We start from the raw sequence: 71,510 nt of genomic DNA, 5'->3' as shown, positions 1-71,510 counted from the left end.
CCTGGGCAGCCTATTCCAATGCTTGACAACCCTTTCTGTGAAGAAATCTTTCCTGATGTCCAATCTAAACCTCCCCTGGTACAACTTGAGGCCATTTCCTCTTGTCCTATCACTTTTTACTTGGGAAAAGAGACCAACACCCACCTCGCTACAACCTCCTTTCAGGTGCTTGTATACAGTGATAAGGTCTCCCCTGAGCCTCCTTTTTTTCCAGACTAAACAACTTCAGTTCCCTCAGCTGCTCCTCATGAGACTTGTGCTCTAGACCCTTCTCCAGCTTCCTTGCCTTTCTTTGGACTTGTTCCAGCACCTCAATGATTTTCTTGTAGTGAGGGACCCAAAACTGAACACAGTATCCAATATTCAATGTATTTTCTGGAAGAACAAAGGGAACCAGTAAGTTATTTATAACTGGGGCTCCCACCACGCACGGCAGGTCTTGAGCCAGCTTAGGGTCCCTGTTCCCCGTGACAGTAGCCAGCCCCAGCTGTTGTATTACCATGCGGCCATGGCTGGGTTGTTTGATAATTCACATTTGTCTTCCTTCGCAGGGCTGTTGAAACCAGCAGACAGCGTCAGGCGAGCAGAACGAGACTGGGAATGCTAAATGTGACACACTCAAAACTCAGTGAGCAAAGCAGCAAGGCACTTGCTTACTTTTGCAGCTTGGGAACAGCCCTCTAGCAGAGGTGATAGATGGAGAGGAGGGGGTGCAGGGCCTGGAGCTTGCTGGGGAGCCCAGGAAGGGCTGAGAGCCCCTGGCTGGATGAGCTCACTGTCACCTGGTGCTGGAGGGGGTGGCCTCCCTCCTTCCCCACCTCCTGCAAGGGAAGGTGGGATGCTGGGTAAGGATGTAAGGAGGGGAAAGAACATGTTAGCGGGCATCTTCCAGAGATAGATTTCATTTGCTTTCAAGATCTGTTCTCTCTTTTCTGTTAAGGCATATGGGAATTGACTGCATTGTGTCCTGAGGCCATGTGGATGTTGGTTTTTCTGATGTAACTAAGGATTCAATAGTGTGTAGCTCCCTGTAATGGGGTCTGATAGGACATCTTCAATTTGCCACTGTAGACAAGTTTCTTTGATTGCTTTGTGACTAATGCAATTGGAAACATATTCCAAACACAATGATGGGAAGAAAGGGAGGCCTACATTTCCCTTCAGTGCTCCTCTTGTGATCTATCTGGATCACAGACCCACACAGTTTTCTGTGGTTCTTTTGCATACAGCTGCCCACTGAGGGAAGTGTCTCCCTGCTTTTGTGACATAAAAGGAGCGGTTCTTGCAAAGCATGGGGTTTTCCAGGTTAGTAATAAAAGTAATGTTTTGTTTCTTAGAGGTAGATCGTCTGCAAGTGCAGTTCGTAAACGAAGCGTCATGGGACATTTTCAAGAGCAACTTATGGTCTGTTCCACTTCCACAGAGAACCTGGAAGTCTCGCTTTTGACTTAATATCCTGCTTTACCTCCAGTTGCTATTCCAGCAGAAGAGAGGTTTCCCATGGTCCTCTGTCACATCTGCAGGCCCTTCTGGCTGTTGACCCACATCCTTTGTGAAGCTGTGCCAGGTACTGATTTATCAAGGGCACAATAACATGCCACGTCTTACCTTAAAATTCCTAAGGACAGAAAATGAATTCATAAGCTTTGGTCTGCAAGTGTCAATGCGCAAACCTGCCTCTCCTGGTGAGAGAGCTCAGTCCTCTCCATCGACTGCATTTGGGCTTTTCAAAGTCATGCACCACCAGTTCTCAAGCCTGTACACACTTGAATCAGAACAGGAAGAAAACATCCATAAAACTCAAATGAGTGGACTTGGGGAAAAAAATCTTGAAAGAGCAAAGAGGAGATCCAGGAAATGTGTGCGTCTGATCCACTCTGGCTTTTCCACATGCTACTGACACCGTCTTGAAGTAGTTCTAAAAATGTTTGCACCACATCGAGCAGACACAGCTGTGGTGTCCAAACCAGGTGAGGTCTGGCAGGTTGGCATCCCAGAGGTCCATGTACCACTCCACTGCGATGCGCACTGCACCTCAGTGACAGATTTTTGGATTAGCTTTGCGACAAACTGCTAACTATAATCCAGCCATGGACTTGCTCCTGAGAACACAGTGAGCTTGTCCAGGTGTATGGTGACTTGCAGCTCTGGAAAGAAAAACATAAGGGTCTCACATTGACATAAGCTCAGTAATTTGGGGATTTTGCTATATTTGTGGTTCTGCTAATTGAGTTGAGTGGAAAGACCAACTCCCCTCTGCTTCTGCTCCTCATGTTCTCTCCAAGCCCAAAAGGAGGAGGCAGGGGCACAGCCCACCCCCTGTGGCAAATGAAAAGTGGAGGAGAGCACCCTCTCTTCCTTGTGTCTCCCATGGCTCTGGTGCCATGGGCGTGGGGCTCATTTTATCCTTTCCCCTCCCCAAGCCCAGCAAACCAGCCAATATTTCTGAGACACAGTTCTGCTCACACAGATTTAGGAACTCCACGCAGGAATAGGTAACACAAAAAGAGTGCAACGGGGTTGAATTTAAGGGATCTTCAGCTTCCCTCCACCCCCAGTTTTTCAAGTTGGGACTTCATCCCAGAGGATTACATGCTTAGCCAGGCATAGCAGAGATCAGCTCTTCCTTCCTGTTCATGCAGCCCTGGGCAAACTGGATGTACTTTGTTCAGAAGAATAAACAGCAACCAGCATCACGGTCAGCTCGTTTCTGCCATCATCACTGATCTCGATCTGTCAACTGCTTTTGCTGCTTCTTACTTGTTGGCAAAGACACTCAAGCCAAAGGTCCTTTGGGAGATCCAAAGACAATAGAAGGAAACATTTGCCTGATGTCTGATGTTACCGCGAAGGGCTGGCCACTGCACATGAAGATATTGGACTTATGACGGAAAATTTCATGGGAAAATTGCAGGGATAAGATCTGCGCTTCTAAGGACCTGTCTGGTCCCTGATGCGTGCTCTGAATCTGGCTGGAATCAGTCTTTCTCAGCAAACTCCCACCTCTAAAGCTGAAAGGCTTTTAGTCTCAGGTGGGGCAGGGTATTAGTCACAGCAGCTCCCTGAGTCACTCCCTCTTTTCTATTTCTGATCCTGTCGTGTCATTCAGATTTCCGAAAAGGGACAGCTGTTCCCATCTGACTTGTCCTGATGTGGAGCACAATTTAAACCCAAGACGCCAACCGTCCAATCCTCCCTGGAGTTTTTCCTTTGGTGCATTTTGGCTCTTCCCTCTTGCACCTGAAACACCCTAGTTCAGACACAGGCTGCGACTGTTCTGTGCAACTGCTGCTTGTTGTCCTGTCAGATCCTCTCGTGTCAAAAGAGATCCTGTCTACGCATGAAAGGAAACCTATTTATAAAAGAAGAGAAAAATGTGGATTCCCTGGGGTTGGGGATGAGGCTGTGGGACTGTCTTAAACCCTGGGAGATTAATTTCTGGTTCTGCAAACAAGCCCTGAGTGGGAAATGTTGCCTGTTGAAGCCAGCTTCTCCTGCTACAACTAATGTGTTGAGACTCAGTGTATGTGAAGGCTGCATCTCTGGGAAGTATTATTATGGACTACTGTCAGTGCAGGAAACCTACAAAACATTGCGTGCTCAGCTGGTATAAATTGGAAAAGTCAGACTATCTTCAGTGGATTTACTGTGGATTTAGTAAAATTTCATTGTTGTTCTATATATATTCAGATTTACGGATTAGTCATCCAAGCAAAGGGGTTTGCAATGGAAGCAACTGCAGATCAGGAGGACAATGTATGTGAGTATCAGCAGAGTTCACATCACAGCAGCACCAAGCACTGGGTTACGTGGTTTGGAAGTGCGGGTACCTGTCTCTCGCTCTCTTGCACTAACTTGAATTTGTTTTGCAGAGGAGCACACACAGGAAAGGTCTGCATGTCTGTTTTTGAAGAGGAAAGAGAGAAGAACTTGTTGATAGCACAAGGACAAAGGCACAAACACTAGAAAGGGTGTGCAAGGAGAATTTAAAGATTGGTTCAACAACAGATATTCAGATGTGAAGAAGAAATTCTGCAGGAAGCACAGGTAAGACAAGCTGTTCCATATAGGAAAAAATCTAAGAAAAAAAAAATGGGAGTTGAGAGTAACAGCACAGAAAGAGACAGGGCTTTTTCCAGATATTTGGAACTAAAGGAGAGAAATTTGATATAGGAAAACCCATGGATACAGAGCTGTCAGTCTCCTCCAGGCCAACATCACCACAAAATGGCATTTGGAAACTAGACAGGTACCAGAAGCTTTCTCAAATACTGGGAATTAGGAAAGAAATGGTCACAAAGCTAATTTCGAATGTATCCAGGATGCTGTTCAAATGGACAGTGAGGATACATAGCTGGAAATTTGGAGTGCAAATATATGGATACCAGGACAACGCAGTGTGCAAAAAGCACCTAAAAGAACACTGCAAACAGGCTTAAAAAAGATGTGGTAATGTACTGATCTCGGTCCAGAGGTGTCACTACGAAATAATGAAGTGCTGTCACACTTTTGCTGACTCGAGAACACACATGCAAATTAGTCCAGGCTGTATTAACAAGCACATGTGGACTTGAGACTACAGCAATGCATAACACATGTGAAGCTAGCAGCCAAATGTGGGCTCAAAAGTTGCGGTGGGTGCGGGAAGACTCTAGGGCACAATAAGCTACGAGACCTTATTGTTCTATAAAGATGAGCAAAATTGGGAAGCACAAGAAAACTGTTAGCATTTTGCTGAGTTCTCAGATCTCAGCCTGCTAAATTAATGTTTTAAGTAAAATAACAAGATTTTATAATGTGTTTCCAACTAGTCATTTGACAGCTTTCCACAGATGGTCTGAAGTATGCATGAAAATATAATACAAGTGGAAAATTCCTTGTCTAACTTTACAGCATCCTTATGTTCTCTCTCACGTGCATGCCTTCCGTATGTCCTGCAGCAAGAGTCTAAATGTAACGACTTCATGACCACTGGTGGTTTTGAGGTGGTGAGATGAGGCTGGAGAAGTGGAAGCAGAAGAAATGTAGCAAGAAAGAGTGATGTTCCCAGAGGGAAAACAGAATGTGGAAATGCAAGGGACTTGCAAGGAAAAGCAAGGGGATCAGTAAAGGCGGTGTTAGCAGCACTCAGTTTATCTAGGAGAGGGTAGAGGTTGGCTGAGATGCAAGATGGAGAGACACCCATCAGGAGAGGGGGCCAGCACTTCTGTAGGTGCTAGCTCAAGCCCTCTAGGCAGATGAGGTGGTCTCCAGAAGGTGCCCTGTGAGACATCTGTGTCCTTTACATAGGAGAAGGGAGAGGGCACGGATGCTGGAGACTCCCAGGTGGAGATGGCAGGGCACAGATGGTAGCAAGGAAGGATGAATAATGTGCCTGGGTTGGGAATGGAGGGAGGATATGGGAGGACCTGGTCCAAGGGGCTACATGGAAAGAGAGAAGGTAGCAGAGAGGAAAAGCAATTCTGAGAGACATGAGGTAATATGACTTCAGAGGGAATTTGCAGTCAATGGCATCAAAAGCAGCAAGACAGCCAGGGGGATGGGGATGGAGGAGTAAGAGGCTGTGAAAGATGATGGTGCAAGCACTGGAATAAAGGTGCAGACCAGGACTGTTAGGCTGAGGGTGGTTTGGCTGTGGTGCTGGCTGGAAATTCCCATTCAGAGCACAAGGAAGAAGAAAGGTGGGTCAGGGTGGGATTTGGAGACAGTGAGAGATTATGATGTGCTTACCTTGGAGGGCTTGGTGAAGGAGCCTGGAGGAAAGTGAGGATTCAGAGAGGTAAGGGATGGAGTAAGGCTAGAGGTACAAGCTAATAGTAGGTGGGAGGAGATGCAGTTTCTGGGGTATTTGGATAGACAAGGACAGAGAATGAGAAATGCTGTTGACTGTATAAGAGCCAGGGAGAATGCAGGAGAGGAGCAAGCCTGGTTCAGTCCCGGGAGAAGCCGGCAGTGCCCTGCATGGGGGTAGAAGAAAGAGAAGGACTGAAGGACTGTGTGAAGGAGCAGCCTGAGGTGGTGGGCAGGGGGTCTAAGGGGAAGGAAACTGGAGGAGAAGCACTGGGAGAGAGGGTGGAGCGAGAGGTGCTAGGAAAGAGTACAGAAGGTGTGAGTAGCATGGAGGCGAAGAGGAAGGAAAGGCAGTGCAACGAGGCTTTGTGTGGCTGAGGAGTGCAAGAGAAAAGGGGATGGGAGTCAGAGAGCAGAGCTAGCGTGAAGGTGGAAAGGATGGAGAGATGGAAATGTTCCAAGGTGGGAGGGAGGGGGAGTGACAAATTAATAGGCAAATTATAACTAATGCAATAATTAGCTGCTACAGCAGTAATCTGATTGTCACCCAAAAAAAGAGGACGAGGCAGGGAGTTTGTGAGCGAGGGGGGGCACGATCAGGCAGGCAGAGGAGCAGAGGTGGGCCGATCCCGCCTAGGCGCAGAGAGGCAGCATGCGGGGAGCAGCAGGCAGCAGATGCTGGGGCTGCAGTTCCTATGGCAACATACAAAGCCACATGCAACAAGTGCGCAAACGTGGCGGCATTAGCAGGGGACAGCTCGGCGGGTTTCTCTCGGCAGGTGTCATCTCCTGGTGGGGGGGAGCAGAGCCCCGCACCACCCCTGGGTACCAGGGCTCCAGGGCACCACCCCTGCAGAAACCGGCACAAGTTACCGGTGTGTTTTAAGGCCCAACCCCCTCACTGTTGAGAAATGGATTTATTGTGCTCTTTCTCCTTGACTCTAGGCATCCCAAAGCCCAGCAGAACAAGGTCTGCTGAGCATCTTGTCAGCAGCGAGGTGCGTGCATGCCACATGGCAAGGAGACAGCTCTGCAGCACATGGCTCCTGGAGGGGGGCCATGGGAGAGTGAGCACCCATTCCTCCGGTCCCCCATGGCCACGCACCACAAGGCTGGGCGTTAATCTCTGGTGCCATGGCTCAGCCTGGCCTCCTGCAGCCAGCACACAGCTCTGGGCACTTACAGTGTGTAGGTGCCTTCCCATGAGGCCACCATAGCACAGGGCCAGCCTGCGTACAGCAGGCAGAAATAGCACGTTTTTCACAGGCTGGGGCCTTATTCTTCACTCCTCCATAATTTTTGGTAGAATTTTCCCCTCCTATCTCCTGTAGTTAACCAGCGCTTTGGGTGTGCAGCTCGTCTGCAGTGTTATGCTCGTGTCCTACGCTAAACAGCTGGAGACAGAGCATAAAGGCCAATTTTCCCATCCAAACAAGAGGTGGTTAAGCAGTGTTTCCTAAAGCCCTGACACCCCTGACAGAAAGGGCCTCCCTGCGGGGTGCTGAGCAAGGGTGCTGCTGCTTTTGCCCACAAGGGTTCCCTGGCAGAGGAGGCAGCTGGCAGGGGGAGGCCAGCCCAGCCAGGCCATGTTGCCCAGGCTGCTCCCCACCACCCCAGCAGCAGCCTTGCTCCTTCATGACTTGCATCAGCCCTCCATAGCAATGCTCGGGGTCGCGGGTGGTGTACAGCCGTGTTGGCAGTGCAGGTGGATCCAACAGCAGAGGGAGCTCTGGGAGAGGGAGAGGAGCGGAGGGGGCCCGGCGGGAGGACCCTGGGGAAGGGGGAGGTGGGCAGGGGTCTGGCGGAGGTGACTGCAGGCAGCTCTGCTGCATCGGGTAGGGAGCTTTTAAACAGCACGAAGGGATGAGGAAAAAAGGGGCCTGAGAGAGGGAGAAGTGATTGAAAAGCAACCACCATGGAAACGAAATGCCAGAAGAACTGTAGGTATAAAAAGACATGAAAGAGGCAAGCGAAAGAAGTGTCTGGGTGCTCTTTCTCTTGTAAGATTTAGGACTCAGGCTAACTTCAGGGTGTCTGGTCCTAAATAGCTCTAAGGGGGAGGAGGGTATCTTAGTTACTCGGAGAGTGTTTTCTGCATATTTAAATGTTAAAAATGTCTGGCTACATTTGTTTTTCCAGAGGAGAATGCTCTGTGGTAAGTACTGTTCTCAAGTCAGATTCATTTCAGAACGTTTCGGTGACATTTTGAGAAACTCTAGTGCTGTGAATTCACACCAGGATCAAAGCAAAGCGGAGAATGTGCCTTTGTGGCTGTGTAAATGCATCCATTGGAAGATGACGGCCATTTCTGCCACACGTGGGATGACAGCAATACCAACCAGCCACATCACAGCGCCTGCAAAGCCAGAGCATGGGTATGACTCTCTAGCCACAGAGATCTGAGCAGCAAAATAAATATTCTGGTCTTTCCATCCCTTGTTCCCTGTGGTCCTGGGTGCAGTACAAGAGCAGGCATGATTCATTCTACAGCCTCTGGGCAACCCAAGGGAAAACAGCCTGCTAATTTCAGTTTCTGATGTCAGAACGTATAATTAACCTGACAAAGCAAAACGTTATTTTGGATTAAGGCATAATCAGACCTTCCTTCTCCCGCTACCCTTTTCCGTATGGTGATAAAATAAGTTAGAGGTGTTTGGGGCTTGGGGAGGTGTATGTTTAGTTGTTTTTTGGTGGCTATACAGTGTTGGCAGTGAATTCACTGCTGTGTAATACATAAAAAGGTCACCAGTGCTTTCTCCAATTAATTTACATTCAAGGTAAACTCAGAGAAGACAGAATGATTTGGAGATCACAATACCTGCTTCCCCGTCACTGTATATATGTGCAATACTTCTCCCTTGTACACGTCTTTGGAGCAGGAGATGAAGCAGGTTTTAAACGAGCACGCTGACTGCCACGGCAGGTGTGGATAGGAATCACAGGAATACTTAGGGTCTTTAAGACATGTCATGTTAAAGCAGAGTGGATAGTGTGATGCTAAACTGAGAGTGGTTATCTAATTGTAGAAGCTTTAGGGACTGGAATACTTTGGTTTATTGTCATTGCATTTGAAAAAGTATTGGGAAGAGGATTTCAGAGGGGGAGTTAGTTATATCATGTTGTTGCTATGTTTTCCCTTGGGTAGAGTCTCTAGAATGGAGCTAGTGATTTTGTTTTATCTATAATATGTACACATAACTAGCGGAAGGTGCTGCAGTTAAGGTCAAAAGATTAATCTAGCCATTTCAAGAAAAATCAACTTCTCTTAGTGCTGTGTTGGCAAGCCTGGGTTCTGTAGGCTCCCAGGCACAAACACAGCAGACCTGCTGCAGTTGTTGAGGTGGGAAAAGAGCTCCAAGTCCCTCTAGGTCCCTGATTAAGGATCCCCATTTTTAAATAAGCTTTGTCTACTGTCCTTGCACAGAATGACTGGTGGTTTCTTCACTCCATGGGAAAATAGGAAGACAGAGAGAAGATGCAGCATGTAAGAAATAAATAATACAGTATTACCTTACCTGTTTTTTCTGCTGTTTTTGCCCGTTTCTTCCTCAACTTTTTTTTTTAAATGGTCCAGCTGGGGGAGTCCTTAATCTTCATCCATCTGAATGACTGGAGATCAGTCATTTGCAGGCTCTGAGCATTTTGGTCCCGCCTATGTTCTTTCTTTTTCCTCCGGCTGCTCAGAGAGCTCTGCCCAGCTGTGCACCTCATTATGCCTTTGTGGCTAGGCTATTTTAAGAAAACTTCTTCTAAAGGAATAACAAAATCAGCAAGCTCTAACTATTGTAACTGTGGGATTGAGGAAGGAAAGGTTAAGTGCTAGCACAGGTATAGCTAAGCACTCTGAAGATAATTGGCTTGCCATTTCTTTAAAGACCACCATTTTCCTCAATCCAGGTGGGGCACTTAGGTTTTGTGTCGTGCCATTTGCACACAGAGCCACAGCCATTTCACTGAGAAAGCCAATGGAGATCTGAAGAGGGAAGAAGGGTTTTCAGGCATGGTTTGAAGAAAGAAATAACAGACTGAAATGTCCCAAAGGGAGGCAGGGAAATCGTTCCAGTGAGCTGGGCTGGACAAGCCGTGACAGCTGAAAGCTTCTTTTGGTCTTATGCTGCTAATTCTGGTTATGATAGGTTTTTAATTTTTATTTCCTCTTCAGCCTCCATGCTTAGTGCTCAGTATTTGTGGAAACCAGGGTGAGCAGAAGAGGTAAAGAGATCACAGAAGTAGTAAAGTGCAAAATTAAGAAAACAGGAAGAGCTAAGTAGATGAAATAAATGGACTAATTCAGCCACAGTCTAACCCCCCTCCCAGCCCTCTGGCTCTAAAGATCGGAAGGTACTCCACACCTCAGCAGTGGTACCTGCCGTGCTGCTGAGTTGGGATCCGAGTATGAAGATGCCATGCTACCAGGCACTACATTTGACTGACACAGGCTCTATCTCAGGTTGACCAAGCCATGCACAACTTTATTCCTGCTTCTGCTAAATTAAAGCCCTGCTCAGGCGAGCAGCCGGGGTGAAGGGCAGGTGATGGTGTTTGCGAGCAGCACAGCTTTCTGCCTTCCTGCCATGGCTCCCTGCTATCTCGGAAGATGCCATATGTTTTGTGAATTTATAGTCCTTTATTGATAAGTACAGAATGAAACATATGCACTGGATGAAAAGTCAAAACTCATGAAAACTAGATCTTCTGTGCACTCAGAAGCAGCCAGCAGAAGTCATTATATTGTTCCTGCTGTCACTTGAAAAACTTTGCTGAGCTGCAGTGTAACAACACACGCTGCTTACCACACACACCATCATGGCTGCTCCTCTTGTTTCAAAATACGAAGGTACTTGCTAAGAATGAGGCCTCATCCCCCAAATCTCCATCTCATTTTTAGATGGCCGTGTTGCACGTTGACTGACTTTGTATTATAGCAAATGAAATAGAACTGGTGAGCACATTGTGGAGTTCTGGATGTAATTAGAAGAGGGAAGAAACTGCTTTTTATCTAAAACAGTCATTCTGATGTTGTAAGATAGAGACACTCCTCCTTTTTTCAGCACAAAGACAAAGTAAGGAGAGAGTGACTTTTTCCAACCAGGAAGTTCAGAAGCTGGGAAGAGTCGCAGCTCTGGAGCAGAACAGGCTGGCTTGCAAGGCCTCCAAAGGTCACCATGCTTTTAACATAGAGGCTGCTGTGCCAGGTGTTGGAAGACAAGCATAATAGTGAAGTGTCTTCAGAAAAAGTGGTAACATGGGTCTGGATAATTATTTAAGATGGAGTTATAAAGTAGCAAACAAAGTTCATTGGCAGGAATAAAAAAAAAGAATTAATTGATGGAATTATAAATGAACTTATCATGGTAGGGACAAAGTTTTGCAATGCTTTTATAGTGGAAAAACATGCTGATTTGGTTTTCTTAGATATCTTCGGGATAGTCAGTAAAACTGTAGCTAAAGGAGAATTGTCAGACATAATTTAGTTAGACTTTCAGAAAGCTTTGACGTTGTGTCCTGCTCACGGGGCACACTGAGCTCCAGCAGCCTGGCAGTGCAGAAGCGCAGCCCTTGGGTGACAGGTTTCCCTCTCCCCTCTGGAAGAGCGGAGCCCCTGAGCCCCTCAGCCCTGGGCTGCCTCTCCACGCAGCAGCCTCTCCGCAGGCAGCTGCGGGCACAAGCAAAGCAGGCCCTTGCCAACATCGTCTGACTGCAGGGCAATAAAACAGCTGCCAATACATTGCCTAATGTTGCCTGGAAAGTCAGCCTCACTGCTGCTGCGGGAGGGCGTGGGGCGCAGAGGTGGCACTAATGGCTGGGTGGGTGGCAAGTGGCAGATCGGGGCTGATTGATAAGCGTGACTGCCTCCCCAACTCCACCTTCCTTCCCACGTGTCCTGGATAAGCACCATGGCCAGAACTGTTCATCACTTAGAAATCCTTTTTCTTGGGAACAGATGGCCAGTATCCAAGTGAAGTGACTCATATGCATCATCCTCCTTATTTAAACTGGAGTCTTCCCCTTCAAAGCTTTGCCCGTTCCACGAAGCCGAATTGCTGTGTTTCTGGAGAGGGGAAAGCCAGTTCCCTGCCCGTCTCTCTATTCTATGTTGCCATCTGCACCTCTTCCCAAGTAACTACCTCATCTACCTCTTAATATTCCCCTTCATCTTAAATTTGCTTGAGAGAAAAAAATCGTCAGCCCACTCAAAGCCCGGACTGAAATATTTCCCAGTGTGGATTTTTCCTCACTGTTTTCCGAGGAACCGCTGGCACTCGCTATTTTTGGCACCATCTCTTCCTTATGTTCACCTTCTGCTGGTGTCCCTCCTGCACCTGCCTCCCATGGACTGAGCTTGGACACCCACTGGACAACGTCAGGCAGGCATATCTGATATGCAGAGGATGGCTGTTTGAGTGAAAGAAGGACAGAACTGGAAAACATCTCAGAATAAATTGTCGGCTTTTCAACCTGGCCAAAATCATAACTCTATTGGAGGATCAATGTTTTCTAAAACTTTTTAATGTCATGAGAATGAGGATAATGCTAAGGTGGAAAAATCTGACAGCTTTTGGCTAGCCAAGGTTAGGGAATTTGAAAAATTTAAACTAAAATGCAGTTGTAAAAACAAACAGGATGAATTTATCCTGTGAGGCATATGGCTGCATCGCTATTGCTGCTTAATGTAATCACTAATTCAATCTCTGAGCCACAGATCAAAATAACAATATTATTTTATTCTAATTGTAAAGGGCCAATGTCAAAACTGTGCAAGTGGAAAGAAGCCATTTTTCCTCCACTGCCTCTGTTTTTCTGGTATCTCTTTTATCACATGGAGTAACTTGGAGCTGGCTGACTTGTACTTTTGCTGAAACAACCCTATAGACTATAACAGGATAACAGAATAGCTGGGATGTGTATTATTTGCCCCAAACTGAGCTCTTTCAGGTCTTTAACTCCCCTCCTCTCTCTTCTATCCCACCTCAGCATGTCCCAGGCGGCCAGAGTCAGAAACAGTGATCTAGTAAGAGCTGCCCAAAAGCACTGAGACTGGAGCCCTGAGAAGACCAAACCTGAGACAGTGGGGGAGGTTTCTGTTAGAGAAGCTTGAAAGGTAGGAATGTGAAGAGTTTTAAATGAAAGAAAATTTGAGTTACCTTTAAACATGTATCACAACAAGGGGAAAAAAAACAAACCAAGCAACCCAGCATATTTTCTGTAGGAGGGAAGTCTTTCACACTTGCATTTGCCCTGTCAGAAAGGAACTCTAACTGGATCTGGATCTACCCAGTTCCAGGTGCCTCCTGCTTCGGGTCCCCACAGCTATTCGTTTGTTTTGCTGGTGCGCCTCAGCTTGGCAAGGTATCTTGATTGCCAAGCGAATGTGGATTCAGCCAGCTCTGACCAGCTCTGGCATTTGAAAAAATCCTTTTTCTTCCACTTGAATTTCTCTGCCAGCTGCATGCGAGTCAGAATTTCCCAGCCAGCAGCTCTTCGTATTATCTGTTTTCACTTGCCTTGATGTTTACCAGATTGGACCGCTTTTATCTCATCTCCATTAACCCTACACCGCTGCGGAACCCCAGCGTTACACACCCTATGTGGCTTTGCCACTGTGTCAGAGCAGAAATAAATAAATAAATTCACCTTATTGAGGAAACAGTGCGGTCTAAAATGCTGGCCAAAAATAACACAAGTGTTGATGATCTCAGGGAAGAAAATAACTAAAAGGCTAAATGAAGGTATTAAAAAACAAAGCTTAAAATAATTGACAGCTCATTAGACTAAATCTGAACTGTGCTAAAATTCTCTACCAGATGAAAACCCTGGTATGAAAATAGTGCTGAACAGCTGAGAGTGGGACAAGCTGGCCTGATTTTCTCTGGTCTCAGAAGCTGAATTGCTGTTAAGAACTGCTTTCATTTGTAACCTTAGATACATCTTACAGTCATTTAGACCAGAAGGTCTGATTAAAGATGCATCTAAAAATATAAAGGGGAGATTCTCGGTCTTTAAAGGGCCATAAAGCTACTCTGAACAAGCACCTAACGATCATTTCCCATCTCCTCCAGTTCCTAGAAATCATGGGGATGAAGCAAAATTTGAAAGGTGGGCCAGTATTTTTTTAAAATTCCATTCTTGATCAAGTTCAGTATAGTTTCAAAAGTAATAGGTTACATCCAAGTTTTAGTTAAAAAACCCCACAGGTCTGGTCACTTGCCAGGTCAGTGTTCAGCAAGGACTTCAGGATATTGGTGCCCTTTCAGTTAAAGGAGGAAAAAAGTTTCTGATGGATTTTGGGGTGAGGATGGGGTTCGGTTCGGCTCCTTCCTCAGTGCGCTGCGTCCAGGCTCCGGAACCGCAGTGGAGGGATCGGTCCCTGCGATCCGATCAGCCCCTGCCCCAGCTAAAGCTGCCTTTGACTTTCTGGATCCCTCAAGGGCTCAAGATAGACGCAAGAAAACGAACTTTTAAAATCCAGATAATATTTTAATAATTAAAACACATTATTTGAACTTGCCGCTGTTTTATTTACCTCACGTATTAAAATTTCATCTACCTGCGCAATGAGAACAAACCATCGGCTTTGCTACCAGACCTTTCGCTTTTATCGCTGCCGCTCACACGAGTGCCCGGTGCAGCGTTCGCTGCGCCCTGAGGACACTGCTCCGCGCCCCAGCGCAACCCCCGCGCCCGGACTTGCTCAGGCCACGCTTACCAGCGCCCCCCGCCCCCGGCCGCGCCCCGAAGCCCGCGGCGGGAGCACCGGGCCAGGCGGCGGCCGGCGGGACCCACCACGCGACGGCCCGCGGGCACCTGAGCGCGGCGGCTGCGCGGGGGGCAGCGGGCGGGGCCGGCCCGGCCCGGCCCTCACATGCGTGGCGCCGCGGGAGCCATTGGCCGCCGCCGGGCCGCGGGCGGTGCTCTGGGTCGCGGGGCCGGCCCTCGCCGCCGCCGGTGCTGTCCGTGCGCTCGGGCCATGCGGGTGCGCGCCGCATGCGGAGAGCGCGCTGCAGGGCGCTGCTAGGAGCCGAGCCCGCCCGGCCCGGCCTCCCCCTCCCCGCACGCCGCCGCCCGCATGGCAGCGCCGCGGGAGTGACCGCCCCGGAGAAGGTCTGTGTCCCCGCGGCACGCACGGACCGGACCGGCCCAGCCGGGCGGCTCTCGGGGCCCCCCAGCCCGCGGAGCCGTCCCTGAGGTGAGGCGAGCGCGGGGCTGGCGGGGGGCAGCGGGGCAGGCGGCGGAGGGGCCGCGGGGGAGGGGGCGGGATCGGCACTGGCACCCTCGCCTCTCCCTCCGTGCGCCTTCGCCTGCCTTTCTTTCTTTTTTTCTGCCTTCAGACCGGCCCGAGTCGGTTTGCTGGTACGGATGCCAGCGCCGGTGTGCCCCGGGGGCACCTCAGACCCGTGACACAGCCGCCGGCGGGACCCCGAGGAGCGGCTGTGGCTCGCCTCGGGGCGCACATCCCGCAGGACGCGCCCGCCTGTGCGGGGGGCGAGCGGCGGCGATGGCGGGGCCAGCCCCGGCTGCGGGGCTCGGAGTACAACGTGCTGCTGGGAAACGCGGCTGGAAAAAAGCGAGCCCCTTCCGAGGCCGGTGGTGTTAAAGCCGTGCGGGGAGCGCCAGCTGTGTGCCTTTTGTATGGGGTCAGCTGTTCTCGGTGTTGCACCACACGCAGATTTAAAGGGGCCTAAACCAGTCAATAAAACGCATCTTCAGGAGAAAAATAGCCCTTGTCAGAGAATCATCTGTGTTTTTTCGAGGCACGTCTCCTCCCTTCTCCCTGCTCCCCAGTACGTGGCAATACCGGCTCCTACTCCTTGAGGATCCCTCAGCCTGGCACAGCAGCTCCTCTGTCTTGCAACCTCCATTTCCCCCCGTCCCTGTTACAAGTGCTGCCACTGCTGTTAACACGAATTCAGGCACAGAAAGGCTTGTGACTTGCCCAGCATCCTTCAGGGAAGCTGGTCTGCCGTCAGTGGGGGGATGCAGGCTGTGCATTTACAGCACACGAGCAGCCTGTGGCAGTTTCTCCTCTGGATGCTCCCAGTGTGTAAGAGCCATGAGGTAGGTTAGTCAGACTTGAAAATGGAGGACGGTAGTGGTAACCAGCCTGTTGTTTGGTGGAATAAGTCTCAGCAGTACTTCCTGAAATGGTGGTGCTGAAAGTGATGTTTCACTTGGCTTAGCTGCTGGTGCAGAGAGTAAAACATCTTCAGTGTTAGCTTTGGGGTATCTGCTAGTCGTAAGCATTGTCTGTTACAGCTTTTTTTTAATTTAAAAAAAAAATAGCGTAGAGAAGTTTTTTTGGTTTTTTTCAGCCTTATGTCTGTCAGCCGTGATAGGAAGGGATCATCTTTTCAGCGTCTAAAACTGAAGGTGGGGAATGGCTATGCCCCCTTGTTTGGGAGAGAGGGCTTTAGGATGTGAGAAATTTGCAGGAACAGCACTGAGATTTTGATCTCGCGGCTCTGAGCTATCAAAAAAGCACTCTCATCCCAGACGGGGTAACTAAGTCCCTTTCTGTGTCGTCCTTCCCCCCTCCCCCCCCCTTTTTTTTCCCCTCCCCTCTTCCTGGAGGCAGAGGAAACCCCCTTTCTTCAAACTTCGGGTAAGGATTGGTAGTATAGAAGGTTAGTGTTACGTTATTTGCTCTTGATTGCCATCTTAAATTAATTCACCAAGCCTTGCTCAGAGGCCAGGGTCCTATTCATTCTTTGTGATTTACAAATCCCCTATAAACCTTTTATTGTTACTCAAAACTGATTTATGAGGTCCTGACCTAGGAATATGCTACTGTGGCTATATTTTCTGTGCTGTACACCATTTTCTCCTATGTTTCTGAGCAAGCTTTGCCTTTATAGTAAACTCATCTGGTGCTTTGCCTGTATCTTGCTTAGTCTGAAAAACACTTGTCTGCTGTATCTGTTTTCTTGCACATAATAAGCAAGGAATATTTAAATAGATACTGTTACTTGCAATCGAGATTACTTTGATGAAGATACAAAGTTTACAAAGGCTACATGAGGTAACGTGGGCAAGGGAGCAGCATTAAGCGGTAATTTATTTTTTAAGATCCAGATATGCACAATAGATATCTGTACCAGTCCTGAAACCCTTGGGGGGGATGGTAATCTGTCCAGCGTGTTCAGACCTGGAGGAGGAATTCTAAAGCAGCAGCACTGGCAACAGAGAAAGTCTGCATGCTGCCGTCACGGGAGGGTAATTATTAATAGGAGCAAACCTGCATAATAACAGTGCAAAGAGAGTGAAAGCACTTAGGTGCTTGCTGTGGAAAGATTAACTGGCGTATGTTGCACTAACACGTAGCTGCACATGTGAAATATAGTTCTTGTATTACAGTTCTTTCTTAGCCCTGTGTTCCTGTCGCCTCAGGCAAGCCTCTTTCTTACTGTCTGTAGCGGTAGGTAGGTAGGTAGGTGGTGGTATGGAGATACCACAACCGTACATCCTGTGTATGGACAGCTTTCTTGACTGCGTGCCTGGAGAGTGAGAAAAAAGCTAATGCTGTTGGTGATGTGCTTGCAGTAGGTCCTGCCAGTGACAGGAGGAGAAGAAAATAAAGGCTTGCGGAGAAAAGGGTACATACATCCCTGTGGTCAAAAGCACTTGCGACCATGTGTGTTGTGGCTTGGTGCAGTTTTATAAGAAATGACTGTACTGAAATTTCCTGCCTTGAAGTTAGTTCTTTTAATTTCTCCAGGTTTTCCCATTTCTTCTATGTATTGAGGTCCCATTCAAAGTCTGTTGAAGGCAGTGGGAGTAAGTGGATTTTGAACCTGGTCCTGTACCACTGCCTGAGTTTCTTTTCCCCTTGTGTTCTCTGATGGCACCAGCTGCTGTGTCAGTGCCGCCTCCTTCTGCGTACTGGTGGGCTGGTGTGGGATGTCTCGCAGGCAGTGCTGACTCAGTGCCCCAGCCCAGGGTCTCACTTTGCTTTCTCCTGCACCTCTAAGAGCCAGAGGGGAGTTTTGATAGAGGTCCATGGACACTGTGGTCACTGAGGATGAATTAGTGTCCTGAGGCTTAAAGCATTTAGTCAGCGTGGGGCTGGTGATGGCTGTTTTACTGAGAAGTAGCTGGAGTCACAAATGATGTCATGAGGGTACCCAGTAAACTAGTATGTCAACTGGATGCAAACAAAAGGGAGTTCCAGAGTTAGCATTTTACCAAATAATGAACTCTGAAGGTTTTTTATTTATTTTCCAAAAAGCAATCTGTATCTTCCAATTAATTCATAAAATTGCTGTAGATCCCTAAGTAGTCCTAAAGCACAATTAGCAGTGTTTATGTTATACTCAAATGTTACTATATAAAGTGGAGAGAACAAAGCATTTTATTTCAGTTTCTGCTGTTTAAATTTCTCCATTTCTTGCTAGCATTGAAATGAGACTATACAGTTCTTTTTTTTTTTTTCCTTTCTGTTTTATTTTATTTATTCATTTATTGTCTCTTGGCAGTGGGAAGATTATATCCTAGCCAAAAAAAAGTTATTGATGTATTAAGAAAAATGAAAATAACTTTCCCCAGAAACCTTACATTTAAAGACTTGTCTGTGCTTTTGCATAACTGATATTTTAAACATTTTTTTTATAACAAGCAGTGAAAAGTCTGTGGACTTCACCATGCAAAGACTTGTGCACATGACTAATGTTCCACACGTGTATAGTCTCATGAGTACGCATGCATGCATAAGGCTCTCTGGGGTCACAGTAAAGGTGCTTGATGTTGAAAGTGTTTATTCTTGGCTGTGATGTTGAGGTGCTGTGGGCCTGCGCTTGTAGGTATTTGCCAGACAAGGGCTGAAAGACGCAGAAGGGTATTTGTGAAACACAGTTTTCTAGCAGCTACCAGCATTGTATTTGGAGAAGCGATTGTAATTAGTGTTTCAGAGCTGTTCTGTACCTCCTACCTCGAGAATACTTTGAGCTATGTTTTTTCAAAGTTTGACTTGCTTGCGTTGGGGATGGGTTTGGCTCAAGATCTTTTGGTCTAAGCAAATTGAGTGCAATTTTCTTTTAACTGTGTAACAAAGAATAGGTACTGATTGCTTGCCAAACAATTTTTCCCCTCAGAGATTCCAAACAAATTTAGGAATGAACAAAGCCAATATTTCTAGTGTTTAACTTCTTGAGAATCATCTTGGGTTTTGGCATGTTAAAAAGGAAAGTGCGTCACCAAGTCAAGTTGGCACTTTCTAATACCATCAGTAATACTAATTTCCACATCCTTAATTTGAACTGACACTGCTTCCATCTTTCTCTCACCACAGATTTATTTAATTAAAAGAATTGAAGCTCTTTTCACTTATTTCTATATTCTCTTCAGCTGTATTCTTCCAGTCTTGCAAGAACAGGTTCCTGTGCCCCTTCAGGAAATGGGTAGGAAGAGACGCTCAAAGACCTTCATGTAGCAGCTGCCAGAGTGTTCAGGGAGATATCCTTGGAAGGAGGAAGCTTGTTTTCTTGGAATCAAGCCAGCAAAATGCCACTTTTGCCCAACACTTGGAAGCAAGCAGTAGTATGGGAAGAGAGCTGCACCAAGGACCCGTTTGTTGGCACTGTTTTAAAAGAAATACCTTCCATTTTCTTCTTCCCCCTCTTCAAGTATAAATCAGGATATGAAAACACATTGTTCATGTAATCTCAAAGCTGTTGCTACCTATAATTTTCTTTCTTTCCAATTGAGCTCTTTCCTCAGAAGTGATTTGTTCTAAGACTGAAGTAGTTGTGATATTCAAGACTGCAGACACAATCACGGTGTAAAATACAGCCACCCTTAGCGGAGGAGGAAAGTTATTTGTTGCTCAGGTTTTTTTCTTTTTAGAGACCCTTTTCTTCATGAAGATAACTCTGATGAAGAAGCAGAAAAGATAACCGGGCTGGAAGCACGTGGCAGCCAGCAGTGGGTGAGGGTAGCAATCACCTTTATTCGCCGTGGTCCTGCATTTTGTATTGTGTGATCAATAGAAAAAGAGATGGTCCAGTTCTTATGACCTGCCTTGCTCCTTGTTAGTGTTAAAAAAAGAACCCTCTCTGTATATAGTCTTTTTGTTAAAAGTTAGGCACTCAGGTGTTCTGTTTTACAAAGGTCTCCTTTGAAGACCAGGAAAATGCAATGGAAGATTTCTCCAACCCAGGAGATGGGCATAACAGATAATTAAATGCTGTTGCTTCCCTTTCCTATCAAATATCTCTTCAAACTGTTTGCTGTGCGTTTAAATTTGAAAAAATTGCACAATTCCCGAACTGGAGTTTTTAAATCCGTCTCTGTTCACTTGCTTGGGTTTTTCTGTCGGAGTCACGTCTCCTAATGATTTCCCTTGTATGTCAAGACCACGGGTGGGGCTGCCTAAATATAGGTGTCTGTTGCTGTTTTAGGTGTCTTATCTGTGACGCTCACATGGAGTTGGTAAATATGATGAGACCTACAGCAAGTAGTGTCCTGGAGCATCTGCTGGAGACCCGTGGTGCTTTAGATGGACCCCTTCCCTAGGTTCATTATGTAGAGATACACACAGAAAGGAAAAAAAAACCCAAACATGAAGGCTCTTTATAGCCCTTGCAATTGAAGCAGCTAGGCAGGCTTCTACCCACCCCCATGCAAGCTAATGGCTACGAAGCCACAGCCAAGATGCAAGGGTGTTTTTTTTTCTCCCTTGGACTTCATTCTTTACAAGTCAGCACTGAGATAAGTTTCTCTATAAAAGGTGTTCCTGATTGCCCTTGGGTTCTGCAGAAGCCAGGGCTGCTGCACCTCTGGTGTTTTCGAGTCTGGCCAATGCCATGGATACCAACATGCCCGCTAAAAGCAGCATTGTTTTTTTTTGGTGGACTTGGTTTGAAGCAGTTTATTCTTGCTGCAGTGATTTTCCAATTTGGGATTATAGCTCTAAGGAGAAAACAAATACATAGGATGTGTATATGAATATGACATCTGAATATCTATCTGTTCTTCAGCCATCACAGGATAGGAAGGAAAGGAAACTTACACACTTTCAGCTGGTGTAACAACTTGTATAAAGAACACCCGTGCCTGGAATAACCCTAGCGCAGGCTCGCTGAACCTGTGTGTGCTAGAGATGGAGGCAGTTCTATAATCTTGCAGTACCTTAAGGTCAGAAGAAAAGCTAGTAACCCCAGGGAGATCTTTCATATACCTTGATGTGTGCGTGTACAAAGTTGATTTTTTTACATTCTGTCAACAAAAAGTATACTTTGTTGTCTATCTCGGAATACACTGATTAAAAAAACCCAAGCTTATACAACACTGGCTAATCATTGAAAATAACCTTTCAGTTCAAAAGCTTCCCCTGTGGATGTTAATATTTTATACAGAAGTATTATGTAATAGGCATTGTGTCACATTTGCAGTCCTGCACAGAGCAACATGTTGTTAAGCTGATGTCATTTGGATTGTTCAGTATAAATTTGTTCACTAAACCAATGCAAATGCCAGTGAATGATTTTTAAAAAATCTTGTATGTTTGTATGTAGTGCTTTGTATACAGATCGTGGAAAGGGAGGATAGGAATTATTTTGGTCTGACAGTCTCAGCATTAAAACTTGAGTGAGAAATGTGAAAGGTAGTGCACTAGTTTGCTTTGTTTTCAAGCACCACTATGGTTACACTTTCCACATGCGTTAGCAATTGCCTTCATCAGAGATGCACGGAGGAACCAGACTTCACGCTTAATCTGACTGGTGTTTAAAATACAAACTGAGAAGTCTACATACAGGGTTCCTCTCAATGGCCGCCATCCATAAACTTTCATGTACTTGCTTTCTGTCTAATTAAATTAAGAAATAAAGCCTAAACTACCTAGCTTAGAAGAGGAACTGACAAAAGGGAAATGAAACTTTTCATGCACTTGAGTTTTTTGAGAGTAACGTTTGCTGTTTTATAACCCATACTAAATTTCTTCACTGTTTTACCTTGTTGGCAGACAGAAAGGGAAGACCGGCTTGTTAGTTTTGCTCCTTTCCTTTTCTATCCCTCTGACAACAAATCTGTTGGCTATTGAAACGAGGAAGTGGAGGAATGCAGATACGCAAATGCTCGTTGGTGCTGCAGAAATTGTGAGTTTGGTCAGTGCTAGTGCCCCGATGGACAGGAGAATAATGAGAGAAGAGTAGTTCTTGGAAAAAGTGAACCGAGAATGAGAGAGAGTGAAGCAGGAAAATGCAAAAAGCAGTGGTTTGGACAAGACTCTTTCCAGTGGTTAAAATTTGTGGTTACGCTTTGTTTATTTTTAGTGTAATTTGATTTAGGATGTACCTAGATTGAAAGGTGAATTTAAGAGTGTCCTTATTAGCATCAATCAGTTTAACCAAAACAGATTTTAAAGAAAGAAACTGCTGGGGCCAGAGTTACAGGAGAACAAAAATAGTAAACCATGTAGTAAAGCCAGAAAATAAAAACATGAGGCACACAAAAATACAAAAGAAAATAGTAACGGTGTGGCAAAGGAAAGGAGATCACAAAGTTGTTGAGATAAGTGTGAGTGAATATAAAAGAAAATCTTAAAGTATGAAGTTGGACGTACTGTTCTGCATGTGGGAAGTGTATGAGCTCTGTCTGTCTGATGGAGGGAGTCTTGTCTCCAGGAAGAGGGCTTTCGTGCTCACAGCTGGATGGCCAAGCTCTCCCAGTTTGCAGTCAGCTTGAAAGCACGTTGCAAAGTAACACAGACCCTGCGTGGACACACGTGTTCATTACAGCAAATTTAACGGGCACCTATAAACTTGTGGGTTGAATTGGTACAAGCCTGGTTTTGGCTGAGTAGTTTTGCACCTGCCTAATTTGTGTTGTAAAGTCGTGGTCTGTCCCTGTGCGTGGCGGCCCAGAGCAGCCTGGTCACAGACAGCGTGCGGCTGGTCAGTGCCGGGAGCACGGAGGGCTCCTCCTCCGCTGATTCTTTTGTGGATGAGGAGAGGGTGACGGCCCTCCGTGCTCTGATAGCTGCTGCTTTCTGTCACACCTGCCGTGTTAAGGCTTCCTCAGCGTCCAACTGTTCACTGCTTGCTGTCTGAACTTGCAAGATCTTAGATCTGGCTTGCTATCTGCTAAAGCATATAATACCAGAGCTACCAGCAGCAGCCCCCTCTTCTGTTGCCTGTGGATCAAACAACGGGTTACCTATAGCACTGGGAAATGTTGCCTGCTTGCCCAGCAAGGTTTGGTCTGTGAATGTCTTAGTTATATTCCTGCCTCTGTGACAGAAGAGAGGAAGAAGGGAGAAGTTTGTAAACAGCCCCTGGCTTGTGGAGAAGCGAAGAGGAGGTGGCCGCAAAGAGAAGGAAAGAATTACAGGGAGCTCCCGAAATAAAGGGGATGTTGGGTGGCATGTGAAAAGCTGCAGCGAGGCCCTAGTGTGGGCAATGAACTCTGCAGGGAGTGGCAGTGGGATCCTGGAGGCTCCCATGGAGTAGGAGCAATGCCTAAGGTGCTTTCCAAAGGAAGTGTGGTTTCAAGACCAGCTGGAGCAGATTTGAGCTCACGCTGCTGTTCCTGCCCTCCCGCCTCTGCCGTGGTGGGGCAGGAGGCTTCTCCCAGGCTCACACCAAGGGAGAGGGTGGGAGCATGTCTGGGGGCAACCGCTCTCTGGAGCGGCAGGGTGGCCGCAAATCAGCTTAAGCTTGTTGCGAAACCTCACTCAGAGATAGCAACAAAATCTGGTATTTATCTGCTTAGGTTACATTCTGCTTCTGACTATACTTCTACAGTAGGTTTCTGTGCTAGTTTGGGGTTTTTCTTCTCTTTTGATGGCCTGACATTTTTCCCGTGTGGTGGTTTGTTGTTTTTCTTATGCAGCAACAAGGGAGGAAGATGGCATTTTAACCAAAGTGATTGTCAAATGTCTGCTGTTGGCTGGGTACTTAGAGATACATGCAGAACTGAGAATTATTCAGTTGTGCTGAAATTAAACCTCTAATGACTGGAACTGCTTCACTTTATTAGCTGAGGGGTTTTTTTTTTCCCCAAGATCTCTGCTTCTTCCCCAAAATACTGTGATTTCCCTACTTCTCCTTTCTTTACAGAATTCATAATAATTTGCTCTTTAAGTGCATCATCTGATTTTTTTTCCCTCTGTTAGCAATGATTGTTTCCCTGTTAAATGCAACCCCTGTTAAGCGCAACAGAAATAATGTTTTCCTTAGTGGAAAAGATGTTTGATTAAGTGACTGTACAAATGAAGGCAGCCGCATGTAAGCTACGGTATATAGGACGTGGCATTTGAAGGTTGCATGCGTTGTGCCTGAAGTGCCAAGTGCCTGGCTGTGATTCCGATAAAATTAGTACTGGGTGATGGCAACACCCCATTGTAAGTTTGGTGTAAGTCTTTCCCTATGCTGAAGGGGCCTGAAAGAAAAGAGGAGGATTAAAGGGAATGAGTGCTGGAGGGGACAAGGTTGTAAGAGAAGTGGTACATGCTGACTCTGTAGCAGAGTGGCTGTGTATTCTTGTAACAGAGCAGATGTTTCTGTAAGTAAGACATTGCTTTGTTTTAATAAATTGAGGTTGTCACTTCAAAAATAGGAGGGGGAGCTGAGGGAAGAAACATAAAGAGAGAATTCTTCAAACAGGATTTGGAACAAAATCCAGGAGGATTTCTGTAGCAAAAACTACGGGGAAGATTCCTTCGCTGGTCTTGGCTCTGCCCTAGTATCTACTTATGTACTGATATGATTTATATGAGAATTTCTGATCTTATGAGTGTGTTTTTTCATGTTTCCTTCCACGTCTCCTCTAGGTTCCAGCTCCTGTGCTCAGTTTGTTCTGGGAAGGGGAGGGTGGTGGTGATGGACCTCAGCAGTTGTTCAGATTGTGATGGAGCTCTTGAAGACAAGCTGTCCTGTTCTTCCATGCCTTACCAAGTGTGGTGGTAGTGTTCAGCCTATCTTGACACCTTTCCTTAAAGGCTGATGCATTTTCAAAAAATGCAGCCATCCTGCTTTGGAGATTAGAACTGCCTTTGCCTTCTGTTTTCAAAAACTGTTTGTTGCCTTTGGGGTGGCTGCTGAGGAGGGGTTGGAGGGCACGGCGATCTCCGCTTAGGCCCTTCTTACATGGGTCTCTGACCTCGTGAGAAAAGGTTACAGAACCAGCCAAGGTGAATGGCCCTGTGGCTACGAGAGTGTTTTCTGTCAGAGCTCAAGTACGATCCAAAGGTCTGTTCTGAAACCTGCTTGCAATAGACCTTTGTAAAGTATCTAGTCAGAGCTTTTTTTTCCTGGTGTATTTAAAAAAGAACCCTCTCTGAAAACCGCAGTTCTGGTGATCTATGCTGCAAAAAGGGATTTGGTTCTCCTGAGACCACTTGACTACCCTGACCCCTTTGAAGGAGGAAAAAGAAAGCCCCTGTAATTTATGTACTTCTTTAAGATGCATATTTTATTTGCATATTTGGCAGTGTCCTCCCCATCTCCTTATCCTGGGTCTCTACCACTAAGAAGGAACCTGGAACAGCAGGTTCCTGCTGACCTTTAAAATGCTCTCGGTGGAAAGCACAACACAGGACTTGTTCCTGCCGGCTTCTGAGTGCCAGCGGGTGGCAACCTGGAAAAGGCCTCAGAAGATAAATTAAGAGGGAAGTGTGTGTGTGTTGGTTTGTTTTGGTGATTTTTTTTTTTTTTTTTTTTTCCCCCCTGCAGTGGCCTGGGAGCAGCTCGGGTGGGTGAGTGCACTGTGCTTGGCACTGGGCACAGACCCTTAGGGCAGAGCAGCTCTCTGCTGCAGCCACTGCCAGCATGGAAGCAATGGGCTGGTGGCTGAAGCAGGGCATGCGGCCAGTTGTCCTTGCCTTTGAGCCCCCGCTGCGGGGCATTCCCCATGCTGGGGGGCTGCCCCCGTTCCTGGCGAGGTGCTGCTGCCAGCCGGGCTGGGCTTGCCAGCCTTGCCGTGAGCGCCCTGCTGCGCTGGCGCTTGCACCCTGGCAGCAGCGTGTGGCTGCCGGCAGGGCTGGGGCAGGGCTTGGGCACGCAGCAGTGCTGCTGGGGCACAGCCAGGGCAGGCGAGGCACGAGGCGGGCAGCGAGGCGGCAGCGGGCAGCCTGCTGTGCACTGAGAGCTGTGTAGAGTCGTGCCTGTTGCCAGCGGACTCGTTTTGGTTATGAAGCAGCATCGGTCTACACAGCCGCTTTCTTGCTGTTTGTTGATTGGAGGCAATTACTGCAAAATACTTGATTTATAATGACGCATACTTAATAAACAGCAAACTAAAATAAATACTTATGAATTACCTGCTGGAGCCTCGCTGTTCATTTTGCTGCGTTGTTGCTTTCCATCTGTGGGCTCTGCTCTGCTGTGGAGCCTCTGAGTCGCTGGAGGTGAAGGCAGACATGCTGGGGTCTTGGCTGGTGGAAGAGTTGGGCCAAAGGAGGAGGCGGGGAGAATCCCGTTTCTTCTCCGTTTTGTTCATCCCGGGGATAGAGGTGTTTTCCAGAGGTTTTCCAGGCAGCTCCTTGACTCGAGGTGGGCTGCTTGCCTGGCATACTGCTGTAATGCAGCAGTTCAAGTGGGATCAAAGCGGTTGTGTGGAGCGTACACAGTGTGCAGCTACCACGTCACTGGGGTCTGGTCTGGCTTTTATGGTGGTGTAGGGAAGCGGCGGCACAGAAATAGCAGTGCTCTTGTTTAAGTTTGGATGAGCCGATATGTTTAAGAAAATATCTGGGAAATGGAAAATTGCTAGTTTGAGGGATCTCTGCTCTTCAAGAAAAGGACAACTCTTTTAGAGTATTTATGAAATTATTAAAACAAGAGTGTGCTCAGCCTTCCCCAGAGGTCAGGCTCTGGTGGCAAAAGGATGACTAACATTCTGCTTCTGTGTCCCAGAGCGGCATTTCTCTGACACCCCGCTGGCGTCAACACTTCATTTGGCCACTTTCATTCACAGCAGTTTGTTTTTATACAGGAAGAGTCTGTGGCACTTGTCAAAATGAGAAAGTGACCGTCAGCGCCTGGCTTGGTATTCCCATCACCGGAGCCTCCTGGAGCCAGTGCTCAGCCCAGCTGAAGCCGGAGGAGGAAGGAGGAGAAGCACAGCCTGATCAGGTACTGAGCTGGGAATGGGAAAAGTTGTCTGATGCTGAGCTGAAGTGAAGTTGTTGATGATCATTAGTTATAAAAATAGAGTTCTGTTCCTTAAAAACTCTCGCTAACATGTGTGATACGACGGCGGCTCAGTAACAACTACCACATAATCTGTGTGCCTGGCATGGGTACATGTTATCTGAGTTCTGTAATAGATCTGAGGTAAACATAAATAAATGTAACTTTGTGTTTTCTCGGTATTTGATTTACACATCTAATGTGCGGTACAGCTCAGTATGTGTTTGCCAATTCCTGTATCCAGGCTCCGTGTGAGTTGGAAAGAATGGGCTAGGAATACTCTTAACATGTTTGAATGTTGAGCAATTTGATGTCTTGAGGAAAGAGTTTTTCTTCAAGTTTTATTCTTTAACAGGGAGATATATGTGTCAGCTTTCGAGGAGCACAATGTTATGTGGCAACCAAAGAGCACAGAAAGGTAGCAGACTGATGGGTTTTAAGACAAAACCAACTGCCAGCTTGCAAGCTGTGTTTTTATTTGTTGAGATTCCCATAACCATTCCTGGAAGCTGGTATTTATTCTTGCATTCGCACCTTTCAAATTGTCATACTTAAGAGGACTTAGTAAGGTTCATCTTGCTGCATGAAGACAGAGAAGTTCAAGGTTTTGGTTTATTGTATTTGATGTATTATTTTTTTTCTTGCATAACGGTACTTTCCAGTTTAGGTGGAACTCCTGCTCCAAGGACCGTGTTCTGAAAAGCCTTTGTATATTTTTATGCGCCTTTAGAGATTCCTTAAGAACAGGGCTGCTACTTATGTGTGCTCGTACAATGCTTGGGATGGCAGTGGCCTGCAATTCACTTCTAGAGGGAAGCATTCTTTGAAGAGGCACAGTGTTTTTTACCTCGAGTCATGCTTTCTCTCCAGAAATACCAGCATCTGTCCTTTAGACTGTCTGAACTTATTAGTCACATTTTGATGTTATTTATTGACTTAGGTGGAAACAGTGGGATTTTGTTTAGATGATCTGTTAAGAAAATTATTCTGTGGGTAATTTCCAGCTCTGTCTGATTATATCTTACCTTGTGTGGTTAAAAAAAGGGAAGTCCTTTTCTAGCACGCATTGGGAATCCTTCACTTTTTTTTGTCTTGGGAAATAAGAATCAGCATTTATTTGATTCAACAACCGTCTTCCTGCTTCCCAAGGAAGAGATAGCATCTCATTCGCCTGCAAACATCCCTCCTGCGGAGAGTCTTTGTTGGGGAGTTGAAGGAAAGCTAGTAGCTGCTAGTAAAATAGCTGCATAGCAGGATGAAGAGGGATTATTGAAGCATTACTAGGAAATTCATGGCTGTGTGCAAGACCTTATGTACTCCACAGACAAGCTGACCTAAATTCTGCAGCCAGGCCTTACTGGTTTCTGCATTGATGTGATGTGGCAGGGTGGATAACCTGCAGCAGATCTGGGTTTACAAAAAAAAAGCGACAGAAAAGATTTATATTTGAGTAGAAACACAGACAGGGCAGTCTTTTTAACTATACTAAATCTGTCTTAAACTTTTTTTGTTGTTTTCTAACCCACATTTATATATTCTTAATATTGAGTACTTTTCATGTAGTCAGGATGAGTCTGCATTACAAGGATGCTCATTAGGAAGAGTGGAGAGGTTGTTTACTCCTGGATGGGGAAATACGTGGATTGTTTTACCCATAAGAGGCTTTTACAGGTGGTTTGGAGTTGTGAGGTAGGTTTTAGCAAAGAAATGGTGATATGTATCTTATTAGTAGTGAAACAGTTAACCCAACTGACAGTCATCTCTTGGCAGGGGAATAGGATTAGTATTTACTTGACATAAATGGAATGGCTTGCACTTATGTTTTCAGGCAGTCTGTTTCTGAAGAGTATATGTTACACACAAAACATGACAGAAAAATCCGAATAGAAAATGAAATGCCATGTCTGTCAAAGTAAAGTTAGTCTGTCTGACCTGTGTGCAGAATTTTGCTGCTCTTACTTGTAGTAGGATTGTGACTTTGCAGTTTAGTTTCTGCTGGCACAAGCCCTGTATGATGGCAGTTACTGCTTCCTCCCTTTTTCTGTAGACATAAGCTAGACTGATGCAATGCTCTCCTTTGCCTTCACCCCTCCCACGTGCACGCTTTCATTACCCGTTCTTGACACTTCCTCTTGAGGTGCCCCTATGGCTATGGGAGGAGTTTTCCTGCTGGTGCTTCTTAAACCTGGTCCTATGAAAGGAACAGTTTATGCAGGCAGAAAAATTTTGCAGCCACTAGAAGGGCTTCTGCAGTAAGGTTTTTGCTGGCATAGTTGGGAAGCAAGAGGAAAAAAAAAATCTTGGCTAATATAGCTCAATCTGCACAATGTTGGAAGTGTGGCTAGGGGCTTTCCTGTGCAAGTGTTCTGATCTGGTTACTGTGATGGAGTGTGTATGTATATATAAAATATATTTATGTCTGGAAACCTCTTTCGTGGGAGCATAAGAGCTTTAAGCTCTTTTTAATTTTTTTAGAGGAATTTCTGCAGCTGCAGAATCCTGAAGCGCCAGGGGAAATAGTGATATCCTCAAACATAACTGATTTATTTTAGATCACATTTCACTGCTGTGCTTTTGATTTGTTTTAAGAACAATGTGTCTGTATAAGCTATTTGTTTACTATATGCACATGATAAGCAGCAATGCTGACCTTCTTCTGGAAGTAGGAGTGAAGGGACCCAAGGAAGGGTGGATTTGTTTGGTTATTTTCTTTCATTTCTTGTGTCCTGCTTTACTGGCATTTTGGCATGTAGCTGCTCTGTGCAGTGTAAGACAGCGTTTGTTCTCCAGAGGTAGGCAAATCTGATGGATTTACTTGCTATGCATCAGTTCCCTCCATCAGTCAATTACCAAAATGTATTGATACCAAACTTAATGTTAGGAGGTAACCTGTCAGCTTGCTCTGATCCGTTCATGGAGTGAGTGCCACGTGTAGCTTGTGCCAATGGTCCGTTGTATTTCACGTGTTTGAGCTGTGTGAGCTTGTGGCAGAGGCAGCGGGTGAGACCGGGAGTAGCTCACTTATGAAAATAAAATCAATTTTTGACAAAATCAAAATCAATTTTTGACAATGGCTGCCAAAGGGCAGACAAAAGATGGATGTCCTGAAGAGCTGTGTATTTCAAAGCATCCCCCACCCTCTGAGGGAGAGTGTGCTGGTTCCAGACATGTTGCAAATGGCAGATTTTCCTGGACGTTTGCCTGCAGATCGACTTCTAACTTAATACTGAGGTACGCTGCCGCCATGTAGGGGCTCCTGCCGCTCTGCCTGCTCACATACCGCGTTATGGGGATGTCGGTGTCGGCTGTGGTTGGCACGGTGTTGGCAGCGAGGGCTGCGGGAGGCGGGCAGGGCTGCCCTGTGCTGCTCACGGCCCATTCCAACCAGCTCTCCGGTGGCACAAGGGACCTGCTGTGTGCCACGGGGAGCCAGGGCACCCTGCGGGGACCGTGCCCGGCAGCAGAGGCACCACTTGCCGGCCCCGCTGCCTCCCTGCCGGGACCAGGTAACGGCGAGGGGGCTGGAGGCCAAGGGCTCTTTTCCCCATACGTGTCTGTGTTTGTGTGTTTCAATACCAGAAGCACTAATTAGAAGTCTATTAATTGGCAAATAAATTAAATTGATTTAAATTCCCCCCAAACCCATAAACTGTTCTTTGCTTGCAACAGTGTTATTGCCAAGGCTGCCTCCAGGCAGAAGTAAATTTTTCCTTACTGTAGATACAGATGTCATGTTGACTACTTCTTTGCAATGAAAAGGACTCTGTGTATCTCGCTCCAATGTTACAATTCTCGTGTCAGGTTATCTTTTCTTTCTCCCTGTCTTCCCAGCAGAATTTTCAATGTTAACATTAGATACAGAAACTGGAAAACAGCCCTACTTTGGTGGTTTTTGCACTGTTTTTACTCTCATATTTCTTTGCCTAGACAGGAGACTTGTCCCTTACTGATAGCAAAGGCCAGGCCCCACAGCCACGTGTCCGTGAGCTGAGCTGCTCCCAGCCAGCTTGTCCTCCTGCGAGCTCGAGCCCGGCCCAGCCGCGGGCGGTGGGGCTGACGGCAGCACTGGGGAGGAAGGAGACGGCGCTCGTGGGTGTCTGTCAGCAACTTGCTATAGCAGAGAAAAATCTGAGCAGGGTCAAAGCACAGCAGTGCTCTCTTTAAACCTTCAGCAGAGCAACGTTGTGTTGCGTTTTCATCTGTATAGACCTGTTTCCTGCTGGATGTGTACCAAATTCAGTAGGCTGCAGAAATCTTAGCTATGTGTTTTGGCACAATATGATGTTGTTTTGAAATATCTACCTGCTCTCAGTTCTCGACTGGAATCTCAGGAGGTGCTTTCTGGGTAGATGGGAAGAGATTCGCAATATGGGGTTGCTCCCTCAAGCTTCATCCCTTGTCTTCAGTGGGTGACGCCCTCTTGAATGAGGGAGCACCATCACAGTGTGCTTGTTCCCTTGTTCTCTGAGGCTGGCTGTAAACACCAGAGCACCAAATCAGCATAGTGAGGTTTCGCGTCAAAGGTTAAGGTATGCCCATCCTTCTCCATACCTGATTTAGTTTCCCAGGGAGATGAGACACTTCCAACAATTGAGAAACCACAGAAGGGACTGGGCTGGGATGGAGAAAAGTTGGCCTTTCCAAGACCTGGTTTTCCTTCTGTGGATGGGCCTAACATGTTGTCTAGTAATGCTATATTTGCACCTCTTGATGGTAAAAAGAACATATCATAAGAAGTTGCTGACGTTTTGGCCTGGCATCTCAGACATTAAAGATGGGGGGAGAGAGAGAGAGATTTACAAGGGAAAAAACGAACAACAGCTCTTTGTTGCCCAATTATTTTAGTGCTGCTGTGGTTTAGCTGTAATATTGTGTTACTCTGTCCACAGCTTTTTATGGGCCTCTTTTAGAAAAATTTTAAATTTAAATAAATAATACATTTCTCTAGTTTTATTTATTATTTCAAGTGCTAGAGTTTGCTTGCAATTATAGCATTCCACTGCCTGCGGTGATTGGATATATAAAATCCTGGCCTTTGCTGAGCAATAAAATCCCAAACTTTCCACTTGTCTGACTTTGCAGTTCATGATGTAGCTCTTGCTCAGTGTGTTATTAGAAGCTGTGGAAAAGTTTTCTATGCGTAATTAGAATTGATTTGATCAATAAGGCATCAGTCGTTCTCCCATTCCCTTAACTCATGTTCTGCAGGAGCTGGGCAAAAAACCTGATTTTTCTGCTCATAAACCGAATCTGCTACCTTTTGAAGTAAAATGTTTTTCCAGGGTGGAAAAATAATCCATTAAAAGAAATTTTGTAAGAAAAGGAAAACCCCAGACAGCCCCTGCCCTCCCCACCCCACCGCCACGTGTTTTGAAGTCCTGCGGTAGTTACGGAGAATGCTGCTGCACAGGTTTTTTTTCAGTCTTTTCTATGTGGGTTTGGGGCTTTAGCGGCAAAGCTCAACCACCACCCCCCTCAAAAAACAAAACAAAACAAAAACCAACCAAACAAACAAACAAAAACAAACAAAAAAAACCCCCAAAAAACCCAAAACCAACCCAGATTGTTGCTTGCACCAGAGCTACAGTCTGAGGTCCGGCCGTAGTTTGCATCTGGCAGTCCCGCATGCCTTGCCTTTTTGGCGTGGTGACTTGCTGCCTCCCATGACACTGGGCTGGAGTGTTGGTAGTGCTGCCGGAGGTTGGGGACAGTGGACATTCCTGTGGTATGGGGAAGATGGAGTGGAAACAGGCTTGTTGCATGGGATTTTCTTTAGATGGAAGAAGCAATGGGCTGTGATAGAGCTGCACAGTCCCATGTCAAGTTACCACCTCTTGGTTGATGAGCAGTGGCTGCTTTTTCCCAAGTCTGTGTACTCCCTGGTTCCTGGGCAGCAGCTGATTGGTGGTAACCTGCAGTCAAGGTCCACAGCAATGCCAGTATTTCATTTTTAGCTGAGGGAACAGGATGGGGAGCTGTGGGGAAGCTCTGCAGGATGTAGATGAGTGTTTGGGAAGGCAGAGGTGGGTGGTGGTGGAGCAGGAAGGTATCAGACTGGACAGCAGCGTGGAGCAAAAAGCATGGGTAATGTTATAGGAATGTATTGGTCCACTTCTCCTCTGGATTGTGCTGTCCTGGTATGCCTAGTTAGACGGAGACAGTCTGGGATAACTGGCTGTCAGCTTGGTAAAATAGTCAGGTTGCCAAGAACTCCATCATCTTGTTAAGCATCATTTCAGATTTATGGTGTATTTGTCCATCTTTAATGCAGCTAACTTAAGATATACAAATGTGCATTTATCACTCTCTCTGTAGTTTCTCTCCCTACAGCTCATGTAAATTTGTTTGTTTGTTTTGTTTTGCACCCCTGCTCTGTCTCAACCAGGGTTTGATCTGAAGGCAACAACTGAGAAACTCCTTGTTTCACTGAAAGGGTATGTCTAGGTTGTAGGGGATGGAAAAATGAGAGCTGGAACTCTCATCCATAAACATTTACCAAAGCTTATTTCAACAGCCACTTCTGTCTTTGTTATAATAGCTGGAGCCATGCCAACCCAAAAAGCCCCAAACCTGCTTTGCTTTGACATTTAGCTAATGAGGGGTAGAGTTACTTCTGTTTTCCTTGTATGTTGGATAGCACTTACATACATTGTTGCTAGAACGGGTGTTTTTTTTGGTTTTTTTTTTTCCAGTGTCATTGAGTTTCTTTTGCTTGTGTGGGTTGCTCACGTAGCTGTGTTAGTGGGAAGACAATCACTTGGAATACAAAAATATGATGAGGCAAGGGCTGCCAGGTATTATGCATATATTCTGCACCTTGCATGCTGAGGCTCTGACCTACTTGAGGCCTCTAGGTACTTCTGCAATATAAGTGTTTAGCAATGATAAACTGCAATGTCTGGCAGAGTGATTCAGTGTGCAAGAACTACACCTGAAAAAACAACCTTTAATCCTTTCCCTGAAATGAGCCAGTTTCAAGGTTTCTGTTCTTTTGGGAGGGGTTGGAGAGGGTGCTTCCATTCCGTGTATGCTGGCATGATATTCTGTGGCCAGCACCTTGTTTTAATACTTGTTAGCAAAGTAATACTGATAGAGCTGACTTGTTTGACCTATTTTTTTCCTGCATGTGTGCTGCAGTAATTCTTTGAGTATAGAGATTTTTTTTTTCGGAAGTAGGCAATATACGAGGAAAAACCTTAGTCACCAATAACATCTGAAAATAACAAAAAAGAACAGAAGACCAGAAAGTTCCCCAGATAGTCCCTAAACAACAACAAAATGAGCTATGATGTGGTCAAGGAGAGAGCTGCTTGCAGCCAAGGGCACTTGCCAAGTGGGAGATGGATTATGAAAACCCGACAGCTATCTTTGATTTTTGAATGAGGACAAATGTAGTTGTGTTCTCCAAATAAATGCTCGGAGTAGCCATGTTACTTATAATATTAAATGGCTGAGTTTCACAGCTTGTCAAAAAAGGCCTTGGAGCTTATTCTTGACTTTCTAGATAGTCTGATCACAGATGATGGAACTAGGCAGGCTAAAGGGTCATGGCATTTTAGAAAGAGATTCTCTTAAAAATAACTCAATGACCTTTTAGAGTTGGAGGTACCCCCAAGATAAGCTGTTTCTGATTGACCTGAGGCCAGGGATATGAGTGTTTCTTGCTTATTAAATGCACCAAACATGAGTAGTTGTGTATAGGGTTAAAAGACTGTGGATCAGCACTGGTTGAAAATATTTTCTGAAGTCTGAATGGGTTAAACAATGCTAAATGATGTTTCTTGACACCTTTTTTTTTGAATATCGTCTACCATATTAAAGGTGTATTTAGGGGATGGACTTGTTTTCATTCTGTACAACCGGAGGGCACATAAGGAATGTGCATCTTGTTTTCAGAGCAGTCATAGACCAGTCCTCAGGAGCTGACTCACTGCTATTTTGTAAGCAGGGTTTGCCTTCCTTTCATGCGGTTCTGCATTTTTCTGTTCCCTAGTCCGTGGTGATTTAGATCTTAAGAGTGCTGGTGTCAGAAAGCCTGCTTCCTAGACTAGTCTCTTATCCCCCTGTGCATGGTGTGTACTCGGCCTGATTTGATACTAGCAAACGTAGTTTTTGATTGTTTCATTTCTTTCTAGTTGGGTCTTCATCAAGTTATGGCACAAAGGCACTTTCCCTGCAGCTGTCTAGCATGATCATTAATAAATGATTATTAATCATTTGGGGGTATTGTATTTAGTCTCTTATTGTTACACTGTCTCACTTGTATGGGCTTGTTTTCAATTTTTCCTACACAGTATTTGAGATTTTCCTGAGTTTCAGGTTAATTGACTCCTTCTACTTGCATTTTAACTGAGCTTCACTATTGGGATGCCATGGTAGGGTGGGACTGGGAAAAATGGGCTGTTGGAAAGAATCAGAGGGAAGGCCATCGCTCCGTACAACTTGAGCATTCAAGTTACAATTTTTAGTATGTAGCACACCTTGAATTATGGCACTGGAATCCACTATTGACTTTCAAAATCACTTAAACTTACTCTCACACCTTAGTAACACTTTATTCATGGCAGGTCAGGTATTTTCCTGTGATTGATAGTAACTTTTTATTACTTCCTTTTTCTTGCATCAGTTTGTTTTTTGTTTTTTTTTTTCTTTTTTTGCTGGCAGCTTAGGAGGAGGTAAGGTGCCACAAATCAGAACTGTCAGCATTTTTATTTTTTAACTGGAAGCTTTTCTGAAAATAACTGTGCACCAATGTGTAAATCAAACTCTTCCAGGAGGTCTGCTACCTGTAGTTTTTTTATAGCTTTGCTAGGTTAAAGTTGGAAGGTCCGATGGTTTTAATTGATGTTTTTGCAAAGCTTGTGGGGCTGGAAAACTGACAAGAGTCATGTGAATTTCATGTTACTTTTGCATGGTTAACAACCCGGGCAGCAGTGTGGGCTGCCTCTAGAAATATTCCCAGGAAAACCACACGGGAGAGACTAGGGGAGAGAGAACCCAGCAGAGCCTTCTTTTTCCTGTTTGTCCTATTCCACTGGAGCTCCAAGGCTGAACATACTAAAAGGGAAAAATGGAAACCATTCTCATGGAAAAAGGGTGGAGTGATACCACTTTTCCTGATAGTAGCCAGGAGGCTGTGGAGAGGGGAGAAACAATAGGAAGCTTTTTGTTTCCTGGGTGGAGTTTCACATTTGACACTGATAAGTGGGAGCCCGATAGGAAGGCATCGGGCTGGTAGAAAGGCAGCACCTTCCCTGGGAGCTGCTGGACTTCACTCTGGGTGTTCCTGCAGGAAACTCCACCCTCTCGTTCTATCTCTGTCTGGTACGTTTTCTAAGCCTTGATGTCGTCGTCTTGTTACTGCTGGCAAAAAGTTGCATGTGTGGGAGATACGCAAATGTGTTGTGATGTTCTGATATAATTTTAGTGCAGGAAAAGAGCAAGCTCTGTATGTAGGTATTGCCAGCTGAGCTCTAGTCTTGCAGCTTAGTTTATTTAATGGAGCTGTTAACTCTGAAAGGAGGTTTACATGGATGTGGGGTATAGGATCAAGTTCTGAATTTTGTAAGCTTAAAAAACAGCTCCTCTCAAGCCATGCTTCCATAAAACTAAATTCCTTTACAGACAGTAGGAACTATCTGAGTGTAAAAGAATTGGATCATTTAATGGCATGATTATTGAGGACCTCTGATGTGCGTTCTCCCATTGCTTGCAGTGCGTACATCACCAGAAGAATACTGGCTTTGCTGTGAATAACTGAGGTGGACTTTGTCTTCCCTCTTTCTCTCAATGTAAAAATTCTAAATACTGTTTTGCGTTATGTTTTTTTTTTGTCATTTTCTTTTCAGCTTCGGTGAGAACATGATCTTTTTGTTGGAGAGAGGAATGAACCTACTAAAATCCTTTCTCATATGCAGGGTTAAGTATTGCACTCAGGAGGGTAATGTTCCAGTGGAATTGCAGTCTTCTCATAACAATTTAGACTTTACTAAAGAAAGTGGATGAGTCATTGCAGGGGTTTGATGGCTGAAAAGATTGATTAATAATTAATTTAAAAACAAGAAGCCTTTTCCTGTGTGTCCCAGCTTTCAGCCATTCAAAAGATTATCAGATTCCCACATGTAGTTTAGCATTTGAGTACTATGGACATGTTTGTTTTGATGTCTTTCCCTGAACTGCAATTGTTGCTTTTTCTTTGCTTTTGCTTACATGTTATTTATAGAGATATAAATGTCAAATTTGTTTCAAGCATTTTGATGAGGTTACAGCACTTTGAAAGAGCCAAATGTTCCCATTATTTTGGTGTGAGTGTTAGGGTTAATTATACTTGCTTCATAACCTTTTTGAGTTGTACTGGTAAACTAGGTGCTTCATGGGTAAAGGTATTCGAGTTTTTCAGTGTCTGTATGCTCTTGCATACAGGTTCATTTGCTTTTCCTCAAAACAGGCATTTGTCAGTCGAGGCCTTATGTTTCTACAGGTTTGTGTTTGAGCTGCGTGTCTAATGGGAAACCCTAGGTCCATGGTGCCTTTTTGCTTTTGTGCGGGAATAGTGGTAAAAGTGGAGAATGCTGCAGACTGCCATGTGACCCTGAAGAGATGACTCAAAACTGGCCCTTTGAATTCAGTTAAATTAGCTTAAATAATCTCTATTTGAGAAGTTTTTCAACTGCAGTAGGCCAAAGACAGGGGAGGTCAATCAAAACCAATTCATGAAAGGCGTGGAAGCTTCAGCAACCTTTTGAAATCCTTTAAGATGTAAATTGATACCCTCTGAGTGCTCCTGTCTGGGGCAGATCTTTGATACAGGGTAGGTCTTGTGGCTCTGGTGCTAGAAGAGGTAATAAACTGGGGTTTGTCTTTTTATTAATTAAAACCATGCTATGTGCAGTCCTGGGCATTTTTGGTACTGAATCTTGAATATTTAGTGCATGGTGAATATACATGAAGGCATTTGTTTGCTGACAGTGTACAAAAAGCCACTCTCCAACCTTTATTTTGTTTTATTTATAAGCGTGAAAGGTGAATGAAAATGTGTAATAATTTTAACTTGAACTGTGGCTATCATTTGTAATTTAAGCCTGAAATGCTTCTCATTTCCGGTTCGATGGTCCCCTTAGTCATTAAATCCTGAATTATGGCTAGGCTATAGTCTTCTGATCAGGCTTCTCTAAAAAGGAGATGGCTGTCAGATATTTGGCACTGAGATGTAGCTACAACCTTCTGGTGTTTTGTGACGTTGCATTTTGTCAGATCCGTAGGGTGCAGCAGCTGAACCTTGCACTTTTCAAGGCCTGAGTCTGTGAAGAGTTGTCTAAATTTTCCAGCTTGCAGATAGCGATACACTTTGGCCTACTTTAACCATGAACTTTAATTTACCTTACTCAGAAGTTGAGATTTAGTTGCACTGCTGTATAAATTCTTTATAACATGTATCATGTGGTGCAGTTACTATGAGTAGGGTTTTCAGAGTGGAAAAAGAGAGTGTGTGGGACTGCTTTGCAAGGATAGCGTTGGAGTTAGACTCCAGTTAGTTTTGTAAAAAGAGGTTGTTTGACCTTTGTAACAAACCACCGTTTGCCATGGCACAAAATATGGGAGGGGAAGGCTTTTTTTTCTTTAATTTGTGTTAAAAGGATTGAATGTGGGAAATGTGGGGAAGATAAAGAAATTTTAGCTGCAGGGAAGGATATACCATTTTATTTATAAAACTAGACCTCCTTAAATGCTTGTTTTATTCCAGTACAGCCTCCTAGGGTAAATGTCATGTGCAGGACTCAGTGGGTGTTCACCTGCTGGGTTGTAGAGAGAGGAGGACAGGAAAGCAGTTTGCTCTTGAGAGGTGCTGGGAAGAAGGGAATTATTTCATGGCTTCAAGTATATAAAACTTGCTCTGGCGGCAGTATGGGCAGTGGAATTTGACAAGAAGTGGGAGGGGAGAAGTATATGTGTGATTAGGGTGATACTTTGTGTCATGGAAGGAAGAAGCAGGGTCTGGAATTCGTAGTCTTGACATTTTTGAATGTGTGAAGTAAGCCAAAGGAAGCTAGTGAGTGTTGGGACATGACTGATTTGCTCCAGTTTGTAGAATAGGTGTGGACAGAAGGACAGCAAGAAATCACTGGGCTCTGTTTTAACCTAAGAGCAAAAGATTGTGCAACTGAAGGAAATGTCCCAAGGCACCCTGGCCTGCTCCAGGTCTGGGTGTTTGAGCCTGGCAGTGCAGCTGTATTCAGTTCACAACTCCGGAGCTGCTTCGCTCTGGATTCCTGCCATTGGAAACCTCCTAACACAGAGAAGGCCCTAAACAGTAGTTGCAGTTACATTTGCTTTTCCTGTGGGATCACTGCAGAACCCCTGGATGGATGAGATAGGGGTCAGAGATGACCCGTGTTTCCTCCAGACCTTAGTTTTTCCTACTCGCAGTCTTGCCTGTGGACAGAAATTTGTGGGTTGAGCAGTGGTGCTGTGAGGGGATTCCACAGCAGAGTGGGTGGATCTGGCTGTTGAAACTTGCCCCAAGGAGCAGGGCTCACCAAGGCAGCTCGCCTCATCCATTTGGTCCAGAGTAGTAAAGCAAGAGTTAACATAGGCAAAATATGTGGCTAGAGAATGCTTTTGTATTAAACTTTGGTAACTTTTGTAACAGTGTATCTCCTACTAATTACTTCACTGCTGAAGAGGTGAGGAGTGAGACTGGTTTGGGTTTGGTGGGGTTTTTTTGTTTGTTTTTTTGTTTTTTGTTTTTTTTTAAGCTGAACTGGAAATAGTCCGTATAGGTTTTCAGGCTTGGCCACAAGAACATTGCTTGTCATGTGGTGTCACATCATCTGAGAAATCCTCAGACAATCAGCCTGCTTGGATTTTCTGACACTTGCCTTTCTCAGTCTTGTCACAATTCTTCCATCATTCAGACTGACTTCTTGTGTATGTTTGGGTTATGGGGGTAACAAAGCCTGTGAAACATGACTATCCATGAAAGTTAATACTCTGTAATATTCTTTCAGCTTTTCTAATGGGATCATTTTTCATGTGTACATTTGCATTAATAGCAGTTGGCTTCTAGTTAATAAAAACAGTGCCCTGTGAAAATAATGGGTTATTAGGATTGGATGGGTTCCTATGGTGCCCTCAGTGCTGCAGCTTTCACTAGCTAGCTGTGCCTTTGCTTGTGTGCACAGCAGAGTTGTTTACATGTTAGGAATATGCTAGAGGCAAGGAGAAAGGAACGGCTTTAATGTGATGCAGCTTAGATGCTCTGTGGGGGAGGCCTCAGAATTGTTCATAACAGGATCAAATGTCAATCAATGTTTCAGGAAGAATAAAGTTACTGTTCATGAGAAAAATTAAGAATAGCATATTACATGCTTTCCAGCCATCTTAAAGCCATCTATTTTTGATTCTGTCTAGGAAAAAGTCCCTCTCCTGTGGTTCTTTTGAACCCTGTGGATTATCAGTGGTGCCTAGTAGAAGCATCTATCTGGACCACTCCTGTTTGGCTCCAGCTGCTTCTCTGGGCTGCCTTCAGTAAGGAAACAAGTAAGGTGCCAGCTTCTTTGAGCTCTTCCATGAAAAGCCTGGTAATCATGTTGTTGAGGGTGCTGCTGGAACATTGTGGCTACTATTAAATTTGTTTTAAAGGCAGATCTGGGGATTTACTGGCTCCATCGAGTAAGAAAAGTTGCTCTGACATCAAGCCATGAACATGAGAAAATGGCTTCTCCCTTATTGCAGGGTATAAAAGCTGGAAGGAGAGGACAAAGACAGAGGAAATGGCTAGGGAGGACTGGAGGAGAAAACAGCTGAAAACCTCCTCCTCTCCCTCCAGAGCTATTTTTTGTCAGTGACAGAGAACTGTGGGATGAGCAAAGCTGATCTGTATCTGCAGCAGGCTGTGGCTCTCCTCTGAGAATGCATCCCCAGGAAAAAACAACGAGAGCCTAGCTGCGGGGTAGGAGCATCCCAAGGCAAGGCACCCCGCTCCTGGATCTGAACCTGCCCTTCCTGTTCCAGGCTGCTTTGCCTTGTGTTCAGGTGATGCTTGAAATCTTACAACAAGGGGCTGTGATGTTTTGTGTTAGATTGTGCCTTGTGTGTCAGCTGTCTGGGTGGCAGGTTGGGGTTTGGGAAAGAGCAGCTGGGGGATGCCTAGGGACAGGGAGGGAGGGAGGGAATGGAGAGGAGCCTTGGAAAGTTGTGTCAGAATAAGAGGCTTTTCAAACTAAGGCTAGGTGCCTGTTGGAAATGCTTCTCTAAAACAAACCTGGCAAATACATAGTCATGAATTTATTTACCAGAATTCAAGCTTTTCTGATTGTGTGGTTTCTAGCATTCTTCTTGGGATGGTTTGGTGTTGAACCAGCATCCTGATGTGTTGTGTTGTCTGGGCCTGTCTCCTGAGGGAGATATTTTGGACAGTTACTCCCGAGTAAATCCTGTGTGTGGTTCTGGAGTTAAGGGCTTGTCTTCACATGCCATTGAGAAATTATTTGAGTCAGCTGAAGGTGTGAATTTAAAGTGAATTGCTTCAACCGCCCTACATCTCTGAGGCAGAATAATTGAGAGTCACTCTGATTCTGGGAAAGAGCATCTGAAGGGGGGGTCTTAAGCAGTTTAATCAATCAGTTTTTTAATTTGTATGGTTTTTGTCTCTTAAGAAGTAATCCAAAGTGCCTTATGCAGACAAAGCCTCAAAGTGGATTATGTTACATAGGAAGGCTGTTCTTAAGGATTTGGGAGGGTTTATGTGGACGCAGATGTATTACTAGTCAGGAATAGCACTTGCATTTTAAAGTCACTCTGTACTTTCATCTGAATTTAATATTCAAGCAACTTCTTCTGACTCTGCTAACCTTAAGCAGAAATTATGAGAGGAATGTGAACTGTCTTTAGTCTTTGCAATAGACCTTTGAAACACTAAAATGTCATCTTAAAGCTGTCATTAACTGTGTGATGACTGAGAGTTTCAGTAGAAACTTCTAGTTCGCATATTTCATCTTTCGTAGTGAATGGAATGCACTTCTTAGGTGGGTAAAGCTGCTGATTTCTTGTGAGATTTTCTAAGCTGATGGGGAGGAGGATGAAGGAAGTTAGAGGAGTACGAGCCCTCCTAGCAAATCTTGGACTTCCAGCCCAAACTGGGATTCTTCCCATCCCATACAAAAATTTTTAAGATATGTATATGAAGCAGAGAACTTTGGCAAAATCTGGGTAGTAAAAAAAGGCTGAATGTTTTAGTATCTGAGGCTTTTGGCAACCTGCATAGTTATGTTTACCTCAAGCCTGAGGGGAGGGGACAGAGGAATCGAGCACGGGGAGTGTACACTTCAGACTGAACTGTCTGTGCAGACGGGTGGTTTTGAATATTTGCTGTCTAATTTAGGGGGAATTTGTTGCAGAAGCTATGGGTAGGGTTCTACATTTTGCTTTTTAATGTAGTGCTACAGTCTTTTTTCCCCCCTCCTTCACTTTGCTTCCCATTTTGCTGTTTTATAAGAGGAGGAATGACTGAACTACTGTATGTATTTTTCCTTAGTAATTTTTGGTTGTGCAAAATAAGTTGCAGTGGCTGATATACATGAAGAACCCAGGTGATTTCAGCTAAACATCATAAGGAATTTCTGCTTTAAGTGCATGCAAGTAAGTGCTTCAGGAGCCATGTGGGAAAGACCATCATGTGTGTTGAACTGCAGAATTACATCTGTAGACTGCAACCACCACGCTTCTAGGATACTTAACTGATCTCTGTCTATGAATAGTTAGCATATTTATTTAAATAAAGTTGTGAAACTGGAAAGTTTTGAATGTTTTCCTACTGTTCTGGTAATTACAAAACCAAATGTTGTGGTTTTCTTGCTGAATACACTAAGTTTTATTGCCCTGTGAAAGACTTGGTCCTAGACGCTAAGGACTGATTCTATACCAAAGTTTAATTGACTGCATGTGCAAATCCAGGTAGAGTGTAGATGCTTCCACTTTGGGCAGATAAGGAATGTTGTGTCTACATTCGGAGTGCATGTGCTTTGTACTGCCTTTCTTCTCAGCTGAGACTGCTAAGGAGCACTGCAGTTTCTGTGGTAGTGCCACACTGGGATAGGACTGAGGTCAGTTCATTTTGCCGTGTTCATTAAACAAGCAGCAGATGACTGGTAGTCTGCAGAAGGTATTAACTTGGGTGAGGGTCAGGCTGATGAGCAGGAGCCTGAATGTGTCTGTTGTCTAGTCTGGTTGACTCACCAAATTGGTGATTTGGTAAATGCCTTACCTTTGTAGTCAAGGAATAGGAGAAATTAATACAGATCTTTTTTTTTAAAATACTTCTTGGAGATGTCCAAAATGGCTAATCAGCAAACAGATGGGTTTGTTTCCCTTTATGCACTGTGTTTTATTTTCTTGCTTCCGAGGTGCTGAACATCCTGTTGGAATCATGGGAAGGTGTTCAGTGTCTTGGAAATTCAGCTCCTTGCAGGTCAGCTCTTGTTTCAGCTCTTCAGCTGAGACAGCTACTGTGGACTTTGGTATCACACAACTGGAAGTTGGTGGTTGCCATGGGACCATCGAGTGTGACCCAGTTACATGCAGGATGGACAAACAGCGAGCAGCACCAAAGAAATTATACTTAATGCTTCAAAAGACCATGTTTGTCATCATGGAGAACTTGATGTTATTGTAGGAAGAAAAATGTGAATGGAAAATAAGTGATCTGTATAAGAAGATATTAAATAGCCCAAAAGCTGAAATTCTGGTTTAAAAAAAAAAAGACAACTACTACACTAACATCCCTCTGGCTTTAGGACACGTCTAGAAATTTCAAAGCAAAATACAGTAATTAAGGGCACAATGGATACATGACGATTAGCGCACATTAGAAGTTAGGAAGTAAGTTAGACAATTAACTCTGTATATTTTCTACAGCTGAAGTATATTAGGAAAAAAATAATTCCACGTACTAGATGGAGATAATAAAGTAGCTCATGCAAGAAAAGTAGAAATATTTCTTAATACTGTTCCGTATTTGGGAAGGTGCAGAATGTGATACCATGAATGCCATTTCAACAGAGAATTAAATCGATCTTAATGAATAAAGATTTATTACCTTCTAGGGATAGATGTATGTAAATCAGCAGCGCTATGACTCAGTTGTTTTAAAGAGCTTGCTGAAAAGTCTGTAGGCTTGCAGACAATTTTTAATACCTGTTGGTATTGAGGGTCTTAAAATTAACTGTGCCAGAGCAGACAAGGGAAGGGTAGGTGACTGCTTTAACCATGTTCCAGCTAGTTTGACATTAATCATTCAAGGGAAATCCGTCTTAGCAAATAGGGTGACATGCTGGAAACTTAAGTTTTACTTGAGAGAGGGACTTGCATGAGATGTAGTAAAGCTATGTCTTCAAAAGGCATCTGGTGCTGGGGCAGGGAGAGAGTCCAACCCTTGCAGTCCCTAGCTCCTTCCAAGTGCTACCTATAGTTCCCTTTCGTGGCAACAGCAGAGGTAGACAGTTAGGACTTTGACATGCCGCTTTGGGATTCCTGTCCTGACACGTTAGTGCTATGTGGTATTGCAAAAGTAAACGAATTAAGAACTAACTAACTGATGTTTAAAAGTTAGTCATTGGTGGTGAATCATTATCAAATGGGAATACTTCTAGAAATCTGTTTTAAGGATTGAGATGAGGCCAGATTCCATTGAACCTTTTCATCAAGTACCTAGAGACAAGGACAGGATCTGTACCGATACGACTGGCAGGCCATATCATGCTGGGCAGCATGGTAAGCGAGGACTAGGCAGCTTGTACAGAGTAATCTGGGTATCCTGGTGAGCTGTATCAATCAACAATGCATTTTAATATAGTCTGATGCAAAATCATGGGGTCTGCAGGCATTGTACTTCAACATAGTGACAAAATAGGAGCTTGAGGAGAAGACTGCTTGGGGGTACAGTGAGTAAACAAATGGACATGACTGCCCTCTTTTCAGGGCAGGAGAGGTGTATGAGTTCGGGTGTATCAGTAGGAGAGGCAATGGGCAAAAGAAGGTGAATTGTGTATGATTCTGGGTTTGTGAGCAACCTGTTGAAAACGGGACTGAGTTCACAAAAGAGTCAGAAGAGATATTTGAAGGCTGGATAGTGTTCAGGTACAACAAGGAGAGCCTGAAAAGCTAATTTTGTTGCTGGATCTGTTGTTTCTTGATAGATAAATAAGGTGACTTGGTAATTGGCGGGAAGCACTTTCTGAGGGAGAGCACGCTGGAGGCTAAAAGGCTAACAGAAAGGGGCGTAACAGAGAACTCATGGCTGGGAGCTGAAATCAGGCAAGTGGAAATCAGATACGCATTTGTAATGGTGAGAGAGCATAAGCGCTAGAACAAATAAATGACAAAGGGAAGTCGTGGATTCCACCCAAAGTGTTCCCAGGGCTGAAAGCTTTTCTGGAAGTGTTATGTTAGGCAAACAAAGGTCTGGCTTACAGTTACATGTAGTCTTCTGGGCTAAATACAGGAATAATTGAGTATAGTGGTCTGTGGTGTCCATCTGGCTTCAGTATTACATAGATGGGACTACACAAAGCTGCAAAACAAAATGTTCCTTGTGCTGAATAATTGAGCACCAGCTGGCTTCTCTGATATAAAGTATATGTTGTCTGTATGTATGTATATACGTACATACATGTGAGGCATACGCATGGATGGTGCCTCTTGGCCTGAGATACGTACTTCCTCTTATATATTTCGAGAGCAACAGAAGAAATTTGAGTCCACAAGTGGTTGCCAAGGGTTTCTTAACCATCCATATGGTTCTTCATGGACTCAAACAGGGAAATGTGGGCACATTTCCACTCTGCTTATGCTGGGAAGTAATTCCTCTCTGCAGGGTGGATTAGCTTGCGTGTAGTGCTGTCTGAACTCTGCTCTCCTGTCTCTGGCACTGATCTTTCTTGCATATAACCAGTTTTGGAATCTTTGTGTTGTTCTTCTCTTGCAAAGTAATAGCTCAATCTTTTTGTTCCCCTTCTTGAAGGCGCACCTGAAGAAGTGACAAGGAAAAGTAGAATGGAATGGAGTAAGTGCAGCAGGAGGCTCACAAGCAATGAGTTTGTAAGCAGCATTTTTGAGGGCTTTTTGGTGTTTTTTTTCTTTTTATAGTGGACAATTAACCTCTGGAACTCTTTGCTGCACGATACCATTATGGGTAAGAATTAATACGATTCTAGGAAGGATTAGGCACCTCAGGGAATGAAATTATTTAGTTTCGTATAAATCCATAAAACCTCTTATTCTAGGGTTGAAAAACATTTTATAACAATGGGGTCTAACGTAATGGGCAGATTATTCTGTAATTGTTTACTAGGGAACTTCTTTTGCTGTAACATCTGTTTCTAGCTACTTTCAACAACAGGAACTGGTGATTCAGAGGTCTGTTTCTAAATTTAATATGAGAAGGAGTGTAGTGCTGGCTGAAGGAACACTGAGGATGTGTGTACGAAGGGGAGGTGGTGATAAAGGGAGAACGCGCCCTGCATGCTAGAATGTGTCATTGTGCCTCTGATTGCAGGGCATGCATGCTGATCTACAAACAGACTATGCATGGATCAGAGTAACAAACTGTTTTTTCAGCCTTCAGCTTTTCAGTGATCATACTTCTACAGTGTCCCTCCATTGTATTTAAAGTAATTGATCTGCAGAGAAAATGCACGGTCTTTATTTGAGGATCGATGTCTTCAGAAGTGGAGAGAGGAATGGGATGGAGCAAGGAGATTTAAGGTGTGGAAGGAAAAAGGCCTAGCTGTGGTTTTTGTCAAACAAAAATCTCCAATTTCCTTTATTAACTACCTCTTGACACTTATTTTGGAGAAAGCTTCTCTCTTTTTAAATTGAGAGTTACAAATGTTTAAATCTTAGTTACTTTTTTTTTATTTTCCTTTTTTTCCTCCCAAGGTAACATGCAGGCACACACAGGCACACCCACGACGTTGTGTATGACAGTTGCGTCTGGTAGATACTAACGGACAGAAGTCGTTGACGGGGAAGTATAGGTACAGGCATAATAACTGTGAGGGTTGTTTCACTGCTGCTTCCGTTTCGTGGTCTCCAGCCACTGGGAGTAGCTGCTCAGCCTTGTTGGTAGTGTCTACCTCAGTATGCTCCTGAGATGTCACTTGAAGAGCAGAGAGCTCTTCTGTGTTTGTCACTGTTTGTGTCCATGCAGAAACATATGTATATGCTAAAAAAAAAAACCAAAACAGTCAGCTCTTGGATGTGTCTTGTGACCCACGCCTTTGCACCATCCAAGAGTCTTGGTGGAAAGGAATCTGCAGAATTGCAAAGAGAGGGAGGGAAGTCTTAAAACAAGAACATCAGAAGAATAGTAATGCAATAAAGTTTTAAAACTTGAGCAAATGCAAAAGATCAAGCATTTTAGCATCTCTGTCCTTGTAGGTGGAAATGGTTATTCTGTGCCATTTGTGGTCCAAAGATGGGACCAGTGAGTGGACTTCCTTTGAAGCTCTGTGCAAGGATAAAAGTAACAGCTCAGTCCTACCTCCCTGGGCTGCCTGTCTAGCTTAATATAGCACTAATCTGGCAAAGCATCAAGTAGGGATACTGAACTTTGAACAGAGGAATATACAATGTTAAAGTCATAGATGCTATGAATTAGCTCTTAAGAGCTAGATCAAGACGCACAATTGATAAATGTGATATTTTGTGGCTCTTGTATGAATGCCGAATTTTTCCCTGTGAGCAGTCATTCCAACACAAGTTAAATTCTTTGTTGTAAAAAAAGCTAAATATTTTGGAATGCTGAGTCTGAAACACAGATGATAATACTGTGGCAAAAGACTCCCATGGGATTTTTTACAAGATGGATTTTATTTGTTAAATGAGTTTTCAGTAGTTCTTCAGTACATGCTATTGTATTGCTTGCGTGATGTCTTACAGTGTCACTGGTCTGATCTGGACTGTGATGACTGAATAAATTGCATCGTTTGCTAACTGTAGAAAGATGGCTTGGTCTGTAAGGCACATTTGTGTATGTGTGCATTTTGTAATGTAATTGTAAGTCATAAATTAAAGATGTTCAGCTGATGCCAAATACGAGCTGTATTCATAGTTCTTGGTGTTCTTATCTGCCCACAGGAGTTCCAATAGTCAAAAGGGATCATAGAGGAAACTGGAGCTGCTTTTGTACTTTGTTTGACAGGGGGGAAGTAATGAAATAAGTTATGTAGTCTAAGACATCTTGAAAGTGGAGACTTTTAAGTGGTCTTTGGGCTTCTACTAAGGAACGTGCTGCCGGCATTTTGGTTTTGTGCATTAGAGGAAAGAAAACACTAGAAATCCCTTGGCTTTCATCTGTAGAGAAATAACTGCACTTTGCTGCTATGGTTTGGCCGTATTGGTTTTTGGCATGGTTGTGGTGATTTATAGTTTTATATCCTGTGGGTTTTCAGTGACTTAAATTACTAAGAAGAAATAGTTTGTCCTGTGGTGGTTGGTGAGATGGTGTTACAGTTGGCAGGGGACCTTGTCTGGGAGTTGGAGGATCAGACCTGTAGTCTGTTGTGGCTTTGATGGTGACAACTGTCTCAGGAGGACTGGAGAAGACTATAGTAGCTGGCTGTGGTGACATAATCTGGTTAATTGTTCCTTACTGACCTGTGCCTTGGACTATAGAGGTGTAGAGCTCGTAATTAAAAAGCTTAAATGCAAGCCTAACCTGGAAAGTTTGAATATTTCATGTTAATCTCCTCATGCTTTTGCTCATTGCTAATAAACTTTCATTTTGAGTCTGTGTTACAGTGAGGGGGTAGAAGAATCTTTGTTCAGATCTCTGTTCAAATTGCAGATATTCACAAACAGCAACAGAAGCAAGAAATCATTTTACGTAACTGGATAATTTCAAGCATGCCATCATCACACGATTTTTTTTTTAACTGAAGGCAGTAAAGATTCCCTAATAAATGAGTCACAATAGCATTATTGCTCGTATTTATATAACTTGAGATCTTGTAGTCAAAGCCTGTTGGCCTTTACCTCCATGAGTGTGTTAATTTTTGATGGGGGTTTTGTTTTAAAGCCACTTCATGATTACTCATTTTGTTTGTTTCTTGTACAGCCAGTTGTATCTTCTCCCTTTAGGGTTGAAAGTAAAGCTTTATTACAACTCGCTTTTCTTAATTTGACAAAGCAAGAATCAGTGAATATGGCCAGCTTCAGCAAGTAAGTCTATGCAGAGCACTAAGAAGCGTTATCCCCAGATTAACTGTATGTGGAAATCTCAGCTACACTCCCTGAGGAAGAGTTCCAATAACTGGAGAGAAATAATTTTATTTGTGAACTGTACACCCGCATGGGAATAGCAAAATTTCCTGCTAACTTATATCCTTCAGTGATCTCTTTGTTAAATCACTTTTCGGAAGAGTCACATATTAAGGAATAATTCTAACACACTGCTAATACTTGCCAACTTTTTTAGGATGTCTTTACTTTGTGACTTTTCCTGTGATCAAAGTGTTGCTAATGTAGAAGATAAAAGGAAATTTATTCCTCTTTCTAGCCCATGGCATAGACTTGAAGGTTCTTCCTTTTATAACCGGTCAAGTTCGAAACTTTGCCTTCCTCAAACACTGTGCCACGTTATACAGTATGAAATCTGATGCAATTCAACTGATTTTTTGGGCTGTAATCTTCGAGACAGGATTACACAATGCATAATGCAGTAAGGCTTGGATATAAAGTAGGAAATGGAACCTTTTATGCAATATAAATATCAAGTGCTAGCAGAGTCTATCTCTTTGTCCAAAAATCACATTTCTTTTTGTTTGAATATGAAGGAGCTCTGACCAAGACTCAGGAGCTGAGGGCTACGCAAGGAGCATAGAGCATACAATGCAAGTATTGTGAAAGGTAGTGGGATCTGATGCATGGCATGATGAGCCAGAGAGAGGACACCCCTAATGAGTCAGGAGCAGGATTGCCATAATGGTCTGTCATAGAATGAGTATTTTAACCCAACAGTAGCTCTGCCACTCTTACCAGAGCAAGCAGCACAATAAGCCCTTAGCCCCATTTTGGGACAAGGCTGCAACTTTCCATCAAGCCTAAAGAACCATGTTTGACTGCCAGCCAGCTGTTGTACTGCTCTTCCCCTTTTTGGCTTGAAACACAAAATAACAGCCATCTCATGCCCACTTACATGCGGTGAGCAAGGATCCAACTTCAATATTTCTGCAAAAGCCTTGTGATGCAGGACCACTTCACTGTGAACATGGATGTGTCCATGTTCAAGAACTTACAGCTTACAGCAGTAGCACATCACCTGCCTTCTTAAAGTCACCATTTCAGGTCTGTCCTGCAAGGTCAATTGGTGCTGTGTGTGGATGTCCCAAGCTTTGTGACGGGGGTAGAGAATGGTCCTTTACTTTGGCTTCCTAAAGCACGTCTGTTCTTGGGAAACAGAAACCAGTTAAGGCTAACAGGAATAATTTAATTGAATTTTGTTAATCCGAAGTCGCTTGGTGGTTTTATATCTAAGAGAAAGGGTTTTTATTGTTAGCCTTTGAGGAACTTGAAACGGAGATTAGAACTGCTGTTTAGCCTAAAAGGGAACAAAAACTGTCATAGAGTTCTGGGCCCTGATAATATTTTTCTTATTTTAAAAAAAAAGTACTTGAGGCGTAATTTGGCAGGCAAAGTTCTTGGTCAAAGACAGGCTGTTACAAAACTTTATACTAAATTAAATGGATGGTTTAGTTCATGTTTTGGTCTGGCCATGACAAACACTAAACTCTTAACTGACGGCTTATGGGAATGTAGTCATATGTATATTATTGCTGTACACCCACATGCACAGGCAGTAGTCCAAGTGTGCAGATAACAGGAACATATAAATAAAGCAGTTGGCTTGTTGTCCTAACGTTCTTGAGTAGATCCTTGTTAAAATAGTGCCAGTCAAACTTATGAATAGATCTGGTGTATTGAAGATTACTCGCATTCAGCTATGACGTGATACAGGTCACTCTGTGGGCTGTTTGTGGCCATTTTGTGTTTTTGTTTTGTGTTGAGTCAACAACTCAGAATGCAAACGGAGAGCTCAAGTAATCCCTGCTGTCCCCTGATAGTTGCAGGTTGCCTCCAGGCTACCCTGTTTGAAGAGGGGTGTTTGCAGGCCCATAGGGCCATGCCCCTGGATCGCTGTGGGCTGAGAGATGGTCTCTGCATGCCTGTGGGAGAGGAACACTGTAGTTCTCCTGTTTCCCACCAGCACCACTACACTGAAACTGGTGTTTTCTGGTGCCGTTACGTGATAAAAGCAACATTTGCTCCATTGTTCCTGCTTCACGTATGTGAGTAGGTGATGCCCTTGTCCATCCCACATGCCTATAGAAATACTGCTGGAAATGATGTTAAAGAACAGTTTGCCTTAGGATAAGTCCTGAGTCTCCACCTTGTCCTGCACAGGACACCAGGGCAGCAAGGAGGGGGTGGATTGCACCTCTTTCGGAAAGCCTTGCATTATGCTCGGTGGAAGGCACCATGAGACCAGGACTCCGAAATCAATGGTGATGTACTTGCACAAGCTCAGACTTTCTGTTTCCCCTGTTTTTTGAAATCTTGGCATGCTGGTGGAAGGGCTATAAGATGATTTAGAAGGAAAGGACCCTTCTTCTCCCAGGTCAGTATGATTCTAGTGCTTCATCCTGAACTTGCCTTGCTGGTTACTCGTGCCTGCACAGAACCTCCTGGGGACCTGACTGGGGCCTGCTGGAGGATGTGAAAATTACCTGGTTTGGCTGTGTATTGAAGCAATGGCAACAATGAAACCTGACTGTTTTATTTTCCTCCCGTTAGAGGGCAACTCTCCTTTTATTTCTGTAGCAGCCGGGGAGTGGCTGTTCTGCTGCTTTAAGTGATGAGTAACTTGCCAAAACAAGTTCAAATGGCGAGCACCTGGGGTAAGGGGAAGCTGCCTGCAGAGTAAGAAAAGCTGCCTCTGGACTGATTTCCCTGTTTGGCCATCCAAACAGAGAGCACGTTGGCTGTAAAAGTCAGACAGACAGTGGCATGGTACATGACTGCATGTCTGTGAAGGTGGCTGCCCAAAACGTTCCTGTGAGTGCGTGGGGAAGGCTGTAGTAATCATGGCAAGGTGATAAGTGCTGGAGCAGGAGTGGCATCTGTCTGTGGATGAGACTGAGTAAAATGTCTCCTTTTTGTATTTTTATTTTGTTTATTTGAGTTGAAGTGAAGTACATACTCGGAAAGCTCCATTGTCTGTTTTAAAACAGATTTGACTGGAAAGGAAAGCTTCATTGTCTGTTTTACTGGAAAGGTAGGTTTCGAGAGCTGTTATGTTGAAGTGCCTTATTTTTGAGATAGATAGCATCATCCTCAGACCAGTGGGAAGGAGTATGGCTAAGTATATAGGAATGCTGTAACTGTAAACAGATTTATCTGGACATAATGTTAAGCCTTTTCAAAGATAGCAGTGCATTAAAATGTTAAGTTTGATTATACTTTTAATCACGCTGCTATTCAACTTTTTCTGGAAGCCTGATGGGTTTTGGTTTTTTGCTTTGAATTTTGTGTCTACAAACATGCTTGTCATTGCCTAACAAATAATCACTTTTAGATTGTAAGCCTTCAGGGGCAAGGGTTGTCTGCCCACTCCCTGCTAGAGAGCCCTCAGTGCAGAGGTTACAATTCCAGCTGGAGCATTTGGGTCAAATCATAATATAAATTTAGCAATAGTAAATATTTAAATTGGAGGCTGTATGGATCTGTTGGTGCTGGTGAATGGCAGTAAGCAACACAACTGAGCCTTACTGAACCTTTTTGCAGAGCTGGAAGTTTGCTTGTTAGAGCATGAATGCTGCAGTCTTGGGAAGACAGCAAGTCTCTTGGAACATTCTTTCTGTTCTTAAGGCAACATTTTGAATGGGGTTTTGAGAAAATAAAGCATAAAAGGGAAGGAGGTGATCTGATCTCATCAGCAAAATTTCAGAACAACAGCGTCCAAAATACGTGTTGTAGCATAATTCCTTTTTATGCTTACGTACTGAGATTGACGTACACACCCTGAACCAAACAATTATGGGACTAGATGGACTAAGTAAATGGCTTACCTCTTACAGAAAGCAGCTTAAGTTTAGAAGAGGAGAAAGAAATATAGTAAACTTAAATAAATCCGTTTGAGGATAAATGCTTCAGCTGCAGGCATTTTTCCTGGCATGAAAACACTGGAGATTCAGCTACTGGAGGCTTGGCAGAAATGCGGTAACATTAGTAAGTCATCCTTCATCTGTTGATCAGAGTTTTACGTGAGAAGTTGTCATTGTTACCCATCTGGCAGGATGTCCGAAGCATAGAAGATCTCTTTGCTTGATAACGAGCAGGTAGGGTTGGGAGCAGGCTATCTGTGCGGTGTCTACCCGGGTGGGGGGAGCCAGGATGGTGGGAAGGGTGCTGGAGACTGCTTAGCTGTTATCTTGAGTAGTTTCTGTGACATGGCTTTACAGCTAGTCCTTGGCGTGAGTGAGGAAGTCTCCCCTTCTCCCTGGGGAGAAAAGAAGCTGTGTGACATTTAAGTAGGAACATAGTTTGACTATTGTCCCATAAAAGTTGGAGAGACTGTGTATTTGAAAACTGAGGGTGCAACCTATTTATTGAGCTGTAAATTTGCCTGTTTTTAGTCAAGGCAGCTCTATGTTGGCATAGTGGGTAAAAGGAAAGGTGGAATTAAAGAGTGCTTTTTCATATCCTGATTCTCAGCTGCACTTGATGCACCTTCCTACTGCTCTTGCCACGGAAAAGATCTTGGCAGAAATAGAGGAACTCTGATGTGCGAGGAGAAGGCTGGTGTTTACGTGAAGCTTCTTGTGTCGCTGGGTGCTTTTTGGTGGGGTGGGTTTTGTGTGTGTTTAATTTGCTTTTGTTGGTTTAATTTTTTAATTTAAGTGTGACCTTTCCTAGATTGCTTTTAGCTAATGGGTGTAATGGAAGTGTCACTGCAGGTACTTGAAAATACAGTAGCTCATATGTGTGCAAATCTTATATATGAAACTTCTGTTTAATATGTAACCCAGTGAGAGTCACTGTGTTTGCTCTTCTGTCTGAAGAGATGAACCAGTTCAGGTAGAGAACAATGGAGCTTGTTCTTTAGTTAAAGGAACTTTTTGTCTGCTCTTGGCTCTAGATTTCCATGAGGATGCTGTAAATGTTCCAGTGCAAGGTCCCTGGCATGTCCATTAAAAATAAAAAGAAGGAAAGTATTCATTGAAAATAACTTAATTTAGTTACTCAGTAAACCTGCTTCCATTCTGATGGGAATACAGTTTAGAAATAAAGTGAACCTAGACTTTAGTACTATGAGTTAGGGTAGAGAGGTCATTTTGCCCTTAACAGGGGCTATTAAAACCTACAGCAACCTGAACTTGAGCGACACATTTCTTTTTCTTTGGTAGGCACTCCTTCCTATTCTTTAGGTATGTTTAGGGTGTGTAGTTAAAGGTACTAATATATCCTGTAATAAGATTTATATCTTTACATTTTGTGGCTTAAAGTCACCAAACTAGCAGCTCTGTGCCAAGTTCAATTTCATGCCGCTTTTGAAGTTGCCCCAGTTCCAAGTGAATCCAGAACAAGATGAGACAGAGACTGGCAGCGTGTGTGGCTGTGGATCAGAAAGGAGTATTTTTCAGAGGATTTGAATGAGTTGCCGAGTGCCATCTCTACCTAAGATCAAGCTGTTTCACATAACAAACTTTGTAGCCATGTGAACTGATTTATATAAATGCAAATCTAAAGAACATCTCAGGGTCTAAACCATTTTTAACTGTTCTGGTTTTCATATTTCTAAACCAAAAAGGATATATAATTTGATTATTTTTTTCCTTTTTCTGTTCCAATCCTTTTAATTACTTTTTTAAGAAATTGTATTGCTGGGTTTTTTTTTTTAGTGATAAAAAGCAGCCTCTAGGGACTAGAGTTACCAGATGTGCTTTTATTTTGGTGCAGCTTGCTTTTGCATCTTGATAAATTCCCCAAGTGCTCTGGTCAGTAGAAGCGCCAGATGTTTACTCTGTATTCCTGTACTTCTGATAGCAGTTGTGAAAACACTGCAGAAACATCGCTGGCTAAAAGATAGGAGAACAGCAGATTTTGAAATGGCAAAGGGATTAAAAGTTTAACACTTGAGCGCAAGCAGCTGTTAGAGTTTATTGGCTGGTGTAACTTTTAATTGCATTGTACATCCATGTCAGCACAGGTTAAATCAACTGCAGTAACTTTCAGTTGTGTCTGTACTTGAGTAAAAATACTTAGTGTTAAACTGGGGGTCTTGCACACACAAGTTCAGATGTCTTTTCAAGATTACCGGTTTGGGTATGTTTTAGGAATTCTGTGAAGTGAAATACAAAGCGTCTGCTCACTGTCTTTGCTCTAGTCTGGGTAGGTAAAACGGAAAATATTGTTGGAAATCTGATCGCTCAGGCTTAGCGTCACTTCTTTGATCACTGGTGATGTGCTGCCTCGGATAAAAGAAGAGTGAGTCGATATTGCATAAATAACAGTGATTTTAACAGCAATGTAAAGGTTTGGAGTGTGTGTGCTGGGGTACACCAAGGCACATTCTTTGCCTTCATCTGTTACTCTGCTGTAGGATTTCTGTTCAGGCAGTTGTGCTATGCAAGACTCGTGTTCTTCCCGAGAGAAATTGCCTGTCAAATGCCTGTGCATTCATGGACTGTTACTTACAGATATGAAAAGCATAAGTTCACTATTTACGCCTGCTGGGGTCTAGCCTCGTTAGTCATCTCTGTTTCTTGCATGTTGCCTTGCTAGGTGGTTTGTTGTATAACTGTAAAATCACATGTGCTTAACTGACTTGAACTGTAACGCATATAGTTATAATACTGAGCTCTTTACCAGCTACAGAGACCCATGCAGAGGGATGCTCAAGGACCACTGTCCTCTCCACTCTTGTTTCCTTCACCCGTCTCTCTCTCACGCCCTTCATGGTCTCCAATGCTACTAACCTGCATGAAGTGAAGACAGAGCAGTGTTGCTGGACATTCAGCTTAGGATCTCTCTGAGCTTTTCAAGGTCAAAAACTCACAAGTTGTATTCTGAAAGACACTGATTGCCTGCACTGCATTCTGAAGCCTGGGGATAAATGTGAATAAAAACTGAAGCTTATACTTGTGGTCAAAGCAGCCCTCTCATAAGAGCGTGGCTCAGGAGTACTGCAGTAGGCAAAGTGGGAAGTTGCCCATTTTCTGTGCTCTGTGCACACAGAACTCACCTGTGGTGAACACAGTGTTAATTGTGTTAATAATCTTTGGGTGCTTTGGGGAGCTAGTCAGAAGTACATTGTTGGGCTCCTGCTTTGAAAGTCATCCTTAAACAGACCTCTCCAGTCATTTACAGCAAGGCAAGAATGAGGTATGATTTGAGAGTTTATTGTTAGGGAAATTATGGCCGCTAATACTGCTTTTTAAATATCATGTTGATTACAAAACCATCCGTGTAGGAGTGGTGGTATAGCACTAGACCTTCAAAGAGCTGGTAAACAAGGAAGATTCAGTGTAAACACTTAAACAGCAGGACTTAAAAGTAGGTTAGAGTGTTATACAACCTGAAAAAGGCCAGCTTTGAAGGGCAGAATTTTTGAATATTGAAAAAAATTTTTTATAGATTTAATCTTTGTTAATAGGTACTAATTTGACTGATTATATAAAGCAAGAATCTTATTTTTGTCTTCAACTTACTGAAGCCTAGTATTTCTGTATGCAGTCTGAGAGAAATTAGATATTGATCTAATACTGAATTACTGTCAGTCAGATTAATGTTCATAAAGATGATGATTCCTTAGTTGGAGAATTTATTTACAGTGTATATCAGGGAATATTATATATTCCCTTTAAGGGAAAGTCCAGAATTACAGCTGTGCAATTTGGGCAGTGGGATGGCAGAACTGGGGAGATGGGTTAGTTGTGGGGGGTTTTGTTTGGGTTTTTTTGTTTCTCAAATAATGAGTGTATGAGTGGTGCTAATTAATCCCCCTTAATCATGTAAGTATGTTATCAAATAATAGCATCATATTTTTCTGTATGTATTTATATAATGAGATTTAATTATAACTAAAAGCTATTGTGGAACTCTTGTTCCTTAGTTGGAATGTTTTCCTCTATAGGAAATCTCCTTTCAGCTTTGTGTTCATTGCTTTCTCCTTATTCAGTTATCATCCATTATGCTGATCTTGCAGATTGATCTAAAACGGGTAGATTTGGTCTCTGTCAGATGTTTAGGGAAGAAATAGTGAGTGGGAATTCTTGTCAGTCTAATTTGGTGGAAAAAATAACAGAAATCTTTTTCCATGCAGGCTCTTACGTTAAATCTGTTTCTGATCTTCCTGAGACAAAAGCACTAATCAAGAAGCATCTGATACCGTAAGCCGCACCGTAGTCCTTGTGTTTCCTGGGCTTTTCAGGCAATAGGGACACTCAATGCGCAAATCCATGCTTAGCTGAATTTGGAGATTTGATTTGCAGAATGCTTGAGAAAAGAAGCTGTAGTCACAGTTGTACCTAAAACTGGTTTTGTAACTCGAGTCAGGTCACGTAGAGCAAAGCACAGTAATAAAGCAACAGAGAGTTAACTCCTCTTTTTCAAACGGGCTGCTGCTTCTCTGCAGCTGTCTAGGGGCAATGCCTCAGCCAACACACTAGGAGCTGCAAACTGGGTTAGGAATCATTGTAATATTACCAGACACAGTAGCAGGGATGATTTGCCTCTATTGCTAGATCCCAAAGCCTACCAGTGTTTTGATTAAACCTCCTTCAGTTTGTTTGAAACTTCTCTTAATCTCAGAAACTGAATAACCAGTGCAGGGGATGAATGTATGTATGTTCAGGATGCATAAATTCATTCATAGGCTCTTTTCTGAATGTCGTCTTGTATTATATTACAAGGGCTCTGGGGCTCCTTACACTTGGTTCTTTGGTGAAGAAAAAAAAAAAAGATGGTGCCATCTTCTTGATCTTTTTGATCTTTGCAGATTGTCTGTGGAACAATTGATATTCACAGAGTCCTGGCTAAGAGGAATCTCATAATCCATTCTTACCACATTAAGGTCTAGTTGCCTGCCTTAATGGGATATTGCTGAAGTAGAAAAACAAAGGAAGTAGAAATGGGTGGTGGAAAGAGAGAGTAAAATATACAGCGGAAATAAATTTAAACCTATGGTCACTTGATCAAAAGCAAGCTAGCAAAGCCTTTTCGTTATGGGAAAACTTTTCTTCTTAATTTCCTGTGGGAAGGGAGAAAACAATTTCGTCCATTGTACCACTTTTTATTTTCAACTAGAAAAGGTTTGGGTTGGTGGTTTTGTTGCTTTTTTTTTTTTTTTTTAGGAAATTCTTGACCAGTTGTGGTGACAAGGCTAATTCAAGAATCTTTTTGTTTCCTGAAACAAAGTGGGCTTGTTCAGGGTCTTGGGAACCTGAAAGTGAAATGAGAGGTTCACGTGCTACGATTCTGTTTTTATTTGTTTGTTCTAACTTTGAATTTGCTTTAACTTTAAATATGCTTTTAAAACAGGAGGGCCAGTGAATTACAGGGGCAGACAGATGAAGTTTTTATCAGTAAGTACAGGAAGAAGTAGGATGTAAATAAACATTAGTGACATACCAATCTGCTGCTTCCTTTTCCTCTAGCTTCTGCATTTAAACTAGAACAGTTTCTTAGGAAATAACCCCAATATGTCCACTTTGTATTTCAGCATTTATAGTCTGAAATATGTCAGAAAAATTCACCAGGTTAATCACATCCTGAGCTCTTTCTAGTATAGCTTTTCTTTAAGACTAATGAAAGGATTATAATTGGGTAAGAAGTATGATTTATGAAATTGCCCTTGCTGATTTAACGTGGTCCTGTAACTTAGAACAATTCTGTTGTCATTGTCAATGTTTTCTTTAATATTCTGTTTTCACTGTAACTTATATAACTGCAAAATAAACAAAATGGTTTTAGTTCTAGAGCTCCATGTAACATTAGCAATGAAAAGGGAGGTAGTACTATGCTGCTTTCAGAACTTTAAGTTTTCCCACCTGAAAATCTTAGAAGGTAGCAAGAAACAGTTGTGCTTAGAACAGTTGCATTTGTTTCGGCTAAAGAACTTTTTTTTCCCCAGGAGGGAGAATGGACCCAGTAGATAGCTGGAGGTAATGGATGGAGCTGGAAGAGGTTAATGTTATCCTAAAGTGTCATCCAAGTTATAGAACTGGAGACAAAGGGTTTGGGAGGAAAAAGGATTATTTGCTAAAATATAAGGTCTTCCCTATTTTATGTAGCTCTGCCAGCCCTAAAGATCATACTGCAATAGGCTTGAATTAAAATCTGTGTTTATTAAAACTAAATGCATATATGCTAGTTTAAAAAGGAGACCATGTCCTGAACTTCCATATTGGGAATTAAAATTTATTTCTCTTCAAGAACCCCAGTTTTCTAGTTTGGGTCTAGATCTCAGTGTGTCAAAACTCCATGTTCTGCTGAGCCTCAAGGCCCATTCAGTGCCTTGTGAGCCCTGAAAAGGGCTGAAAGAAATGCATGACTTTTTGCATTGGGGTTGTGAACAGAGCATGCACTCATCTTAAGGGGAGACCACCTATGGCAGGGAGTTGCAGGCTCTGCCTGCCAGACACAGACTGGCATTTATGTATTCTTTTTTTTTTCCTTTTTTTTTTCTTTCTTCTTTTCCTTACTACCATGTCATCACTGCAGCTTATCATGAAGTCCCAACCCCAATCTGGCATCCTTAAAAGGAGGTAAAACTAGCTACAAAAATACTATCTACCTACTCCAAGGAATATTCTGGATAGTAGGCTTTAAAAGCAACTTTTAAAAGCTTTAAATAGTTGAAATTTAACCATGGAATAAAGAAAACCCAAAACCATTATGATACTGTAGAGACCAGTTGTTCTGAGTACATCTTAATAGTTTGATTTCTAAGTATCTGCAAAAATAAAATAAAAGTTAACCTCTATGGTTATTAGTTTAGTAAAATCAAACACCAAAAAATGATGGATTTGAGAGAAAATAGCAAATGTATTTGCAGCCTGTCGGTCAGAATGTGTCTTATCCTGTATGTAGGTTTATAGTTTTTTGTTTTGATTTTTAAGACTTGGAGCATTTAAATATTTTAGACATGTGAGGACAGAAGCCTTTTTTCAGCTCCTGGAATTGATTTTTGCTAGCTAGAAAAAGGTCTGCCTCTCTTTTATGAGACAGTGTTAGACAGTAATGCCACAGAGGGTTTTTTTGTGTTTTATAACTGCTAATCTCTGCCAAAACAGCAGCTCTTCTGTAAGTATCAGTAACTTGAAAGAAAAGACGTGTTCAGAGCATTGAATGTGGTACTTCTCAGTGTAAAGCTCCTGTTACACCATGCTGCCTACAGCCTCACAAAGAGGATTACACAGTCTCTGTTGTGTCTCCTAACCTTTTTTGAAATCATTTTGTGTGTGTGCAAGACAGAGGTCTGGTAGAGGTGCTTTTTAGCTTTAGCTTTTTTTATTGTTCTTTCTAAGTCTCTAGCTGGAACCACTTTCTTCTCTCTCATTTCTTTTCCATTATTTCAGTTGCTTAGAGCAGCCATGTCTGCAGCACTTGGGTTTCGGCGCTTTATCCGCGTGTTCTCATGGCAGAAGCAAAAAAAATCACCTTCGTTCTGTGAAAGGAATTCAGCAGGTTGTGCCCCAAACCGCAGTGAAGTAATTTCCCACGTAATTAGCTAGTGCAAAGTTGAGGGAAAGGCTAGCCCCAGAGGAGCAAGCAGTAGCAGCTACCCATGTTTGTTACAGCAGTCATCTCATTCCTCCTTCCCATCCTGCTTGACACCTTCTGCCTGCACATTGCCTGCCTCTATGTGCAGAGGCACAGCTGTAGTCAGCACATGTGACTTTTCCTTGCTAAACGTTTGGCTCGGTGCTCTCCTGTTGAACTACTGCACTAGTAACATAATGGACTAGAAGTTCTTGTGGTTGCCAAGGTGAGTGAGACCACAGTGAAAACAGCCTGGAGATCTGTGAGAGCATCCCTTCCAAACAGCTTCCAAGAAAGAAAAAAAAAATCCATCCAGGAAAAGAAAAAATCTCTGCTGCTGTTTTGTGGTTCTCCTGTCCTGGGCAGGTGGCAGTGGTGCCTTAGCAGTAAGGAGAGTCCTTGTACTAATGTGAACAGATAGATATAAAAATTACTAATGCTATTCTTTTGCACATGGTTGTTATTTAAATGCCAAAGGTAGCAATTCTAGAGCAAGCAATCATGCTGTGAGTCAGTCTAGGTAGGCACCAGGAGACATTAAAGAAAATGGGAGTTTGTAGCTAACTTCAGGTGAAGCCCTGTGAGGCTCTGATAGCTGTGGGGTGTGTTACGGGTCTGTGTCCTTCAGCAATTCCTATAGCAGGGACAGCCCTGGGGAGGTGTGGGGAAAGGTTCAGGAGCCACGCTGCTGGGAAGAGGCTCTCCTGGAGCTAGGAGAACTGTAAGACCCCAACAACTTGTGTCACTGATGAGGGAGGAGTATTTGCCATTCATTTGCCCACTGGAAAATAGAGAGCGAGCTGTAAGTTCCTTCTGCCCATTCCCTGAGGAACTGAGCCTTAACTTTTACATTTTGGCAGCTGTGCCAAAAGCACAGAGATGAGCGCTGCAATGAGATAAAACCCTCTCCTCTCTGGTTGCCTTCACCAAATCCCAGACTAGGTATGCAAAACCGGTAAAAGCTCCTGGGAGGAGATCGTGGGAGGCCAGGGGCTGGATCCCTGCCTGTGGTGGAGGAGACGCTTTCATCCTGAGTTCCATGCTGGGCTCTGTAACGGTGAGTGCTGGCCTTTCCCGCAGACCGAGACCATGGGAGCTGCTTACGCTGGTGCGGGGAAGGAGAGGGGCTGATGCATGCCTTTGACCATATAGGCAGTAGCTGATATCCGAGTTCTGTGTATAGAAATGTCTGTTATCTTCTTCAGAGAAATGTAGGCTAGAAATAATCAAATGATCATGTTGTATATTCATTACTTGTGATACTGTCCTTTAGGGTTTGTAAGGTGTGGGTCTGTACGAACTGGTATGCTACAAGTTAAAAAGAATAAATCTGGTGCATCTTTATACTGCCTACTTTGATCTCCTCGTGCTCTGCTAAGCCGTTCTCCCAACCAAAGGGAGCCAGACTGTGTGATAATGTACATCCTGTCTCCTTCCCCACTCCATGTGTACACACAAGCTGCATATTTTACTTTAGAAATGGCAAATTTGGGTCACAAGTTCAGCAGTTAAAATGGTGATTTAACCACATCCTGCTTGCACAGGAAGCTTATTTTTTAAAAAGCTGATAAGTTGAGTACTCTAGATTTTGTCAAAACAAAAAGCAAAGCAAGCTATTTAAAGATGCAAAGAGGTTTGGATTCTCACACAATCCATTTGCCACTTTGTCTCACAGTGCATATGTTTATTTTAAAGTGAAAGCCTTGCAGCCTGCTCCTGTGCTACCTGGACTAACCAGCATCCTATAATCACCAGGCTGTCATGGAAAAAATACTTCCCCCATTATGTTAAGAAAGAGTTGTGGGGTTTTTTTCTTGGTTAGCTGGGTTGGATTTTTCTGAGGAAGGATTATTTCTTCATTAATTGGGGGGAAAAAAAAATCTGTACGGTAACATCTGGTCCAATGAGTAGGTGATAACTGTTTCTCACTGTAAAACATCCAAATGCATTAAAACATTTGTGCCAAATATTCACGTAGTAACTGCAAGACTTTCACTTGTGCAATGGTACTTAAGGGAAAGGAGCCAATCAGTCTGGTAAGCAAGGAGTAGCAAGGAGTGGGAGACATTGACTGTTATTACGTTAGATGAAAAGAAATGAGAGACTTTGCTCATAATGTAACAAGAGACGTAAAATGTGCTGTGCAAGCGAGGTGCAAAGCATTTAACAAATGCTCTTTTGATTAAATGCAAGGTACTACAAAATAATATTAGTGCTGGATTTCACGTTTTCAGACTCAAGCAGTAATTTTTACAGAATCAGATTTTGTGCAGTGTAATCAGTTGTTGCTATTCATGTTATTAATACATATCAGCTACAGCACTTTACTTCTCAGGTATTTCAGTTGCACAGAGCAGGCCTTGGTGCGTGTACCGTTTCGTGGCAAAGATACATAAAAATCATCTGGCCTGAAGTGAGAGGGTGTCTGTTTGGATGCTAAAATAATGCATCGTTTCAGTACATATTCTTTGAGAAAACAGTGTCGAGTGGAATGATGGACAATGTGTGACAGGCAAAAAAACGTAATGAAAACGGGAACTTTCTGAGGATCTGTATGTCATGGTGTGATTGTTATTAAATGGTAAAATAACCTACTCATCAGTCAGCAATACTGATTTTGTCTTTGTTCTCTTGTAGGAATGTTTACCCTTGCAGAAGTTGCATCGCTCAATGACATCCAGCCAACTTACCGTATCTTGAAACCATGGTGGGATGTATTTATGGATTATCTAGCTGTTGTTATGTTAATGGTTGCCATTTTTGCTGGAACCATGCAGCTGACCAAAGACCAGGTGGTCTGCCTGCCAGTTTTGCAGTCTACTGTAAATTCAAAAGCACAACCCGTCACGTCAGGGAAGGCTGACTTTACCACTGTTGAAACAACCACTGGTCAAGGAGAAGAAGTATCAATGAGAACGGTTTCTTTCGGAAGTGGCCCTACTGTAACACCTGACGTACCTCTGAGCAGAGCTACCTCTTCTCAGTACCAACCCACTGAGTCAGGCCAGGAGCTGAAGAAGGAGCAGAAAGATTCTTCGGGCCGTAAAACAAATTTGGATTTTCAGCAATACGTATTTATTAACCAGATGTGCTATCATTTGGCTCTTCCTTGGTATTCAAAGTATTTTCCCTATCTTGTACTCATCCATACTATCATTTTAATAGTCAGTAGCAATTTTTGGTTCAAGTATCCCAAGACTTGCTCAAAAATTGAACATTTTGTGTCTATATTAGGGAAGTGCTTTGAGTCCCCTTGGACTACAAAAGCGTTGTCTGAAACGGCATGTGAGGACTCTGAAGAGAACAAACAGAGGTTAACTGGTGCCCAGTCCATGCCCAAGTATGTTTCCACTAGCAGTGATGAAGGAAGCCCAAGTGCTAGCACTCCCATGATAACAAAGTCTGGCTTCAAATTTTCAGCTGACAAACCGATGATCGAGGTTCCCAGCGTCACTATTTTAGATAAGAAAGATGGAGAACAAGCCAAAGCACTGTTTGAGAAAGTCCGTAAGTTCCGGGCTCATGTGGAGGACAGTGATCTGATTTACAAGCTCTATGTTGGCCAGACTGTCATCAAGACTGTCAAGTTCATATTTATTCTCTGCTATACTGCAAACTTTGTCAACACCATTAGTTTTGAACACATCTGCAACCCGAAAGTGGAACACCTGATTGGCTACACACAGTTTGAATGTACACACAACATGGCTTACATGTTGAAGAAGCTGCTTATCAGCTATATTTCCCTCATTTGTGTCTACGGTTTTATCTGCCTCTACACGCTTTTCTGGCTGTTCCGAATACCTTTAAAAGAATATTCCTTTGAAAAGGTTAGAGAAGAGAGTAGCTTCAGTGATATCCCTGATGTCAAAAATGATTTTGCATTTCTCTTGCATATGGTAGATCAGTATGACCAGCTGTATTCTAAGCGATTTGGTGTCTTTTTGTCAGAGGTAAGTGAGAACAAACTACGGGAAATTAGTTTAAACCACGAATGGACTTTTGAAAAGCTGCGGCAACATGTTTCCCGCAATGCCCAGGACAAGCAAGAGTTGCATCTCTTCATGCTGTCCGGGGTCCCTGATGCAGTGTTTGATCTGACGGATCTGGATGTGTTGAAACTGGAGCTGATTCCTGAAGCGAAAATCCCAGCGAAAATTTCCCAGATGACAAATCTTGAGGAGCTTCATCTGTGCCACTGCCCTGCGAAGGTCGAGCAGACTGCCTTCAGCTTCCTCCGAGACCACTTGAGATGCCTTTATGTGAAATTCACAGATGTTGCAGAAATTCCTGCGTGGGTGTATTTGCTCAAAAACCTCCGTGAATTGTACTTGATAGGCAACTTGAACTCTGAAAACAATAAAATGATAGGGCTTGAATCTCTCAGAGAGTTGAGACACCTTAAAATTCTCCACGTGAAGAGCAATTTGACCAAAATTCCCCCCAATATCACAGATGTGGCACCACATCTGACAAAACTAGTCATTCATAATGATGGCACTAAGCTTGTGGTACTCAATAGCCTTAAGAAAATGACTAATGTTGCAGAGTTGGAACTGCAGAACTGTGAACTGGAGAGAATTCCCCATGCCATCTTCAGCCTCTCTAACTTACAGGAACTGGATTTAAAGTCAAATAGCATACGCACAATTGAAGAAATCATCAGTTTCCAGCACTTAAAAAGATTGACTTGTTTAAAGCTGTGGCACAATAAAATAGTCAACATTCCTTCCTCCATTACCCACATAAAGAATTTGGAGTCTCTTTATCTCTCCAATAACAAACTCGAATCTTTACCAGCCGCAGTGTTCAGTTTACAGAAACTTAGGTATTTAGATGTAAGCTACAACTCCATCGAATTGATTCCAGTGGAAATAGGTTCGCTTCAAAATCTGCAGCATTTTCACATTACAGGAAACAAAATCGACGTTTTGCCAAAACAGTTGTTTAAATGTATTAAATTGAGGACTTTGAGTCTGGGACAAAACTGTATTACCTCAATCCCAGATAAAGTTAGTCAACTGTTGCAGCTGACTTATCTGGAACTGAAGGGAAACTGCTTGGACCGTCTGCCAGCCACACTGGGGCAGTGTCAGCTTCTCAGGAAAAGCGGGCTTGTGGTGGAAGATCACCTTTTTGATGCTTTGCCCTCGGAAGTTAAAGAGGTGTTGAATCAAGACACAAGCATTCCCTTTGCTAATGGGATTTAGGCTGAGGTGAAATGCTCTGGTAGCTGACTCCCGAATGGCAAATGCTAAAAAGTATGGCAGTTGTGAGACTGTGCATTTTAGAAAGCAGAATTCCTCGGAAGGCAGGACTGCTAGCAGGATTAGAAGAGGTGTAACCAAGTGTTCAATGTTTGCACACAGAATCACAGAATCATAGAATCACACAATCAATCAGGTTGGAAGAGACCTCTGGGATCATCGAGTCCAACCATTGCCCTGACACCACCATGTCAACTAGACCATGGCACTAAGTGCCATGTCCAGTCTTTTCTTAAACACATCCAGAGATGGTGACTCCACCACCTCCCTGGGCACTAATGACCCTTTCTGAAAAGAAATTCTTCCTAATGTCCAACCTGAACCTCCCCTGACGAAGCTTGAGGCTATGCCCTCTTGTCCTATCGCTAGTTGCCTGGGAGAAGAGGCCGACTCCCACTTCACTACAACCTCCCTTCAGGTAGTTGTAGACTGCAATAAGGTCACCTCTGAGCCTCCTTCTCCAGGCTAAACAACCCCAGCTCCCTCAGCCGTTCCTCGTAGGTCAGACCCTCCAGACCCTTCACCAGCTTGGTCGCCCTCCTCTGGACTCGCTCCAACACCTCAACGTCTTTCTTGAAGTGCGGGGCCAAGAACTGGACACAGTATTCAAGGTGCGGCTTCACCAGTGCCGAGTACAGAGGGACAATCACTTCCCTAGACCAGCTGGCTACACTATTCCTAATAGAGGCCAGGATGCCATTGGCCTTCTTGGCCACCTGGGCACACTGCTGGCTCATGTTTAACCGGCTGTCGATCAGCACCCCCAGGTCTCTTTCTACTGGTCCGCTTTCTAACCACTCTTCCCCCAGCCTGTAGTGCTGCATGGGGTTGTTGTGGCCAAAGTGTAAGACCCGGCACTTGTTCTTGTTGAACCTCATGCCGTTGGTCTCGGCCCATCTATCTAACCTGTCCAAATCCCTCTGGAGGGCCTTCCTACCCTCCAGCAGATCGACACTCCCACCCAGCTTGGTGTCATCTGCAAATTTGCTGAGGGTGCACTCAATCCCTACGTCTAGATCATCTATAAAGATATTGAACAGCACTGGCCCCAGAACTGAGCCCTGGGGAACACCGCTAGTGACCGGCCACCAGCTGGACTTTGCCCCATTCACCACCACTCTCTGGGCTCGGCCATCCAGCCAGTTTTTAACCCATTGAAGAGTCCACCCATCCAAGCCCCGGGCAGCCAGTTTGTCTAGGAGGATGCTGTGGGAGACAGCGTTGAATGCCTTACTGAAGTCTAGATAGACTACATCCACAGCCCTGCCCTCATCTACTAAGTGGGTCACTTTGTCATAGAAGGAGACCAGGTTGGTCAAGCAGGACCTGCCTTTCATGAATCCATGTTGGCTGGCCCCCGATGCCCCGATTGTCCTGCATGTGCCGTGTAATGGCACTCAGGATGATTTGTTCCATCACCTTGCCTGGCACCGAGGTCAGGCTGACAGGCCTATCATTCCCTGGCTCATCCTTCCGGCCCTTCTTGTAGATGGGCGTTACATTTGCTAATTTCCAGTCAGCTGGAACTTCTCCAGTTAACCAGGACTGCTGGTAGATAATCAAGAGTGATTTGCAAGTTCATTTGCCTGTTCCTTCATTACTCTGGGGTGAATCCCATCCGGGCCTGTAGCCTTGGGGGTGTCCAATTGTCACAGCAGGTCACTAACCATCTCCTCCTGGATTACGGTTTGCAGTGTTTTAAAAGATTATTTCCAAAATTTTTGAGAGGATAAAGAACCTTAATAATCTCAATTATTTTTTCCTTGAATTGTTTGTAACTTGGATGCTGCCGCTTTTGAATGTTTACAAATTTGCTTGCCTGCTTAAAGTAAAAGATTAAATTGATGACCTTTTCTTACTATGCAAGTTATTCCTTAAGGTCTGGATTTACTTTAGTGCATTATCGGGGAGAAAAACAACGATAAATGTTGTATACAGTATGGTTCTAACAGCACTTGAAACACATGTTGATGTGTGTTGTTAGTGTTTAGCCATCCTCAGCAAATGAAACCAGTTTGGCTGTGCTTTGAACTGCACCAGAACCACCATTTTCCTGCATTAAGGTATGTGGTTTGCATCAGGCCAAGTGTGTTTGCCTTCATTCTTCATCCTCAAGGCCTCATGTTGTTGGGTGAGATTTCTTCTGTGGTCCAGTGTGCTACTCCTTGACGCTGGCAAAGACTGGTCACATTCCTGCAGCTGGTCTCCCCCTCAGCTTCCATAACGCTCCTCTGTCCCATGCAGCAGTGGGAGGTAAAAGGGAGAATACTGCCACTTGGCTTTCAAGTTGGGGATGGCTTTGACATTTGAACTGTTCTGCAAGGTGACTTCAAAAGCCATTAAACACCAAGTGACTTTACTGCTCATGTTTTGCTCCTCTTCCAAGTTTTCATCTGGGAAACTGAAGGCATTTTATAAGTTGGTGATTGTTTTGTTTCACAGCCCTTGCTTAGGAACTGGTGTGTCTGCTCCATTTACTAGACTAATAACAGAGAGGTAAGAGTTACGATTTACCCAAACATGATTTAGCTTTATCACCTATTGTGGTGTGTCTTCCACACCTGGATTTTAACCGTAGGACCACCCTTCTCCCCCACCCCAGCCCAAGTAATTTGATGTTTTTGAACACTTAGGCACTGTTAGAAAACCCAAACTGTGTGCCAGATAAGTCATCAAATAAAGAAAAAAGCAGACAGCAGCGAGCGTGGGATTTCTTTTTGGTTGGCTTTTTGGTGTTGTTTTTTTAACTGAGTTTGCATTGTCAGAACCATTAAAGAAATATAATCCATTAAATCTGCAAAATCATCGGTTGTAAATCTTGGCCGTTTACATTCCATGTGTGCAGAAAAGTACTACTATGCTGGGAGATGATTACATGATTGCTCATGGTTTAAACACAATTCCCTATTGTAGTGCGGTCAGGACTGAACTAGTCTGTAGTTCAAGGGACTGTTCTTCTCACACAGAAATCCTCATGCACAGCGATTTCTACTGTAACTTCACCGGAGCTGCCCTGACTTACACCACAATTAACGAGGGGATAGTTTAGGCCTAGGGGCATTGAGCAGTCAAGAACATTTCAAATACTGCTCTTATGAATCTTGCACATTTTGTTGTTAATCATTTACTGTTAGTCGTGCTGGGAGGACTGTTCTCAGCTGTAGGTAGCAGTCTCTGAATACATACCTGCACTGTGTGTTTATGTGTATCAGAAGACCAGTTTATGAATAGTGGTTTTCCCACTTCTTATGGGGATACAGTCTGTTTTCCACTTGCCGGCAGGTAGTAAACTTGGGATGTTGACAGTTCTGCAACACCAAGTCACAGGTTTGGCAGAATACTTGCAGTTACTGATCTGTCCTCCACTGGGAAATTTAGTGCTAATCCTCAGAATTTTTTTTTAAGTAGAAGTTAAGGCTGCAGTGGATTATTTTTTTTAAGATACTTTCATGTGTTTATTTTTTGCACATAGATCACTTTAAAATTGCTGGACTATTGACTCTTTAGAAAAACTGTGGAATATACTATTGGTGTGTGCTTTGTATTTGCTGTTGAGTGTCATTTCAGCTTCTAAGAAATTGTGTGTAGGAGGGAGGAAGAGTTGGAGGATGACAAAGTAATTAAAATATTTAGAAAAATAGTTCTATTTTTCATCTTTCTTATTTTAATAGCAGAATCGCAAAGAACGTGGCCATGGATTGTTCCAGCTTTTAAAGGCTTTTTTTGGTGTTTCCGATTCTCTTACTGTCCCTACTGATGTTCAAAAAATAAACCCATGTCCACTTCATATGAGTATGGTATACATAATTTAGACCACTGTTTTGACTAGTTAGTAGCCAATTGTATTTCTTTAGACAACTTCCTCCAAAATAAGTATATGTTAAAGTTAATTTTGGGCTTGTGATGCTTGCTCAGCATAAACTCCATTCTTGTTTTTAGGAGAGCTTTCTCAGAGTGGGGATGAACTGCCCATCATCCCCATGTCACCGCTCCCCAGTCCTTCCTCCTCTTCGTGACTGTTTATAACGTTCCTATTTCCTGCGTGTCAACTGACACAGTCTTGCTTTAAAGTCTTGGAAGTTCATCTCTTTTCCATGTAAGGCATGTAAAATATATTTTGCATTTCTACTTGATTTAATAAATAAGATGTTTATATCTTCTTCTAATCTATTTTTTTTAATGGTAGAAAAGTGTGTTTGCTTAGTAAAATTGCTGATTTCAAGTATCTTATGCTGAACTTGTTCTGTGGTGCCTATAATCTAAGAAGGAAGAGGTATGAGTTGCTGCTCCTAGTAGATCTGGTAGGTATGGTTTCTAACTAGAATACAGTATTTCAGAATAGGTTTTTTCTTTTTTTTCATACACATAATCTAAATGACCTGCCACTGTTTTTATTTGGCTAATGGAGTTTTGCAGAATATATGTATGGCCCCAGAAGAAAAATTACTGTCCCCTTTCAAATGAAAGGAGGTAGGAAATTGCCCGTTCTGTTTACTCCTGCGGTAATGCATTTCTGTGAAGATCCTTTAGTTTTGCAATAAATTGTCCTTTTGGAAGATGTTTCCTGTGATGCAAACAGAGCTATGGCTGTCCTGAGCAGGCATCAGGCCTCTTGGTGTAAGGGAGGATGCTGACACTCGTGAAAGGCGCTCTGCAGCTAAATAAATGGCTTTGCAGTCCTGAGCTGCCCTCTCTGCTGGCAAAGGGGGAAGCCCAGACACTGTAAGTCATGTCTGGTTATGAGGGATCTGCTTTGTGGACAGTATTTTTAATAAAAGTCTTCCAGAAATAGCTGTTCTGTATATTGTGTTTCCATGGATGCACACAGAAATTAGTGGTGTGTGGTTATGTGAAGGCAACGGGCTAGACTGTGATTCCTTTACTTAAAGTCAAGTTAAACAAATGAGGTGCTCCTGCAGCTGTGGTGTTGACTGTCATTCTGATTTCTTGCAGGAGCAGGTTTTGGCTTTCAGACTTCTTGGTTCTCAAGACAGGGAGCTGTGCAGGAACCTGACAGTCCCGAGTGCAACTCTTTTGCAGCTCATTGTGAACACGAAAAATGAGGTTTCTGTCAGGTCTGTGGGATGTGAACCCGTCAGGGTGCTAAGGATGAGAACAAAAGGCTCAAATTTGCTGAGGCATCCCAGTGTTGATGGCAGAGCCATAGGGCACAGTGGCAGTGGGCTGAGGGTAACTTATCTGGGCTGCTGTCGCCCAGTGTGATGGGAGTATTGCCTGTGCAACAACTGGCCTTGAAGATAACATGGAGCATGGCACTGCTCTTCAGTCCAAAGCAAGGAGGGAGACTAAACCTGTGACTTGAGACCTACTTTTGGTTTTGGCACAACCTTCTCCTCACCTAGGGAAGAGGACATTAAAAAGATTTAAATTTCCTGTCTATAAGCTGGGAATTCTTTAATGGAGATAAAATGCATGAATGATTGAGAAAAACACAAATCCTATAGAAATGAGGTCATGTAGAAAGATTGAAGAGGCACAGGTAGTCTCATCA

General features: G+C 43.7%; 1 protein-coding gene across 1 annotated transcript; it reads left to right on the top strand.

The window, feature by feature from the left end:
* Positions 1 to 26,790: 26,790 nt before the first annotated feature.
* On the top strand, positions 26,791 to 66,238 carry LRRC8D (leucine rich repeat containing 8 VRAC subunit D). The gene is made up of 2 exons (XM_068406497.1): positions 26,791 to 26,855; positions 63,369 to 66,238. Exon 2 carries the CDS (start codon positions 63,371 to 63,373, stop codon positions 65,939 to 65,941), a length of 2,571 nt encoding a protein of 856 aa, XP_068262598.1. The 5' UTR covers positions 26,791 to 26,855; positions 63,369 to 63,370; the 3' UTR covers positions 65,942 to 66,238.
* Positions 66,239 to 71,510: the final 5,272 nt, after the last annotated feature.

The sequence above is a fragment of the Nyctibius grandis genome, chromosome 8 (assembly GCF_013368605.1).
Source record: "Nyctibius grandis isolate bNycGra1 chromosome 8, bNycGra1.pri, whole genome shotgun sequence".
In the NCBI taxonomy this organism is placed as follows: domain Eukaryota; kingdom Metazoa; phylum Chordata; class Aves; order Nyctibiiformes; family Nyctibiidae; genus Nyctibius; species Nyctibius grandis.
This window is presented reverse-complemented; position numbering and strand designations above follow the sequence as displayed.

Excerpts from the sequence above, each read along its gene's own strand:
- LRRC8D (XM_068406497.1), top strand. The coding sequence starts at position 63,371 with ATGTTTACCCTTGCAGAAGTTGCATCGCTCAATGACATCCAGCCAACT.